Source organism: Sorghum bicolor, chromosome 8 (genome assembly GCF_000003195.3).
Source record: "Sorghum bicolor cultivar BTx623 chromosome 8, Sorghum_bicolor_NCBIv3, whole genome shotgun sequence".
NCBI lineage: Eukaryota > Viridiplantae > Streptophyta > Magnoliopsida > Poales > Poaceae > Sorghum > Sorghum bicolor.
This window is the reverse complement of record NC_012877.2, coordinates 17,587,167-17,659,255: the sequence shown is the minus strand read 5'-3', so window position 1 is coordinate 17,659,255 and position 72,089 is coordinate 17,587,167. Positions and strand designations below refer to the sequence as shown.

The 72,089-nt window shown below is 42.0% G+C and overlaps 1 protein-coding gene and 1 long non-coding RNA gene across 3 annotated transcripts; one reads left to right on the top strand and one right to left on the bottom strand.

Annotated features, from left to right (window-relative positions):
• On the top strand, positions 52,128-60,809 carry LOC8086144 (SEC14 cytosolic factor). 2 transcript variants are annotated; one of them, XM_021445984.1, is made up of 6 exons: positions 52,128-52,308; positions 52,409-52,585; positions 53,153-53,254; positions 58,869-59,114; positions 59,624-59,927; positions 60,589-60,809. In XM_021445984.1, exons 1-5 carry the CDS (start codon positions 52,234-52,236, stop codon positions 59,882-59,884), a joined length of 861 nt encoding a protein of 286 aa, XP_021301659.1. In that variant the 5' UTR covers positions 52,128-52,233; the 3' UTR covers positions 59,885-59,927; positions 60,589-60,809. The 2 variants fall into 2 exon arrangements, with proteins under 2 accessions (XP_021301659.1, XP_021301658.1); XM_021445983.1 differs by lacking the exon at positions 60,589-60,809 and having other exon boundaries at positions 52,129-52,308; positions 59,624-60,103.
• Positions 59,420-63,451, bottom strand: LOC110429674. Its single transcript, XR_002446789.1, has 2 exons — positions 61,716-63,451; positions 59,420-59,786 (listed from the first exon to the last, which is right to left on the bottom strand). It is a non-coding gene; the product is annotated as an uncharacterized LOC110429674 (long non-coding RNA).

The following is a 72,089-nucleotide window of genomic DNA, read 5'->3' as shown; positions in this document are numbered from 1 at the left end:
AACATTGCTAAAGTAAATCAGAGCATCGCAAGACTTACTCCGCAATACAAATTCTGCGTGTCCTATCAATGGAGGGTGGACTATATAAGAATCAACGAAGCTATCACTATCGTGAACTACCACACAACCCGGCCAATAGGATACATTTGTAGGTAAATAATATCTAAGCACCACGCCTACATATGATCTACCACTTAACTCCCACGTGTTAAGAGCTAAGCGCTTTGCAAACTTATGCATAAACTCCTTATCAATCTTAACTATATCAAATATAGAACTAGAGCAAACTAAGAGCATAACAAATAGAGACATAATGCAATTAGAACAAAGTAGTAGAGAAAGATATGAAATAATACCAATCTTTATTAACGAAGATTCAAATCCAGAGCGTAGTGCTCTACTTCTCTAATTCCTATCTAATCAATCCTCTAAACTTGAAGGATTAGGGAGTAGCTAATTCTAATTCTCTGTGGGAGAGAAGTTCTAAACCCTAACTTTGATGGCTACCTCTGATAATGATTTCTCCTCCCTCCCCCGGGATGGAGAGGCATTGATTATATAGTCCTTTCAAGTGAATTTGGGCTGTCAGATCAAACCGACATTGATCTCACGGTTTTCCTTGATCCTTTAGGTCGGTGGAGCATAATCTAGGAGATTAATTCTGATTGGCCCCGAGGCCAGGGTGGGCGCCCAAGGGGGGAGGGCGGGCGCCCTACCCCTGGGCCCGTCCGGTCTCCCGTTCGTTCCCGTGGCTTCTGGACTCTTCTAGATTAATGAAAATTGCGCAGCACGTAATTATCTCGTTGTAAACATGACATGTGGGCCTTCTCTCCATATTTTCTGATAAACCCCTACAGAAATAGACAAACACCAAAGCTCGTGGAATTCTGTCAGATAAAACCCTAATTCTAGATGTTTGGTGCATATTGATCCTTTTCCATGTTTAGTTGATGGTTAAATTTAGTACTTAAGGACCGTTAACAGCCATTCCAGTGAATACTTTCGGCAGTGGGAAGAACTCCAACCCCACTTATGAATTTTATAGCCCATCGGCACTAGCTCGTCAACTGGCTTTTGGGCAGCTGCCGATTAGACTTTGTTATGCCGATGCGGTGAAGCCAAGGGAAACTATAACCAGCGGACTCGAATGGATAAGGATAGCCGAGCTTCAACCAAATGCCGATACGTCATATATCGATTTATCGGCTTGGATTCCGGCCCTCTTCATTACCTAGATGTATAAACAGTGGTGGGAAGAATGGAAGGAACACTTGTTCAACAGATCAGCTCTGACATATCGTGGCATGATCGATCCCAACTATAAAGTTCCTGATAACACTGTAAGTCTTCGACCGAAATCTTAGTTCCTTTATCACTTCTGTTCCTATCGGTAACTTACTTGTTTTCATTTTAACAGGTCGACAATCCAGCCCCGACAGTCAGCAGGAGTGGAAGACCGATCGAACTCCTTCCATCAGGTCCAATCTCTTTGATCGGTCATAACGCACCAAGTTTAGCAGCCCTGGCGCATCGGAACGTACGCTTCAAGAAGACGACCACCAAGCAGTCGAAGACCTCTCCATCGGTTGCCCCTGCCACTCTGGCACAGGCTTTCAAGGTAGACTCTTAATTTCTTTTGCTTATACTGATCTTGTCTCGTACTCACACAACCTTTTCAGGGTACATCGACTGCCACGGGAACTTCATCGGTAACTTTTATTTTTCCAATAAAATTTCATCAATACTCTTTCACACTTTTACTCATGAAATCTTGATTGTTGTAACAGCAAACTGGCAAATCGGCAAAGACTAGAAGCGCCCAAACAAGTGCCGATGCCCCCCAGCCTAGCTAGATCAAGAGAAAAGGCCCCAAGAGCACCAAGTCGCAACAAAAGCGCCAGAGGACAGCACCATCTTCTCCTCCTCGTCCAGTGTCACCGATTCATGTGGAATCATCCCCCTCTTCACCAGAAATCCAGACACAGAAAGTACCATACCCTCCTCAACCAGCACCTCAGCCACAAGAAGCACTAGCCGATGTACTTGAGCAAACTGCTGATCCAGCGGTTCTGATTATATCATCGGTTGTTCCTCCAGAACAAACAAGCACTGCACCCCCTCAAGGTAAAGTACTGGCCACAAAATTATCATTGATGGATTTATTTTTACAAATTATAATTAACCTTGTAATTTCTCAGTTGACATTGTTCTATCGGCAACTCCAGCCGATCAACCTATAGTACCGGCCGCATCCACTCGTCAAAGGCGCGAAATCACTCTGAAGCAAGTAAGTTTCTAATCTTCACCCTTTATTATCAACATTCGATTATCAGATAACTTATCTCTATTCCTTTTTTAGGAACAAGACTCTCCAGACAGCTTATTCTCCTTTGCTATCGACATCTCCGATGACGAAGGTGAAGAAGCGAGCTCCTCTCAAGCAATAGGAATCTCATCGACAGAGATTAAAGCTAAGCTAGAAAACCTACTGTCTCTGTTGCATCAAGACACTACCTAGTTAGTAGATGATTCCGATCCAACCAAAGCTTTATTCAAGACTCTTCAAGGCCAGATCCCAGCCCATGCAGAAGAAATTCTATTCCAGGCTGCACACTTAGAGAGCCGCCAGCTCCAATAGCAGAAGGCTACCCAGCGTCTTGCCGATAGAGCCACTTACGCCCAACTCTTAGAGAAAGTAATGCAAGTAAAGCATATTGCCGATGAGAAGCACAAAAGCATCGGTATTCTGCAGTCCTTGGGAGATACACTGAAACAAAAAGATCTCCGACCTATCAGTAAGAGGGGAAGCCCTGCTAGCTGAGCTCAAACAAGTAGAAGAAGCTCTGACCCAAGCTCAGTAAGAAGAAAGCCAGCTGCCTGAGATGCTCAAGACTCTTCAGCAAGAACGAAACACCTGGGCTTGTAAGGCACTGCAGATGAAAAAGAAGCTGAAGCCGGTAGAGGGTTCTGCCGATGAGGATATCCGGGAGATAGAAGAGGCCAACCACATTCGACTACGCGCCATATCAACTATCCAAGGTTTGCTGAACCTATGAGCTTTTCATCGGCAAGCACTGTCCTTAGAAACTTTTATCATTCTGGTCTAGCCGATAGGACTGTTATCGGCACCTTAAAACATCATATATGATCTTAGATACATTTCATCCAGCCGATAGGAGTGTTATCGGCATTTGAACTTTTATGCATCGATCCAGATGCTTGGGTAATACTTCTTTAAATATTTTCCATTTAATGCTTTGGGAAACTCAACTGCTTCGAGAGTTTCTAAAATATAAGCGTTGTCAGGAGCAGACCGGTTTACCCGATAAGGACCTTCCCAATTAGGAGACCATTTTCCAAATTTTGAACTCTTAGTCCCAATCGGTAGAATCAATTTCCATACCGAATCTCCATCGGCAAACTCCTTAACTTTTACCTTTTTGTCATACCATTTAGCAACTCACTTTTTATTTTCTTCTATACTCATCAAAGCTCTCAACCGATGCTCTGCCAAATCATCCAACTCATCTTTCATTAAAATTGCATAATCATCGGCAGTCAATTGATCTTGAAAAGACACTCGTCTAGATCCAGTCCTAATTCCCATGGTAGCACTGCATCGTGTCCATATACCGACTCATAGGGCGAAACTTTGGTCGATCCATGACACGCCATCCGATATGACCACAAAGCTTCATTCAATAATGTGTGCCATCTTCTAGGATTTTCTTCAATCTTTCGCTTGATGAGCTTAATAATCCCTTTATTAGACGCTTCGGCTTGTCCATTGGCTTGAGCATAGTAAGGAGAAGAATTCAATACTTTAATCCCCATACCGATTGCAAATTCATCAAACTCTCCTGATGTGAACATAGTACCCTGATCGGTAGTGATTGTTTGAGGAATACCAAATTGGTAAACAATATGTTCTTTCACGAAATCAATCATGTTAGCCGATGTTACTTTCTTCAAAGGAATAGCTTCAACCCATTTAGTAAAATAGTCAGTGGCAACCAAAATGAACTTGTGCCCCTTGCTTGATGGCGGATAAATCTAGCCGATTAGATCAATAGCCCATCCCCGGAACGGCCAAGGCTTAATAATAGGATTCATGGCCGATGTGGGTGCCCTTTGAATATTGCCAAACTTCTAACATCCTTGACATCCTTTGAAATATTTAAAGCAATCCTCAAGTATAGTCGGCCAATAATATCTGTTTCTCCTAATCATCCACTTCATCTTAAAAACCGACTGATGTGCTCCACACACTCCTTCATGGATCTCACCCATCAAGCTTCTAGCCTCATCATTACTCAAACATTTAAGCCAAACTCCATCTATTGTCCGATAATACAACTCTCCTTCGAGGAGTACATACTTTGTTGCTTGAAACCTAACACGCCTCTCAACCTTCCTGGATGGATCTTTTGAATAATCAACAATCTCCCCTCTCCAATCATCGGCATTGATTGCCGATAATACGCCCAAGATGGGTTGATATCCCGAAGCATGCTGAGCCAATCGGTTAGCTTCCTCATTATGTAACTGAGGAATATGCTCCAACCGGAAATCCTTGAATTCTTTCAACAATTGTATGCACTTCTCATGGTAGGTTATTAAAACCTCACTTCGACATTCATAATTTCCGACTAGTTGATTTATAACAAGCATAGAATCGCCGAAGATTTCAACAGCATCAGCATGAACTTCCTTCAATAATACCAACCCTTTGATCAGAGCTTGGTACTCAGCTTGATTATTTGTTGACGTGGCAACAATCGGCAAAGAAAACTCATACTTCTTTCCTCGAGGAGAAATTAGTACTATACCGATTCCTGCCCCTCAGTCGCATGTCGATCCATCAAAGAAGAGCGTCCAAGGAACAATTTCCAAGGCATTCACCACACCGCAATGCTGAGTCACAAAATCGGCCATAATCTGCCCTTTAACCGCTTTAGCCGATTCATAGCGTAGATCCAATTCCGACAATGCCAAAATCCACTTGCAGATTCTACCACTCATAATCAGCATAGATAACATGTATCGACATCATTTTTGCATATAACACAGCATTCGGCCGACAGCAAATAGTGCCTTAATTTGATACAAGAAAAGTATAAACATAAACACAACTTTTCAATTGCCGAATACCTTGTCTCAGCATCCACCAGTCTTCTACTTAGATAATAAATCACACGCTCCTTCCCTTCAAATTCTTGAATTAGAGCTGAACCAATGACCATCCCATCGGTAGACAAATATAATTTGAAAGGCTTTACTTGCTGAGGTGGAATCAGAACTGGAGGATTTGTTAAATAATTATTGATTTCATCCAACGCTAACTGTTTCTCTTTCCCCCACACGAACTCTTGATCGGCTTTCAACTTAAGCAAAGGACTAAAAGCACAAATCTTACCAGACAAATTAGATATAAATCGTCTGATGAAATTTATCTTGTCGATCAGTGATTGAAGTTCAGTCTTATTGGTGGGAGCAACTATCTTGTTGATGGCATCAATAGATCTCCTACTAATTTCAATCTCTCTCTGATGCACCATGAAACCAAAAAATTGTCCTGCCGACACGCCAAATGCACATTTATTAGGATTCATCTTTAAACCATGCTTCCTTGTGCACTCCAGCACTTCTCGCAGATCAGCAAGATGCTTTGTGAAATATCCACACTTAACCACCACGTCATCGATATAAATTTCAACTATCTTGCCGATGAACTCATGAAAGATAAAATTCAAAGCCCTCTGATAAGTAGCACCAGCATTCTTCAAACCAAAGGTCATGACTATCCATTCAAACAATCCAACATGACCAGGACATCTAAATGCAGTCTTGGGAATATCTTCCTCAGCCACAAATATTTGATTGTATCCTGCATTGCCATCCATAAAGCTAATGATCCGATGTCCAGCTGCAGCGTCAACTAATAAATCGCAACCAGCATTGGGTAACCATCCATCGGCGTAGCCTTATTAAGATTCCTAAAGTCAATGCAGACACAGTTTCCCGTTCTTCTTGTAAACCGGAACAACATTGGAAATCCACTCGGCATAACGACATTGCCGAATAAATTTAGCTTCAATAAGTTTAGTTATTTCAGCCTTAATATCAGGTAGGATATTAGAATTGCATCAGCGTGCTGGCTGCTATGTGGCCGAAACCCAGACTTGTTAGGCAACCGATGTTCAACAATCGATCGGTCTAAACCAGGCATCTCGGTATAATCCCAAGCAAAGCAATATTTATATTCCTTTAACAAATCGGTCAACTGTTGTTTACACTCAAAATCTAAATTAGCACTAATAAAAGTAGGCTTTGGCCTATCACCACTACCTATATCTACTTCTACTAAATCATCGACCGATGTAAACCCTTGGCCTAATTTTCCATCATCGGTGAACCTATCCATTAAAACCCTTCATCAGAACCGACTGCTTGGATCGGTGGAATTTCATAATCAGCAACTTTGAGAAAATCCTTCTCCCAAACTTCTCCTTAAATACACCTGGTCTTTTCATAAGTATCTGCCGATGCAATAACATATGAAGAATCTCTTGGGACGATTTCAATCTTGTCACCTACCCACTGAACCAAGCATTGGTGCATTGTAGATGGAATGCAACAATTGGCATGAATCCAATCTCTCTCCAACAGCAAATTATAAGCACCCTTTCCACTGATGACAAAGAAAGTTGTCGGCAAGGTCTTGCTGCCGATGGTCAACTCAACGCATATGGCTCCCTTGACTGGAGACACATTTCCTTCAAAATCCTTTAACATCATATCGGTCTTGGTTAAATCTTGATCCCCTTTTCCAAGCTTCCGATAGACTGCATATGGCATAATATTGATAGTAGCCCCACCATCAACAAGTATCTTGGTCATCGGCTGCCCATCAACCCTACCTTTGACAAATAGAGCTTTAAGGTGCTGCCTCTCAGCATCAGCAGGGTTTTCAAAAATAGTTGTCATCGGGTCAAGAGCTAACTGAGCTATCTGATCAGGGAAATCTATCTCCTCATCATCACTGAAAGGTGCAAGAAATTCCATTGGCAACATAAACACCATATTAACATCTGTCGATGGGTCTTTTCCCTTAGGATCTGACTGCTGCCGATCTCTAGACTTGGCAGAATTCTCTCCCCTACTCAATTCTTCTTGTCGCTCCCGTTGCAACCTCCTCTTCTGTGTCCTTGTCAACCCTTCTGGACACCATGGTGGAAGTTGTGGTTGCCTTACCGATTGACGACGGTTTTCCCTTGTTTCCACCCGATAAGTATTAGCATCTCTGCAAAATATGAACTCATCGGGAACTCGCGCATCCGCCATCTCCTCAAGCTCCTCTTGGTTTCTTGGAAAATAGCCAACACATTCACCAAGCCTATCATGCACACTGAGCCTGCCCCCAGCCGATCATGAACTGATGTCCTTCCTCTAATCGGCCCATCAAAACACCGATCATTGTTCTGATACTGCCGATTTGGTCTATCATACCAATTATAACCGTTACACTCAGGGCAATCTCTAACAGTTGGTAGCTTGATGTTTTTCTCCCAACAGTGGATGAAGAACGAGCAATTCCAATGATCTTTATGTCGATTCCAGTCTTGTCGGCGTCTTTCTTCTTCTCGGCGACGATCTTCCTCTTAGCAACGATACCGATCTTCACGCTGCTGCCAGGTTTCCCGATGTCTCCTATGGGTGATCACAATGCCAGACCAAGGAGGTCTTCCAGAACTAGTGCCCTCCTGGATTAAACCTTTGCCCTTGGCGTCATCGGCAGTGATCTGATGTTGAGGATCTACCAATGCGCTTCTCTGAGCTTCTTCTAACGTCAAGACTTTGGTCTTTCCCTTAGCATCCAACATATTTGTGGGGAAAGGATGCTGGTCGATTTTCATCGGCTTTTGAGCTTTGGTGCTGTCGAACTTGATCCTCCCAGACTCTATGGCCGATTGCAACTGCTGTCTGAATACTTTGCATTCATTTGTACTATGAGACATTGCATTATGCCACTTGCAATACTTGATCTTCTTTAATTCTTCAGCCGACGGAATTACATAGTTAGGCGACCATTTAATCTACCCTTCCTCAAGCAGAAAGTCAAATATCCTATCAGCTTTGGTGATGTTAAATGCAAACTTTTCTGGCTCCTTATGCCCAAAAGGGCAAGACATCGGCTTCTTATTTTTCTACCCATTCTGCCAAGCTGATGACTGGTTCTTCATAAGAATCTGAGCTTGTTGCCACATCAACAAATGACACCTTTTTATTCCATGCTCTCATAGGTTCAAAAGCTTTGATATCTTGGTCAGAAATCCTCTGCACCAAATGACTTAAACTTTCAAACTCTAGAGATGCATACTTATCTTTGATATGTGGCAATAATTCTTGGAAAGCCAAATCAGCTAGCTGCCGATTATCCAGAACCAGACTATAGCATTTATTCTTAACATCTCCCAACCTTTGCACAAAACTTTCAACCGATTCATCATTGTGCTGCTTTAGCCTGACTAAATCGGTAATCTTCTTCTCATGAACTCCAGAAAAGAAGTATTTATGGAATTGCTTTTCTAGATCGGCCCAGGTAATCACTGAGTTGGGAGGTAATGAAATAAACCAAGTAAAGGCCGATCCAGACAAAGATGATGAGAATAAACGAACCCTTAACTCATCTCTATTAGCAGCCTTCCCACACTGGATGATGAACCTGTTAACATGTCCCATGGTTGACGTGTCATCCTGTCCAGAGAACTTGGTGAAATCCGGCACCTTGTACCGATTTGGAAGTGGAATCAAGTCATATGCAGGAGGATACGGTGTCCGATAAGAATAAGTGTTGACTTTGGGTTTTATCCCAAACTGATCTCTCATCACTTCAGCTATCTTATCAGCCCAATAGGCATTGACATCTTGCTGATGAGCGGGTTGTGGATCTGGGACCTGCTGATAAGCTTCTATGTGTCTCTGTGGTGCACGATCTCCAGAGAACATAGCATTAGCCACCGCCTGTTGGCCACCAGCTTGCTGAGCAAGGTTCATCGGCTGATTGACCAATCCTTGATTCTGAAACCCAAGTTGCATTGGTCCCTGCTGAAATCCCATAGCCTGATGATTCTGCTGAGATATTTATGGAAAGACAAACTGCCCTGTCCATCCATTGTTAACATTCATCGGCGTAGGCCCTGCCGATGGTTGATAATTGGGCATCATCATTGTATTGACATACCCTGGCTGTGTCATAAACCTTTCATACGTCGGCAGTGGATCCGCCGTTGTATTTGGCATCTAGAACGTTGGCATCTGAGAATTCCTAGTAAAAGGCCTTGCAGTGCTAGTTGTAGAATACTGGGGATTCTGAGTCATCGGCGATACTGGGGGTGCCGATGCCATAGGAGCCTTGCCTGTGATGTCAACCACTTGAGATGTCCCAGAACTATTTGCAACAAAGTCCGGGGGCATACCATATCCCCACTAGTTGGGAGTAACTTGGCAATTCTTGAACACAGACCCTGACATTGTCGATGCCAATAGATCTGTGGCAAGTTGAACTTGTCCCTCTGATATTGATGGATTAGTCGTCATCGGTGTAGATTGCCCATTAGTCATCCCTAATGTGCTTGGAGGAGAAGTAACTTCCGTACCCGTAATGGCCTGAGTAGCTGATGGAGCCGTAACCGATGATGATCCTGGCTGATGATAGGCCGGGCCCACATAAGCTAGTGGTACTTGTGCTTCTTTGAAAGTTCTAGCCACAGCATTGAAAACTGTATTGGACAGCACACTGGATTGATTGATTAGAGCACGATTGATAGCATTGTCAACCATCTCTTGTAGTTTACCACGATTAGCTTCAAATGTGATTTGCCAAGGCATCGGCAATGCTTCCTTTTGGATCACCTCGCCGCTCCTGTTGATACTGAAGGATTTCAAGCATAGCTCCTTGTCGTCCTCCATAGCTTTTGCCATAGCTTGCTTTTGTTCATCTCTGAGATTGGCTTCCGTCACGGGGATAACGTTCTCCAAGTCGAAATCAGTGTTTGACATGTTGATCTTGATGATGAATCTGAGTCAGTCTCACTGGGCGTGCCAAAAGATGTGTTGGTGCAAAACTAGATCTGCAAACACAAAGGGCTAATACCCAATTCAACGTTAAGGCATGCCAGCCGATTTGACCTTATAATCGACAAAGATGATAACTCGAATACTTTGGTCCCGATAACAGTGATGCGCCCGGATGTCATGGCCAAGAGGTATTCACGCGGAACTTGAGAACTCACCGAGATTGACTCGATGAATTCCTAAGAACTCATAGGTAAAAAGAAAGTATGCGAGTTGACGAAGTCATCGAAAAAGTAGATGCTAGAATAGATGTAAAAACTTGTGTTTGATTGATTGTGTTGTTCATTACATTGCTACAGGGTCTACATTTATACCCTGCCCAGAAGAATTACAACCAGACACGACTAGGACTCTAATTCCAAATTGAACGGAATCCGCACACAAAACGAACTCTAACAGCTATGGAAAACATTAATCTATCTACCACAAGCAATCGGCACACCGCCACCATCCTGTCAGCAACTCCTGCGCCTCCCCCTATTGTCATTGGCAATCGGCAAACCACCTTCCATCGGCATCGGCAACCACTAGTATCAGTCATCGGCATAGATCAATCACCATCCCTAGTCTTGACCACATTCTGCTTTTTAGCCATCGGCATCAATTCCCATCGGTAACCTCCTTGATAAACAGTCACCACTCTTTCACCTGCCGATCTATATTTTCCTAATTCCCAGATACGCGTCCGAAGATACGTGTCCAAAAATGGTGTCAACAAGAGTGTAAGGGTACTTACCTGGATACACATGGGGCATGCCTCTCCCCCAAGCTAAATGTTGATATAGTCTTTCAATCCACTGGCTGGCATTTTAAGTTTTCTCTCCTCGGTCCTCCAAAATCCCGTGGAACTCGAATAGACAACAAAACTCATGGAGCATGTTAAGAGTTAAGTGTTTATGCATTAGTTGTCTAGAGCCTAGGTTGATTGAGTATTAATGTAAGACTTCAATGAACTCGATGACATCAAATTCCTCTACCGAATTAATTTGTGGCTCAAGATAAATCTTCAAGTGTTGTTCATTTACCTTAAAAGTGTTACCTGCATCGTCTTGAATGGTAATGGCCCCATGGGTTGAAGTATTGATGACCTTATATGGTCCATCGCACTTACTACGTAATTTACCATGTCCAAAGAGCTTAACTCTTGAATTAAATAGTAGAACTTTGTCTCTAGGGTTAAACTCCTTGTGCTTGATTCTCTTATCATGCCATCTTTTCGTTCTCTCTTTGTATATCTTAGAGCTATGATAGGCCTTTTCTCTCCACTCCTCTAACTCAGATAATTGCATCTAACGATTCTTACCAGCTAGGTGGAGATCCATATTCCATTTCTTGATTGCCCGATGAGCTTTGAACTCTACTTCCACACGCAAATGACATGTTTTCCCATATACAAGTTGATAGGGTGACATGCCTATGGGCGTCTTGTAAGCAGTTCGATAAGCCCACAGTGCATCAGAGAGTTTGTCCTTCCATCCCTTCCCTATTCATCCATGGTCTTTTGCAGAATATTCTTGATTTGTTTGTTAGATGTTTCTGCTTGACCGCTGGTCTGTGGATGGTATGCTGTTGCGACGGTATGACGAACTCCATGATCTGCTAGGTACTTCCAGAAGACTTTATCGATGAAGTGGGAACCTCCATCGCTTATGACTATTTGTGGTATACCAAAACAAGGAAATATCACTGTTGACGATCCTTAAGTATCAAATTTAATTATCAAATAAAAAAAGAAAAGGATCCAAATGAAATCAACATCTAGACTTAGGGTTTTATCTGACAGAATTCCACGAGATTTGGTGTTTGTCTATTTTTGCAGGGGGTTATCAGGAAATACGGAAGAAAGGCCCACACGTCGGGATTACATAGAGATATTAACGTGCTGCGCAATTATCTTACATCTAGAAGACTCCAGAAGCCACGAGACCGAAGCGGAGACGAAACGGGGCCAGAGGCAGGGCGCCCGCCCTGTCCCCCTAGGCGCTCGCCCCCTCCCTGAGTCCAATCAGGACTCTGCTTCGTGGGAGATCTCCACCGACCTAAAGGATGAATCTAAACCATAAAATCTATGTCGGTTTGATCCAACGGCCCATATTCACTTGAAGGGACTATAAAACCAGACCCCCTGGCCCCTGGAGGAGAGAGCCTCTCAACCCTAATTCATTATTCTCAAGGGAGAAGAAGCCTCTGATCAAGATTAGAGCCACCACATCAATTAGATATCTAGATTAGCATAGCTACATAGGATTAGAACTAGAAGGAGTCAATCTTCGATTGGTTTCCAGATCTGTCAAGAGGATTCTTGGTAATTCTCTAATTGTGCTTCTAACTGTTCTTCTAATTATCTTTGTTCTTCAATATTATGAATATGACTTTGTTCTACTTCAATATATTGCTTATGACTTTGCTCTACTTTCTTATATTCAAGATTATATTGTTCTTAGTTTATCATAGTTATGTACTTGGCTTAGTTAGATTGGATCTATATACATGCTTAGGATCGTATAGCGTTTATCCATCGGATCCATGGGTAAATGATAGATATTGTGTAGGCGTGGTGCTTATACCGTATTTATCTGCGATTGTACCCAATATGCCAGATCGTGGGGTAGTTCGTGATAGTGACAGCTTCATTGATTCTTATATAGTCCCCCTCTCGTGTATTGGGCTAGCAGAGCAATATTATTACAGGAGAGTGATTACTATGTTTCTCATTTACCTTGCTAATATCACTATGCATGGGCGTAGTCTTGTTTCACAATGATTGCTAAGTATGCTTGCACTAACTATGATAATGCTAGACTATATAGTTGAGAATAACTTAGGAAATATTCTTGTAGTTTGTTCTAATTCCATGCTAATGACTTTCTAGAGTATCTAATTGAGGTGCTTATCATATTTATATGTGGCTGATCAGATTAATTATCTTTGTCACTATTCATTATTTCATATATCCTTTATGTGACACTTATCCCTGTATGAATGAGTTAGATAAATGTTCTCAATTACATATGCAATGATAGATGCTCAATCTCATATTCTATTCTGTAATCAATATTGATGACTGCTAATCCCTTCCCAGTGGTAAAAATATAAATAACGATACCTGGAATACTTCCCGGTTAAAATGCTACATCGGTATTAATATGTGCGCTTGCAGATCCCATTCATTATTTATTTAGAAGAGCAATTGCATATTTCAATACCGCGTCTCTCATATCATGCTGGGGATGACAACTTGGCTTAAGTGGTGTGAGGGATAGGTTTGGCATTTTTGGCACCGTTACCAGATTTAGAGAACTTAGTCTACTTTTGGTAATGATGTTAAGAATACCCAACAAGCATTTTTGGCGCCGTTGCCGGGGAAGGTTGATTACTAATCAGGAATGGAATAAAAAGATTTTGAGTTATCATTCGCATCACTAATTTGATTGAGCTTATCTATTCTCTCATACAGTTTTACCCCGATATTTTTCTATTTTATCTTATGCAGGGGAATGTATGAATAGAAGACATCTTCCAGGAAATTTTGTTGACAATCCCGAAGCATTATTCAAGAAGACAAGAGCCAAGCTCAAGAAGAGATCATCAACACTTCAGCAAGAAGCTTCATCCAATCAAGAAGATCACCGGAACTTGTCTTCAGAGTTCGAAGCCATGGCGAACAAATCGATCCGCGAGTTCTCAGCTCCCACTACGGACAACATCCGCACTGGACCTGCTGCAGAGATCGACGGCAACTTTGAGCTCAAGCCTAGACTTATCAACATGGTGCAATCCAACCAGTTCTGTGGGAAGGCACACGAAGATGCTAGTGCTCATCTACAACACTTCCTGGAGATATGCAACACATTCACCATATCAGGAGTTTCCAAAGATGCTATACAACTTCACCACTTCCCATTCTCACTGTTAGGAAGAGCGAAGCAGTGGTTTTACGCTACAAAGGAGAAGAATACTATGTGGGCACTCTGCTCAACAAACTTCCTGGCTAAGTTCTTTCCCATGGGCAAGACCAATGCTCTCCGTGGGAAGATTACAAGTTTTCAGCAACAAAATGATGAATCTGTTCCAAAAGCATGGGAGCGCTTTCAAGACTACATCCTAGAATGTCCCCATCATGGAATGGAGAGTTGGCTATTGATGCAGACGTTTTATCATGGGCTCGGCAACAGTGCCCGAGAAACCATGGATGCTGCAGCTGGAGGAGCATTCTTATCACTTACTATACCACAAGCCACAGCTCTAGTGGAGAAGATGGCGTCCAACCAAAGCTGCAATGAAGAGAGGACCCAGACATGCAAGAGAAGTGGAGGTATGCATCAGCTCAAGGAGGTAGACATGCTGTCTGCAAAGCTAGACCTGCTCATGAAGAAGCTCGATGATAGAGCTGGAGATAAGAAGGAGGTTATGCACATCTACGATTCTCACATGACTTGTGAGGAGTGTGGAGACACTGGACACTCAGGCAACCACTGCCCTGAGATACTTGAGGATGTGAACTACATCAACAACAACAACTACTACTACAACTGTCCTCAACAAAATCAAGGTTGGAATCAACAGAGGCCTAACTACTCAGGTAATTATCAAGGTAACAATTCTTACAACAATAATAATAATTTTCCACCTTTGAGAGAGTTAGTGTCTAATCAAGTAAAGCTAATGGATAACCTATCTAAGAAATTGGCATCTAATGATAAAATGCTAGAAAATATAAATAATAGAATGGATAATTTTTCTACTGCCATCAAGAATCAAATTAGATTTAATAAAATGATTGAATCTCAGTTAAATCAAATAGCTGCTCCTGTTCCTACTACTAACCCCGGTATACCATCACAACCGGAAGGATTAGAATATGCAAATCTTGTAGACATGTTTGATGCAGGTAATAATTGGAGTAACCCCGTCACTGAATTCACTACTGACCTTCTGCCGGTCAGGAGAGGTGATCCAGGATGCCCCGTCATCCCGATCTCCATCGGCATGGTGGATGTCCCAGAAGCATTCTGTGACTTTGGCTCTAGCGTCAACATTATACCCAGGGTACTCTATGAAAAATTCTTTACATATCCTTTATTAGAGACAACCATGTGTTTGCAGTTTGCAGATCAGACGATAAGTTTTCCAAAAGGAATATTGAAGAACCTCTGTGTCCGAGTTGGTACCTTATATGCCCCAGCAGACTTCGTAGTGGTAGAGACCGGAAATGATGAGAGGGCACCTATCATCTTTGGGAGGCCATTCTTGAACACCATGGGAGCTATCATCTACGCCAGTGCTGCCAAGATCAGTTTCTACATCAAAGGGAGGAAGGAGACATTTTTCTTCAAGAACAAGACTACACAAATTCCAGATCAACCCAGACGTGAATCAAGAAAGAGGACCAACAGGAGGAACAGGAACAAGCAAGTGTGGACCGAGTCAGCTAAGATGGTCACTGCAGTTCATGGAGGCCAAGATCATCAACTTAAGTCACCGTTTTTGACCAAGAAGGACGACCCAGGAATGCCAAGCATCTATTGCTCCATAAATGGATACAGCTTCTACAAGACGTTTTGCGACACCGGATCGGGCGTCAACATAATGGCCACAGTCACCTATCGGCTCTTGTTCGGAACCATGCCCTTAACACCAACATACATTCAGCTCCAGATGGCAGATCAGACGTTTCGAGAAGTTAAAGGAACAGTAACTGATGTCCCAGTCAAAATAGACGATCATTTTGTCTACACAGACTTTCAAGTTATTGACAAGGGAGAAGATGAATACGATCCACCCATCATCCTTGGAAGACCGTTCCTCAGCACCGTTAAAGCAATCATCTACATTGGAACTGGAGAAGTCCATATGCACTTCCCCTCAGAGAAGGTACGCCGCTATTTTACTAACCCTAACTATATCGTTGAAAAATCTAAGCAGGTAAGACAACGACGCAACCGCAACCAGAGGAGGCAAATCATCAAGGACGGATGGGCAGACTATGAAGGAGAAGTTGTAAGTTCAGAAGACGTAGAGTTTAAACAGAATTATCCAGAGGAGACCGTAGCACCGAGTTAGGTATGGAAAGAGAAGATTACTATACATGAAGAGGAGGCGCTGCCGGAAGTACTGACTCCGCCACCCAACGAATCCCAGGACAATTGAAGAAAACGGAGAGTCCCGTTCGGAGGACTTAAAAGCACCGAACGCCTTGCCAAGAGGTAAACTTGGTAGTTATCCTTTTCCTTTCAATTATTTAAAATAGTTTGCTTAGTTAATCATGTTCATTCTATCTTAAAAAGAAAATAAAAATGTGAAAAACAGTAAAGCCCCATGTGAGTATACGAGTGGCATAAAACCCATAAGTACATTCACTGTGGTGGCATAAAAATAAAATAAATATTTCTTTTCTGCTTTATAAAATGAAAATATAAAAACAGGGAGTAATAATTATTGAGGAGTCTCAACATGATAAAGGCTAGATATTTATGCTAACACTTAATCAGTTCCACAAGCTTTGTTGTCTATTTGAGCTCCACAGAATTTAAGAATCAAGAAGACTAGCAGACGGAGGACATTCTAATCGCTGTCAGAATGCTGCTGACTTTCAAATACACCTCTGCCACCTGCTAGCTACATCAAGAGAAATTACGTCAAAATTCAGCTTGGGGGAGAGCACCCCCATTTATCCCGATAAGTGTTTCTATCTATCTATCTTTATACTTGTACTATATTAAAATATAACTATGGAAAACCAAATAAAGATTTTATGCTTATATATATATATATCTTTTGCTTAGTGTGTTTAATAAATAAATAAAGTGGCTATGCTAATCTGTATCTAAATAAAACTCAAGCATGGATATGATGAATTGTTGCTCTGCCAAATTTTAAAATTTGAAGTTCTCTCTCAAGTTTAGATATAACTGTTGTTGATGCAAAACTGGTCTGCAAACACAAAGGGCTAATACCCGATTCAAATGTTAAGGCGTGCCAGCCGATTTGACCTTGCTATCGGCAAAGGTGATAACTCGAATACTTTAGTCCTGACAACAGTGATGCGCCCGGATGTCACGGCTAAGAGGTACTCACGCGGAACTTGAGAACACGCCGAGCTTAAGTCGACGAATTCCTAAGAACTCGTAACAAAAAGAAAAAGTATGACGAAGTCGTCGAAAAGTAAATGCTGGAATATGAGTAAAAACGTGTGTTTGATTCATTGATTGATTTTTTATTACAAGGCCCTAGGGTCTATATTTATACCCTGCTCAAAGAGCTACAACCAGACACGATTAGAATTCGAATTCCAAATTACACGGAATCCGTATACAAAACGATGCAAATAATTAAGGAAATAACAAAACTATCCCTCGTGACATACCGAAACTCCTCCACATAACGACCGGCAGCTTCCGGACTCCCTCTTTGCATCATCGGCTGACCCTTTGCCATAGTCATCGGCAGACTTTCTTATCTAGCCATCGGCACCATATTACTGCCTGTGGACTTAGTCACGTTCAACTTCTCCCTCATCGGCAACCATCCTCATCGGCAACCCACTTTGTAAACATCGTACTGCCACCTTATCCTGTCATCCTAGACACGTGCCCAAAAACGGTGTCAACACATGCCCCCCAGTTTCGGAGTATAAAACTATTAATGCTCCGAAATTCTCTGCAGTAATGATGCCTTTTCCAGCAATTAATGCTCCTAATCTGGTAACCGACAACCTCAATCTGAACAACTCTGATCCTATTCCTCCGCAGATTTCTCGAAATCCCCAACTTCCTAAACGGGCATTTTTCTCAGTCGTACATCGGCAACAATACCGTTACAAAGATCTGCCGATGTTCTGACTAGGATATTCGCACAAACGGTTACTTCCCCTCTATCCGCCCATCGGCAATATGACCGTTATAGAATATTGCCGATGGACCGACCAGGAGATCTCGCACAGTAAAATATCTTCAGATAATGACCGCTTCCCGTCAAATCACCTGCACAATCCCTGGATTACCGTGCGAACAGTTACCATATCCACCTGAGTACCCTCGGATTTCTCGGATGCGGCAAAGAGATAAGTCGGATTTGCCCTTGCCCTTTTTGTCCTATAAATAGTTCCTTCTTGGGTACTCCTTCCCCATCACACCATTCTACTACCCAACTTTACTTTTCCAGCGGCGGCGCCACCAAAAACTCCTAAGGTCTCCGACAAGTACCCCTCTTCACCAACTCCGGCGCCTTCACACGCTTCCTTCGCAGCAAGATGGCCGTCGGGTTCGTCGTCCCTGAGGTCAAATCTCCACCCCGTCTTCTGTATTTTTCTTCATATCCCTGTTCACTCGCAATTCATTTTACTGAACATCTTCCTTTTCTTTCCTCTTTGTATTTCTTTTTACGCCCAAAATCACTAGGAATTGTCCAACAAAATTGTCATCCCCACCGATCAACCACACCTTCAATGCCTCGGCCCTCTAGGGGACCCAGATCCAACTGACCTTATCAACGCAGAAACCAACAGGGTCCCCTTCAGAGCCGAAAATTTTTCCTTAGATCTGTGGAAGGACACCTTCCGCTCTTGGCCCAGCCCAACTGTAGGGTGGAAAGACTGGTTCTTGAGGGTCAGCAACTCTAATGAAGTTCAGTGGGGCGAAAGGAATCTAGCCCAATGCATTAGATTGTCCATTGCCGATATGCATAGGAACGAGTCACTGCTGATAGCTGCATCCTACTTTGGGTCAGACACCCTCAATGCTTTTGCCTTTGGCCACGGCCCTGCTTCTCCTACTCTTGCCGATGTAGCCATGCTTACTGGTCTAGATATATCTTCTGCCGATAGCACCCACTTTTTTGATACTGCCCCTAGTGCCAAAGTGGAGACTCGCGCTATCGGCGGTTGGTCGGGGTACATTCAGAAGTACCGTGGGAAAGGATCTGTCACCATAAAGGAACAAACCACCTTTCTGAACATGTGGCTGGACAAGTTTGTATTCTGTGGTCGATCGGCAGGACCGACTTCTGTCTACCTATCGACAGCAGAAAGACTGGCTAACGGTGGCCGATTCCCTCTCGGCCGATACTTGCTTGGCGCTGCTTACCACCTTCTCCATCAAGTAGCCCAGAAACTTCTGCTCGGCCAATCCACTGGCAACTTGGGAGGCCCCTGGTGGTTTGTCAACATGTGGCTCAATCTGCATCTGCACAAGCGTCTCAACTTCAACCTGTTCACACAGCGTTTCCCAAGAGATATAGCTGAAAACCATGTATTGGGTGAAGAGGAATCGGCAACACGCGCCCCCTTGAACTTTGGCGAAGCTGTCATAGTTCTGCCTGGTTCAGGGGGTAATCCAGATCAGATCGGCCAATTCTTCCAGACTCTGTATGAGGGTTTGACCAGAGACGAACGACCATGGTTGGCTTATGATGACCCAGATAGCATGCTCCCTCTGACCTTCAATCCATTTGATGAAGCTCTCGACAGGGACAATGAGGTGATGATGGCAATTGTGACTCCCAGAATCATTCCAGTGAATTTCTTTGGTAGCACAAAAACCTCCCCTCAAACTTACGAATTTTACAATCCATCGGCATTAGCTCGCCAGTTAGCTTTCGGCCAGTTGCCGATTGCACTTCCTTATGCCGATGTGATAAAACCCAGAGAAACTATCAACAACCTTCTTGAGTGGACTCGAGCAGCCCAACTACCACCAAACGCCGATATAGATGTAGATCTGTCAGAATGGGTTCCGGCTGCTTTTATCACTCAGGCATACAAGTTATGGTGGGCAGAATGGAAAGAGCATCTATTCTGCAGATCGGCACTTTCATACCGCGGCATGATTGACTCCGAATACGAAGTTCCCGATGACACTGTAAGTAACTCAAACCAACGTTTCATTTTCTCAATATTACCTCCATCGGCAGCTTACCCTTGTATTCCTTTTGCAGGTTGACAATATTCCTCCATTGGTTAGCAGGAGTGGCAGGCCGATCGACTTGTTTCCATCAGGCCCGATTTCCTCAATCGGCCACAATGCTCCCACTCTAGCTTCCATCGTGCATCGGGGTGTACGCCTCAGGAAAGTCACCACCAGAAGAACCCAGACATCACCAACGGTTGCTGCTCCCACTCTTGCGCGGGCTTTCAAGGCAATTTGTCAAATCTTTTCCTTTATGCTGACTATCTTTATATCGGCTATATTTATGCTTATAAACTCTTGTTCATTATTGCAGCAAACCGCGCATCGGCGAAAGCCAGGTGTGAGAGTACCGATGCCCCCCAGTCTAGCCAACCCAAGAGAAAGGGCACCACGGGTGCTAAGACTGGAACAAAGCGCCAGAAGGTAGCAACTCCCCCTCCTCCTCCGGTATCTCCAATTCCGGTGGAGTATTCTCCTTCTTCTCCAGAAGCCCAGCCACAGCAAGCACCATCCCCCCCACCTATGCAGGAAGCACCACAGATAGAAGAACCCCAACAGGAAGGATCTCAAACAGAAGATACATCAGCTGACATGGGTGAACAAACAACTGGCCCAGTGGGTCCAGTTATACCATCGGCAGTTCTCCCAATTCAGACAACCGTTGTCCCTCCTCCAGGTAACATACTTTAACAATATCGCTACCGATGAACTTATTCTTATTTAGTCTCATAACTCCTTTTGTCTTCTTTCAGTTGATATCGTTCCATCGGCAATCTCAGCCGATCAACCTGTAGCTCCATCGGCATCTTTGGCCGATCAGCCTGCAGCTCCGTCAGCACTTCTCAGTCAAAGACAAGAGATCGCCTTGAAGCAAGTAAGTCACCGTTTACCGTTAGCACTATTTGCCGATTCTCTGAGTATGAGCTAATTTTGCTTTCCCTCCTAGGAACAAGATTCTCCCGATAGCCTGTTCTCCTGCGCCATCGATCTCTCTAAAGAAGAAGGTGAAGAAGCAAGCTCTTCTCAGACGGTCGGCATCACATCGGCAGAGATCAGGGTCAGGCTGGAAGAATTGTCAGCTCTCCTTCACCAGGACACAGCGCAATTGGTTGATGATTCCGACCCTACCAAGACCCTGTTCAGAACTCTCAGAGGCCAAATCCCAGCCGATGTTGAAGAAATCCTGTTCCAAGCGGCTCATCTGGAGAGTCGCCAGCTGCAGTACCAAAGAGCTTCTCGGCGGCTTGCCGATAGAGCCGCTCAGACTCAACTCTCCGATGAAATGAGGAAAGAGAAGCTTTTGACCGATGAGAAACACAAGAACATCGGTATCCTGAGATCTTCTGGAGACGCGCTGAAGCAGAAGATATCCGATCTATCGGCAAGAAAAGAATCCCTGTTGGCGGAGCTCAAGGAAGTAGAGAACGCTCTGTCCCAAGCCCAACAGGAAGAGAGCCAATTGCCAGAGACCATGAGGCTTCTTGAGCACGAGCGAAATGCTCATGGTCGCAAGGCACTTCAACTGAAGAAGAAGCTGAAGCCGATAGAAGGTTCTGCCGATGATGACATCAAGGAGATAGAAGCAGCCAACCAAATTCGGCTACGCGCTATATCGGAAATCCAGACGCTGCTTAACACATAGAGTTTCCATCGGCATTGTATCTGCGCTTTCCTGCTTCCTCAGCTTTTAGTCTAGCCGATAGGACTGTTATCGGCACCTAAACTTTTGAAACACCAAGTCTTGTCCCCAAGCATATTTGGATCCAGCCGATAGGAGTGTTATCGGTACCTAAACTTCTATGCATCGACCCATATACTGGGGTAGTACTTCTTTAAATATTTGCCGTTTAATGCTCTGGGAAATTCAATTCCTTCGAGGGTTTCTAGAATGTAGGCATTACCAGGAGCCGATCGACTTATCCGATAAGGACCCTCCCAATTAGGAGACCACTTTCCAAACTTCGAACTTTTGGTCCCAATTGGTAAAATTAATTTCCATACCAAATCCCCATCGGCAAACTCTTTAGCCTTCACTTTCTTATCATACCATCTAGCAACTCTCTTCTTATTTTCTTCTATACTCATTAAAGCTTTTAACCGATGCCCTGCTAGATCGTCCAATTCATCGGTCATCAAAGTGGCATAACCATCGGAAGTTAATTGATCTTGAAAAGATAATCGCCTAGATCCAGCCTTAATTTCCCAAGGCAACACTGCATCATGTCCATACACCAATTGATAGGGTGATACTTTGGTCGATCCATGACAAGCCATCCGATAAGACCACAATGCTTCATTTAATAATGTATGCCACCGCTTAGGATTTTCTTCAATCTTTCGTTTAATAAGCTTGATAATTCCTTTGTTAGACGCTTCGGCCTGCCCATTGGCTTGAGCATAATAAGGAGAAGAATTCAACACTTTAATTCCCATACCGATTGCGAATTCATCGAACTCCCCCGATGTGAACATGGTGCCCTGATCGGTAGTAATCGTTTGGGGAATCCCAAATCGGTAAATAATATGCTCCTTCACAAAATCAATCATATTGGCCGATGTGACTTTCTTCAAAGGAATAGCTTCAACCCACTTAGTGAAATAGTCAGTGGCAACTAGAATGAACTTATGCCCTTTGCTAGATGGTGGATAAATCTGGCCGATCAGATCGATGGCCCATCCCCGGAATGGCCAAGGCTTTATTATAGGATTCATAGCCGATGCGGGTGCTCTCTGGATATTACCAAACTTTTGACAACCTTGACATCCCTTGAAATATTTAAAACAATCTTCAAGTATGGTTGGCCAAAAATATCCATTCCTTCGAATCATCCACTTCATCTTAAAAGCTGACTGATGCGCTCCACACACTCCTTCATGGATTTCCCCCATCAAACTTCTAGCTTCATCATCACCCAAGCATCGGAGAAGAATTCCGTCGATAGTTCGATAATACAATTCATTTTCAAGGAGCACATACTTGGTTGCTTGAAATCGAACCCGTCTTTCAACTTTTTTGGATGGATCTTTTAGATAATCAATAATTTCTTTCCTCCAATCACCGGCACCGACTGCCGATGTCGCATTAATCATTGGCTGATATCCCGAGGCATGCTGAGCTAACCGATTAGCGTCTTCATTATGCAATCGGGGAACATGCTCCAATCGGAAATCCTTGAATTCCTTTAACAGTTGCATACTTCTCTCGAAATAAGTTATGAGAACTTCACTTCGGCATTCATAGCTTCCGGCCAATTGATTTATAACCAACATAGAATCCCCGAATATTTCAACAGCATCAGCACGAACTTCTCTTAACAACTCCAATCCCTTGATCAGAGCCTGATACTCAGCCTGATTATTTGTTGATGTGGCAACAATCGGCAAGGAAAACTCATACTTCCTCCCCTTAGGGGAAACTAATACAATGTCGATTCCTGCCCCCCGGTCACAGGTAGATCCATCAAAGAAGAGCGTCCAGGGTACAATTTCCAAGGTTTCCACTAGACCGCAATGCTGACTCACAAAATCGGCCATAATCTGCCCTTTGACTGCCTTAGCCGATTCGTAACGCAAATCGAACTCCGACAGCGCTAAAATCCATTTACCGATCCTACCACTCATAATCGGCATAGATAGCATGTATCGGACCACGTCATCTTTGCAAACAACAGTGCATTCGGCCGATAACAGGTAATGTCTCAGCTTGATACATGAAAAATATAGGCATAAGCATAGTTTCTCAATGGCCGAATACCTGGTTTCAGCATCAATCAACCTCCTACTCAAATAATAAATTACCCTTTCTTTCCCTTCAAATTCTTGAACTAAAGCTGAACCGATAACCGATCCATCGGTAGATAAATACAATCTGAAGGGCTTCCCTTGTTGAGGTGGAACTAGAACTGGAGGATTTACTAGATACTTCTTGATTTCATCCAGAGCCAACTGCTGTTCTTCTCCCCAAATAAACTCTTGATCGGCTTTCAATTTAAGAAGAGGACTGAAAGCACGAATCCTACCAGACAAATTTGATATAAATCTCCTGATAAAATTTACCTTGCCGATCAAGGATTGAAGCTCGGTTTTGTTGGTAGGGGCCACTATTTTATTGATGGCATCAATAGATCTTCGACTAATTTCAATACCCCTCTGATGTACCATGAAACCAAGAAACTGCCCTGCCGATACACCAAATGCACACTTGTTGGGATTCATCTTCAATCCATGCTTCCTTGTGCACTCTAACACTTTTTGTAAATCGGCAAGATGCTTTGAGAAATCTCCAGACTTAACCACCACATCATCAATATAAATCTCCACGAGCTTGCCGATGAACTCATGAAATATAAAATTCATAGCCCTTTGATAAGTAGCACCAGCATTCTTCAACCCAAAAGTCATGACTATCCATTCCAATAGCCCAACATGACCAGGACACCTGAATGCGGTTTTCGGAATATCCTCCTCCGCCATGAATATTTGATTGTAACCTGCATTACCATCCATGAAGCTGATGACCTGATGACCAGCCGCAGCATCAACCAGTAGATCGGCGACAGGCATTGGGTATCCATCCATCGGCGTAGCTTTATTGAGATTCCTGAAATCAATGCACACCCGAAGCTTCCCGTTCTTCTTGTAAACCGGAACAACATTGGAAATCCACTCGGCATACCGACACTGCCGAATAAACTTAGCTTCAATAAGTTTGGTGATTTCGGCCTTAATATCAGGTAGAATGTTAGGATTACATCGGCGGGCTGGTTGCTGATGTGGCCGAAATCCAGACTTGATGGGTAACCGATGTTCAACAATTGATCGGTCTAAACCAGGCATCTCGGTATAATCCCAAGCAAAGCAATCTTTATATTCCTTTAACAAACTAGTCAATTGTTGCTTACTCTCAGGATCTAATTTAGCACTAATAAAAGTAGGCCTAGGCTTATCACCACTACCTATATCTACTTCTACCAAATCATCGGCCGATGTGAATCCCTGGCCTAATTTTCCATCATCGGCGAATCTATCCATTAAAAACCGTCATCAGAACCGACTGCTTGGATCGGTGGAATCTCATAATCGACAACTTTGAGAAAATCTTTCTCCCAAACTTCTCCTGAAATGCACCTGGTCCTTTCGTAAGTATCCGCTTCTGCCGATGCGATAACATAAGAAGAATCTCCTGGGACAATCTCAATCTTGTCACCTACCCACTGAACCAAGCATTGATGCATTGTAGATGGGATACAACAATTGGCATGAATCCAATCTCTTCCCAATAATAAGTTGTAAGCACCTTTTTCGCTGATCACGAAAAAAGTTGTCGGCAAGGTTTTGCTGCCGATGGTCAACTCTGCACATATCGCCCCCTTGACTGGAGACACGTTTCCTTCAAAGTCTTTGAGCATCATATCGGTCTTGGTCAAATCTTGATCCCCTTTCCCAAGCTTCCGATATACTGCATATGGCATAATATTAATAGCAGCTCCACCATCAACTAGGATCTTGGTCATTGGCTGCCCATCAACCCTTCCTTTGAGGAACAGAGCTTTAAGATGCTGCCTCTCGTCATCGGTAGGTTTCTCAAAGATAGCCATCATCGGATCCAGAGCCAACTGAGCTATCTGATCAGAAAATTCCAACTCATCATCACTGGCTGGTGCAAGAAACTCCATCGGCAACATGAAGACCATGTTGACGCCTGCCGATGGACCTTCCCTCTTAGTGTCTGACGGCTGCCGACTTCCAGAGTTCTCTCCCTTGTTTAGCTCTTCTTGCCTTTCACGTTGCAATCTCCTTTTCTGTGTCTTGGTTAATCCTCCAGGGCACCATGGAGGAAGTGGCCTTTGCCTTGCCGTCGGGCGTCGGTTCTCCCTTGACTCCATACGATGTGTGTTAGCATCCCTGCAAAATATGAATTCATCAGGAACCCGCGCATCAGCCATTTCCTCGAGCTCTTCTTGGTTCCTGGGAAAATACTGGACACGGTCACTAAGTCTGTCGTGCCCACTAAATCTGCCCCCCAGCCGGTCATGAACTGACACCCTTCCTCTGATCGGCCCATTAAATCGCCGTTCATCATCATGATAATGCCGATCGATCCCATCGTACCGATCATAACCGTTGCACTCAGGGCAGTCTCTGACAGTAGGAAGCTTGATATTTTCCTCCCAACAATGGATGAAGAATGGACAATTCCAATGATCCCTGTGCCGATTCCACTCCTGTCGGCGTCTTTCTTCTTCCCGTCGATAATCTTCCTGCTGGCGCCGATACCGATCTTCCCGTTGTTGCCAATTTTCTCGAGGCCTTCTATGAGTTATGACGATACCAGACCGAGGAGGCCTTCCTGAGCTAGTTCCTTCCTGGACCAAGCCCTTACTTCTTGCATCGGCAGTAGTAACTTGATGCTGAGGATCTACCGATGCACTCTTCTCAGCTGTCTCCGATGTTAAGACCTTAGCCTTCCCCTTAGCATCCAACATGTTTGTCGGGAAAGGATGTTGGTCTATCTTCATCGGCTTCTGGGCTTTGGAACTGTCAAACTTGATTCTCCCTGACTCTATAGCCGATTGCAGCTGCTGTCTGAATACTTTGCACTCGTTGGTGTCATGGGAAGTTGCATTATGCCACTTGCAATATCTCATCCTCTTCAACTCTTCTGCCGATGGGATCACATGGTTAGGTGACAGTTTGATCTGACCTTCCTGAAGTAGAAAGTCAAATATCCTATCAGCCTTAGCGGTGTCAAAAGAAAACTTCTCTGGTTCCTTCTGCCCAAAAGGACAAGACATCGGCTTCTTGTTTTTTACCCACTCTGCCAAGCCGATTACTGGTTCTTCATCAGAATCTGAGCTTGTTGCTTCATCGACAAATGACACTTTCCTATTCCATGCTCTTTTAGGCTCGAAAGGCTTGATGTCTTGATCAGAAATCCTCTGCACCAAATGACTTAAACTTTCGAACTCCTGAGAGGCATACTTATCCCTGATATGTGGCAACAAACCCTGGAAAGCCAAATCGGCTAGCTGCCGATCATCCAGAACCAAGCTATAGCATTTATTCTTGACCTCTCGTATCCTCTGCACAAAACCCTCAACCGACTCATCATTACGTTGCCTCAACTTGACCAAGTCGGTGATCTTCTTCTCATGAACCCCCGAGAAGAAGTATTTGTGGAATTGCTTCTCTAGATAGGCCCAAGTAATTACTGAGTTGGGAGGTAATGATATGAACCAAGTAAAGGCCGATCCAGACAATGATGATGAAAATAGACGAACCCTCAATTCGTCCCTGTTACCAGCCTCTCCACATTGAATGATGAACCTGTTGACATGCTCCATGGTTGACGTGTCGTCCTGCCCGGAAAACTTTGTAAAATCCGGTACCTTGTACCGATGTGGAAGCGGGATCAAATCATACGCGGGAGGATACGGTGTCCGATAAGAATAAGTGTTGACTTTGGGTTTTATCCCAAATTGTTCCCTCATTACTTCAGCAATCTTATCGGCCCAATATGCATCGGCATCTTGCCGATGAGGCGGCTGCGGATCTGGCACTTGGTGGCGAACCTCCACGTGTCTGTTCGGGACGTGATCTGCACGGAACATTGTATTGATCACCTGTCCTCCAATCTGCGGACCACCAAACTGCTGTCCACCGATTGGCTGTCCCCCGAGTTGCTGTCCAAAATTCATTGGCTGGTTGGGAATCCCCTGACCTTGGAACCCGGGATAGACCTGCCCTTGCTGGAACCCTGTAGTCTGGTAACTCTGCTGGGGCGATTGTGGAAAGGCTTGCTGTCCAAGCCATCCATTATTAGCGTTCATCGGCATAGGTGCTGCCGATGATTGGTAATTGGGTACTGTCGTTGAATTGACATACCCCGACTGGGCCATAGACCTCTGTTGCATCAGCATTGACTCTGCCGATGCGTTGGGCATCTGGAACATTGAATCTTGAGGATTTCCAGTGTGAGGCCTTGCAGTAGTAGTTGTGGTATACCGAGGACTCTGGTTCACCGGCGCATTGGGAGGTGCCGATGTCATAGGAGTTTTGCCCCTCATGTCAGTTATTTGTGATGTTCCCGGTGTCAACTCTGGAGGCATACCGTAACCCCACCAGTTGGGAGGAAGAGTCAACCCTGACATTGCCGATGCCAACATATCTGTTGTCAGTTTATGCTGCCCAACTGAAATTTGTGGGTTGGTTGTCATCGGCATAGATAGTGCGCCAGTAGTCCCTGATGTACTTGGAGGGACGGCAGATTGTGCACTTGCAGTCGTCAAGGCAGCCGATGGAGCCGTGACCTCTGGTGCCGTTGGCTGATGATGGGAGGGGCCCACATAATCTGGTGGGATTTGTCCTTCCTTGAAAGTTCTTGCCACGGCATTGAAAACCGTATTAGACAGTACACCAGCTTGGTTAATCAACGCTCGATTGATGGCATTGTCAACCATATCTTGAAGCTTGCCAGGATTGGCGTCAAAGGTAACCTGCCGTGGTGCCGGCAGTGCATCTTTCTGGACCACTTCGCCGCTCCTGTTTATGCTGAAAGACCTCAGGCATTGCTGCTTGAACTCTTCCATGGCTTGGGCAAAAGCTTGCTTCTGCTCATCCTTGAGGTTGGCCTCCGTCACGGGGATGACGTTCTCTTGATCGAGGTCAGAGATCGACATGTTGATCTTGATCTTGAATCCTGTCCCACTGGGCGTGCCAAAAGATGTGTTGATGCAAAACTGGTCTGCAAACACAAAGGGCTAATACCCGATTCAAATGTTAAGGCGTGCCAGCCGATTTGACCTTGCTATCGGCAAAGGTGATAACTCGAATACTTTAGTCCTGACAACAGCGATGCGCCCGGATGTCACGGCTAAGAGGTACTCACACGGAACTTGAGAACACGCCGAGCTTAAGTCGACGAATTCCTAAGAACTCGTAACAAAAAGAAAAAGTATGACGAAGTCGTCGAAAAGTAAATGCTGGAATATGAGTAAAAACGTGTGTTTGATTCATTGATTGATTTTTTATTACAAGGCCCTAGGGTCTATATTTATACCCTGCTCAAAGAGCTACGACCAGACACGATTAGAATTCGAATTCCAAATTACACGGAATCCGTATACAAAACGATGCAAATAATTAAGGAAATAACAAAACTATCCCTCGTGACAAACCGAAACTCCTCCACATAACGACCGGCAGCTTCCGGACTCCCTCTTTGCATCATCGGCAGACCCTTTGCCATAGTCATCGGCAGACTTTCTTATCTAGCCATCGGCACCATATTACTGCCTGTGGACTTAGTCACGTTCAACTTCTCCCTCATCAGCAACCATCCTCATCGGCAACCCACTTTGTAAACATCGTACTGCCACCTTATCCTGCCATCCTAGACACGTGCCCAAAAACGGTGTCAACAACTGTTATAATTTAAAGCTTGCTCTAGACCTAAACTTGTGGGATGAAAACTTGATTTGAAGTCTAAGTTGTTAACGGATACGATATGGGAAGGTTGGGCTGCTGTTTATCTATTCCTAGAGATGCTAGAATTATGGAGAATTTTATCTTTGAAAATCTTTAAAATGTTGCATGATGAGTTCCTATATGATGAGAGTTTAAATTCCTACCACAGCCATATATACATGCTTGCTAGACTTTGAGCCACACATTTACTATTTACTGCTTATGAGCATTGAGTGTGGTCAAGCTGTGTAGACCCCTAGGAGCTTGTCATCTGGTTAAATCAAGATTTCACTTGCACGTTCACTCATACATGCTACTTCTACTCCGGAAGTACCATCCACATATATCCATCCATTTCCATCTCCAGAACCACCAAAAAAATATTCTACTCCTAATCCGGGAGGGAATAACCAAAAATATTTCTGTTTTTCCCTTGTGAAATAAATGCTCAAGTTATCTTGTTACTACCACTTGCTATATTATCTCAAGAGATGAGTGCTCTAAAAAAAGAGAGAGATACGAGGAAATAAAAAGGAGCAAGTGCTCGGAACCTCGAAAGAAAAGAAAAAGTGAGACGAGAGGTAAAAATGGACAAGTGTCCGACAGTAGAATTAGGGGTACAAGATACCCACCTGAGAGAAAAGAAAAATATAGAGCATCTCATTCTCCTTTCATAAAGTTTCAAAAAGCAAGGAAGGTATGTATCCCCTCAAAGAGCAAAGTAGAATTATACTTCCACCATTGTTACCACCATCATCACCATACACCATTCATTCGCCACACATGCACATCTTGATTAAACTTATTGACTTGTTTCTTTGGATCCATGGTTTGACTATGCAATACTTGTCTTGTAAGTATGTATACTATATCTCCCACCTATGAGCTCCAGATATTAAAGCCTTATTAGAGCAGGGTGAGGAAGAAGGCAATGTCACTATGCCTTATACCACAAATACCACATACTTATTGAGAGAAGGCATATACCATCACTACCTTGGTAAGGATCCAGAAATACCACAAAAGAGAGATCTGAGAGAGTCATACAAGGAATCTCTGAGTTTTATTTGAAAATCTACAAAAACTTCAGAGCTATAGCTGATCAAGAATAAGAGACATGGCACTTGACTAGACTGTTCTATCTTTTAACTACTCAAGACAGAAGTGACGGTTACAAGTTCCATGGTGAAAGGTAAAGTAAGTAAGTTTTAAGTCTTGACAGTTTACTCTAACTCAGAGATGAGATCTTATTTAAAAGCATGTGTACCATCAATTTTTAAAAGATATTGCAACAACTTCTGATCCATTACTGAGTCTATCCTTGCTCAGGGACGAGCAAGAGGTAAGCTTGGGGGAGTTTGTTGACGATCCTTAAGTATCAAATTTAATTATCAAATAAACAAAGAAAAGGATCCAAATGAAATCAACATCTAGACTTAGGGTTTTATCTGACAGAATTCCACGAGTTTTGGTGTTTGTCTATTTATGCAGGGGGTTATCAGGAAATACGGAAGAAAGGCCCACACGTCGGGATTACATAGAGATATTAATGTGCTGCGCAATTATCTTACATCTAGAAGACTCCAGAAGCCACGAGACCGAAGCGGAGACGAAACGGGGCCAGAGGCAGGGCGCCCGCCCTGTCCCTCTGGGCGCCCGCCCCCTCCCTAAGTCCAATCAGGACTCTGCTTCGTGGGAGATCTCCACCGACCTAAAGGATGAATCTAAACCATACTATCTATGTCGGTTTGATCCAACGGCCCATATTCACTTGAAGGGACTATAAAACCAGACCCCCTGGCCCCTGGAGGAGAGAGCCTCTCAACCCTAATTCATTATTCTCAAGGGAGAAGAAGCCTCTGATCAAGATTAGAGCCACCACATCAATTAGATATCTATATTAGCATAGCTACATAGGATTAGAACTAGAAGGAGTCAATCTTCGATTGGTTTCCGGATCTGTCAAGAGGATTCTTGGTAATTCTCTAATTGTGCTTCTAACTGTTCTTCTAATTATCTTTGTTCTTCAATATTATGAATATGACTTTGTTCTACTTCAATATATTGCTTATGACTTTGCTCTACTTGCTTATATTCAAGATTATATTGTTCTTAGTTTATCATAGTTATGTACTTGGCTTAGTTAGATTGGATCTATATACATGCTTAGGATCGTATAGCGTTTATCCATCGGATCCATGGGTAAATGATAGATATTGTGTAGGCGTGGTGCTTATACCGTATTTATCTGCGATTGTACCCAATATGCCAGATCGTGGGGTAGTTCGTGATAGTGACAGCTTCATTGATTCTTATATAGTCCCCCTCTCGTGTATTGGGCTGGCAGAGCAATATTATTACAGGGGAGTGATTGCTATGTTTCTCATTTACCTTGCTAATATCACTATGCATGGGCGTAGTCTTGTCTCACAATGATTGCTAAGTGTGCTTGCACTAACTATGATAATGCTAGACTATATAGTTGTTGATGCAAAACTGATCTGCAAACACAAAGGGCTAATACCCGATTCAAACGTTAAGGCGTGCCAGCCGATTTGACCTTACCATCGGCAAAGGTGATAACTCGAATACTTTAGTCCTGACAACAGCGATGCGCCCGGATGTCACGGCTAAGAGGTACTCACGCGGAACTTGAGAACACGCCGAGCTTAAGTCGACGAATTCCTAAGAACTCGTAATAAAAGGGAAAAAGTATGACGAAGTCGTCGAAAAGTAGATGCTGGAATATGAGTAAAAACGTGTGTTTGATTGATTGATAGATGTCTCATTACAAGGCCCTAGGGTCTATATTTATACCCTGCTCAAAGAGCTACAACCAGAAACGATTAGAATTCGAATTCCAAACTATACGGAATCCGTATACAAAACGATGTAAATAATTAAGGAAATAACAAAACTATCCCCCGTGACAAACTGAAACTCCCTCACATAACGACCGGCAGCTCCCGGACTCCCTCTTTGCATCATCGGCAGACCCTTTGCCATAGTCATCGGCAGACTTTCTTATCCAGCCATCGGCACAGTCATATCACTGCCTGTAGACTTAGTCACGTTCAACTTCTCCTTCATCGGCAACCATCCTTATCGGCAACTCACCTCGTAAACATCGTACTGCCACCTCATCCTGCCATCCTAGACACGTGCCCAAAAACGGTGTCAACACATGCCCCCCAGTTTCGGAGTATAAAACTACTAATGCTCCGAAATTCTCTGCAGTAATGATGCCTTCTCCCGCAATTAATGCTCCTAATCGGTAACCGACAACCTCAATCTGAACAACTCTGATCCTATTCCTCCGCAGATTCCTCGAAATCCCCAACTTCCTAAACGGGCATTTCTTCTCAACCGTACATTGGCAATAATACCGTTACAAAGATCTGCCGATGTTCTGACCAGGATATTCGCACAAACGGTCACTTCCCCTCTATCCGCCCATCGGCAATATGACCGTTATAGAACGTTGCCGATGGACCGACCAGGAGATCTTGCATAGTAAAATATCTTCAGATAATGATCGCTTCCCATCAAATCACCTACACAATCCCTAGATTATCGTGCGAACAGTTACCATATCCACCTGAGTACCCTCGGATTTCTCGGATGCGGCAAAGAGATAAGTCAGATTTGCCCTTGCCCATTTTGTCCTATAAATAGTCCCTTCTCGGGTACTCCTTCCCCATCACACCATTCTACTACCCAACTTTACTTTTCCAGCGGCGGCGCCATCCAAAACTCCCAAGATCTTCGACAAGTACTCCTCTTCATCAACTCCGGCGCCCCCAAACGCTCTCTTCGCAGCAAGATGGCCGTCGGCTTCGTCGTCCCTGAGGTCAAATCTCCACCCCGTCTCCTGTATTTTTCCTTCATATCCCTGTTCATTCGCAATTCATTTTACTGAATATCTCCCTTTTCTTTCCTCTTTGTATTTATTTTTATTCCCAAAAATCACTAGGAATTGTCCAATAAAATTGTCATCCCCACTGATCAACCACACCTCTAATGTCTCGGTCCTCTACGAGATCCAGATCCAACCGAACTCATTAACGCAGAAACCAACAGGATCCCCTTCAGAACTGAAAATTTTTCGTTAGATTTGTGGAAAGATTCCTTCCGCTCTTGGCCTAGCCCTACCGTAGGGTGGAAAGACTGGTTCTTGAGAGTCAGCAATTCTTATGAAGTTCAGTGGGGCGAATGGAAACTAGCCCAATGCATTAGGTTGTCTATCGCCGATATGCATAGGAATGAGTCACTGCTGATAGCTGCATCCTACTTTTGGTCACACACCCTTAATGCTTTTGCCTTTGGCCACGGCCCTGCTTCTCCTACCCTTGCCGATGTAGCCATGCTTACTAGTCTAGACATATCTTCTGCCGATAGCACCCATTTTTTTGATACTGCCCCTAGTGCCAAGGTGGAGACTCGCGCTATCGGCGGTTGGTCAGGGTACATCCAGAAGTACCGTGGGAAAGGATCTGTTACCATAAAGGAACAAACCACCTTTCTGAACATGTGGCTGGACAAGTTTGTATTCTGTGGTCGATCGGCAGGGCCGACTTCCGTCTATCTATCGGCAGCAGAAAGACTGGCTAACGGTGGCCAATTTCCTCTCGGCCAATACTTGCTTGGCGCTGTTTACCATCTTCTTCATCAGGTAGCCCAGAAACTTCTGCTTGGCCAGTCCATCAGCAACTTGGGAGGCCCCTGGTGGTTTATTAATATGTGGCTCAATCTGCACCTACATAAGCGCCTTGATTTCAACTTGTTCACACAGCACTTCCCAAGAGATATAGCCGAAAACCATGTGTTGGGTGAAGAGGAATCGGCAACGCGTGCCCCCTTGAACTTTGGCGAAGCTGTCATCGTTCTACCTGGTTCAGGGAGTAATCCGGATCAAATCGGCCGATTCTTCCAGACTCTGTATGAGGGTTTGGCCAGAGACGAACGACCATGGTTGGCTTATGATGACCTAGATAGCATGCTCCCTCAGACCTTCAATCCATTTGATGAAGCTCTCGACAGGGATAATGAAGCGAAGATGGCAATTGTAACTCCCAGAATCATTCCAGTGAATTTCTTTGGTAGCACAAAAACCTCACCTCAGACTTATGAATTTTACAATCCATCGGCATTAGCTCGCCAGTTAGCTTTCGGCCAGTTGCCGATTGCACTTCCTTATGCCGATGTGATAAAACCCAGAGAAACCATCAACAACCTCCTTGAGTGGATTCGAGTAGCCCAACTACCACCAAACGCCGATACAGATGTAGATCTGTCAGAATGGGTTCCGGCTGCTTTTATCACTCAGGCATACAAGTTATGGTGGGCAGAATGGAAAGAGCATCTATTTTGCAGATCGGCACTTTCATACCGCGGCATGATTGACTCCGAATACGAAGTTCCCGATGACACTGTAAGTAACTCAAACCAATGTTTCATTTTCTCAATACTATTTCCATCGGTAGCTTACCCTTGTATTCTTTTTGCAGGTTGACAACATCCCCCCATCGGTTAGCAGGAGCGGCAAGCCGATCGACTTGTTTCCATCAGGCCTGATTTCTTCCATCGGCCACAATGCTCCCACCCTGGCTTCCATTGTGCATCGGGGTGTGCGTCTCAGGAAAGTCACCACCAGGAGAACCCAGACATCACCAACGGTAGCTACCCTCACTCTGGCGCGGGCTTTCAAGGCAATCTGTCAAATCTTTTCCTTTATGCTGACTATCTTTATATCGGCCATATTTACGCTTATAAACTCTTGTTCGTTATTGCAGCAAACCGGCGTATCGGCAAAAGCCAGGCGTGAAAGTGCCGATGCCCCCCAGTCTAGCCAACCAAAGAGAAAGGGCACCACAGGTGCTAAGACTGGAACAAAGCGCCAGAAGGTAGCAACTCCCCCTCCTCCTCCGGTGTCTCCAATTCCGGTGGAGTCTTCTCCTTCTTCTCCAGAAGCCCAGCCACAGCAAGCACCATCTCCCCCACCTATGCAGGAAGCACCACTGATAGAAGAACCCCAGCAGGAAGGATCTCAAACAGAAGATACATCAGCTGACATGGGTGAACAAACAACTGGCCCGGTGGGTCCAGTTATACCATCGGCAGTTCTCCCGATTCAGACAACCGTTGTTCCTCCTCCAGGTAACATACTTTAACAATATCGCTACCGATGAACTTATTCTCATTTAGTCTCATAACTCCTCTTGTCTTCTTTCAGTTGATATCGTTCCATCGGCAATCTCAGCCGATCAACCTTTAGTTCCATCGGCATCTTTGGCCGATCAGCCTGCAGCTCCGTCAGCACTTCTCAGTCAAAGACAAGAGATCGCCTTGAAGCAAGTAAGTCACCGTTTACCGTTAGCATTATTTGCCGATTCTCTGAATATGAGCTAATTTTACTTTCCCTCCCAGGAACAAGATTCTCCCGATAGCCTGTTCTCCTTCGCCATCGATCTCTCTGAAGAAGAAGGTGAAGAAGCAAGCTCTTCTCAGACAGTCGGCATCACATCGGCAGAGATCAGGGTCAGGCTGGAAGAATTGTCAGCTCTCCTTCACCAGGACACAGCGCAATTGGTTGATGATTCCGACCCTACCAAGACCCTGTTCAGAACTCTCAGAGGCCAAATCCCAGCCGACGTTGAAGAAATCCTGTTCCAAGCCGCTCATCTAGAGAGTCGCTAGCTGCAGTACCAGAGAGCTTCTCGGCGTCTTGCCGATAGAGCCGCTCAGACTCAACTCTCCGATGAAATGAGGAAAGAGAAGCTTTTGACCGATGAGAAGCACAAGAACATCGGTATCCTGAGATCTTCTGGAGACACACTGAAGCAGAAGATATCCGATCTATCGGTAAGAAAAGAATCTCTGTTGGCGGAGCTCAAGGAAGTGGAGAACGCTCTGTCCCAAGCCCAACAGGAAGAGAGCCAATTGCCAGAGACCATCAGGCTTCTTGAGCACGAGCGAAATGCTCATGGTCGCAAGGCACTTCAACTGAAGAAGAAGCTGAAGCCGATAGAAGGTTCTGCCGATGATGACATCAAGGAGATAGAAGCAGCCAACCAAATTCGGCTACGCGCTATATCGGCAATCCAGACGCTGCTTAACACATAGAGTTTCCATCGGCATTCTATCTGCGCTTTCCTGCTTCCTCAGCTTTTAGTCTAGCCGATAGGACTGTTATCGGCACCTAAACTTTTGAAACACCAAGTCTTGTCCCTAAACATTTGGATCCAGCCGATAGGAGTGTTATCGGCACCTAAACTTCTATGCATCGACCCATATACTGGGGTAGTACTTCTTTAAATATTTGCCGTTTAATGCTCTGGGAAATTCAATTCCTTCGAGGGTTTCTAGAATGTAGGCATTACCAGGAGCCGATCGACTTATCCGATAAGGACCCTCCCAATTAGGAGACCACTTTCCAAACTTCGAACTTTTGGTCCCAATTGGTAAAATTAATTTCCATACGAAATCCCCATCGGCAAACTCTTTAGCCTTCACTTTCTTATCATACCATCTAGCAACTCTCTTCTTATTTTCTTCTATACTCATTAAAGCTTTTAACCGATGCCCTGCTAGATCATCCAATTCATCGGTCATCAAAGTGGCATAATCGTCGGCAGTTAATCGATCTTGAAAAGATAATCGCCTAGATCCAGCCTTAATTTCCCAAGGCAACACCGCATCATGTCCATACACCAATTGATAGGGTGAAACCTTAGTTGATCCATGACAAGCCATCCGATAAGACCACAATGCTTCATTTAATAATGTATGCCACCGCTTAGGATTTTCTTCGATCTTTCGTTTAATAAGCTTGATAATTCCTTTGTTAGATGCTTCGGCCTGCACATTGGCTTGAGCATAATAAGGAGAAGAATTCAACACTTTGATCCCCATACCGATTGCGAATTCATCGAACTCCCCCAATGTGAACATAGTGCCCTGATCGGTAGTAATTGTTTGAGGGATCCCAAATCGGTAAATAATATGTTCCTTCACAAAATCAATCATATTGGCCGATGTGACTTTCTTCAAAGGAATAGCTTCAACCCACTTGGTGAAATAATCAGTGGCAACTAGAATGAACTTATGCCCTTTGCTAGATGGTGGATAAATCTGGCCGATTAGATCGATAGCCCATCCCCGGAACGGCCAAGGCTTTATTATAGCATTCATAGCCGATGCGGGTGCTCTCTGAATATTACCAAACTTTTGACAACCTTGACATCCCTTGAAATATTTAAAACAATCCTCAAGTATGGTTGGCCAAAAATATCCATTCCTTCGAATCATCCATTTCATCTTAAAAGCCGACTGATGCGCTCCACACACTCCTTCATGGATTTCCCCCATCAAACTTCTAGCTTCATCATCACCCAAGCATCGGAGAAGAATTCCGTCGATAGTTCGATAATACAATTCATTTTCAAGGAGCACATACTTGGTTGCTTGAAATCGAACCCGTCTTTCAACTTTTTTCGATGGATCTTTTAGATAATCAATAATTTCTTTCCTCCAATCACCGGCACCGACTGCCGATATTGCATTAATCATTGGCTGATATCCCGAGGCATGCTGAGCTAACCGATTGGCGTCTTCATTATGCAATCGGGGAACATGCTCTAATCGGAAATCCTTGAATTCCTTTAACAGTTGCATACTTCTCTCGAAATAAGTTATGAGAACTTCACTTCGGCATTCATAGCTTCCGGCCAATGGATTTATAACCAACATAGAATCCCCAAATATTTCAACAGCATCAGCACGAACTTCTCTTAATAACTCCAATCCCTTGATCAGAGCCTGATACTCAGCCTGATTATTTGTTGATGTGGCAACAATCGGCAAGGAAAACTCATACTTCCTCCCCTTAGGGGAAACTAATACAATGCCGATTCCTGCCCCCCGGTCACAGGTAGATCCATCAAAGAAGAGCGTCCAGGGTACAATTTCCAAGGTTTCCACTATACCGCAATGCTGAGTCACAAAATCGGTCATAATCTGCCCTTTGACTGCCTTAGCCGATTCGTAACGCAAATCGAACTCCGACAGCGCTAAAATCCATTTACCGATCCTACCACTCATAATCGGCATAGATAGCATGTATCGGACCACGTCATCTTTGCGAACAACAGTGCATTCGGCCGATAACAGGTAATGTCTCAGCTTGATACATGAAAAATATAAGCATAAGCATAGTTTCTCAATGGCCGAATACCTGGTTTCAGCATCAATCAACCTCCTACTCAAATAATAAATTACCCTTTCTTTCCCTTCAAATTCTTGAACTAAAGCTGAACCGATAACCGATCCATCGGTAGATAAATACAATCTGAAGGGCTTCCCTTGTTGAGGTGGAACTAGAACTGGAGGATTTACTAGATACTTCTTGATTTCATCCAGAGCCAACTGCTGTTCTTCTCCCCAAATAAACTCTTGATCGGTTTTCAATTTAAGAAGAGGACTGAAAGCACGAATCTTACCAGACAGATTAGATATAAATCTCCTGATAAAATTTACCTTGCCGATCAAGGATTGGAGCTCGGTTTTGTTGGTAGGGGCCACTATTTTATTGATGGCATCAATGGTCTTCGACTAATTTCAATACCCCTTTGATGTACCATGAAACCAAGAAACTGCCCTGCCGATACACCAAATGCACACTTGTTGGGATTCATCTTTAATCCATGCTTCCTTGTGCACTCTAACACTTTTTGTAAATCGGCAAGATGCTTTGAGAAATCTCCAGACTTAACCACCACATCATCAATATAAATCTCCACGAGTTTGCCGATGAACTCATGAAATATAAAATTCATAGCCCTTTGATAAGTAGCACCAGCATTCTTCAACCCAAAAGTCATGACTATCCATTCAAATAGCCCAACATGACCAGGACACCTGAATGCGGTTTTTGGAATATCCTCCTCCGCCATGAATATTTGATTGTAACCTGCATTACCATCCATGAAGCTGATGACCCGATGACCAGCCGCAGCATCAACCAGTAGATCGGCGACAGGCATTGGGTATCCATCCATCGGCGTAGCTTTATTGAGATTCCTGAAATCAATGCACACCCAAAGCTTCCCGTTCTTCTTGTAAACCGGAACAACATTAGAAATCCACTCGGCATACCGACACTGCCGAATAAACTTAGCTTCAATAAGTTTGGTGATTTCGGCCTTAATATCAGGTAGAATGTTAGGATTACATCGGTGAGCTGGTTGCTGATGTGGCCGAAATCCAAACTTGATGGGTAACCGATGTTCAACAATTGATCGGTCTAAACCAGGCATCTCGGTATAATCCCAAGCAAAGCAATCTTTATATTCCTTTAACAAACTAGTCAATTGTTGCTTACACTCAGGATCTAATTTAGCACTAATAAAAGTAGGCCTAGGCTTATCACCACTACCTATATCTACTTCTACCAAATCATCGGCCGATGTGAATCCCTGGCCTAATTTTCCATCATCGGCGAATCTATCCATTAAAAACCGTCGTCAGAACCGACTGCTTGGATCGGTGGAATCTCGTAATCGGCAACCTTGAGAAAATCTTTCTCCCAAACTTCCCCTGAAATGCACCTGGTCCTTTCATAGGTGTCCGCCTCTGCCGATGCGATAACATAAGAAGAATCTCCTGGGACAATCTCAATTTTGTCACCTACCCACTGAACCAAGCATTGGTGCATTGTAGATGGGATGCAACAATTGGCATGAATCCAATCTCTTCCCTACAATAAGTTGTAAGCACCCTTTCCACCGATGACGAAGAAAGTTGTCGGCAAGGTTTTGCTGCCGATGGTCAACTCCACACATATTGCCCCCTTAACCGCAGACATGTTTCCTTCAAAGTCTTTGAGCATCATATCGGTCTTGGTCAAATCCTGATCCCCTTTCCCAAGCTTCCGATATACTGCATACGGCATGATATTAATAGCAGCTCCTCCATCAACTAGGATCTTGGTCATTAGCTGCCCATCAACCCTCCCTTTGACAAACAGAGCTTTGAGATGTTGTCTCTCGTCATCGGCAGGTTTCTCAAAGATAGCCGTCATCGGATCCAGAGCCAGCTGAGCTATCTGATCAGAAAATTCCAACTCATCATCACTGGATGGTGCAAGAAACTCCATCGGCAACATAAAGACCATGTTGACCCCTGCCGATGGACCTTCCCTCTTAGCGTCTGATGGCTGCTGACTTCCAGAGTTCTCGCCCTTGCTTAGCTCCTCTTGCCTTTCACACTGCAATCTCCTTTTCTGTGTCTTGGTTAATCCTTCAGGACACCATGGAGGAAGTGGTTTCTGCCTTGCTGCCGGGCGTCGGTTCTCCCTTGACTCCATACGATGTGTGTTAGCATCTCTGCAAAATATGAACTCATCGGGAACCCACATTAGCCATCTCCTCGAGCTCTTCCTGGTTCCTGGGAAAATACTGGACATGGTCACCGAGCCGATCGTGAACGCTAAGCCTGCCCCCCAGCCGATCATGAACTGACGCCCTTCCTCTGATTGGCCCATTAAATCGCCGTTCATCATCATGATAACGCCGATCGGTTCTATCATACCGATCATAACCGTTGCACTCAGGGCAGTCTCTGACAGTAGGAAGCTTGATATTTTCCTCCCAACAATGGATGAAGAATGGACAATTCCAATGATCCCTGTGCCGATTCCACTCCTGTCGGCGTCTTTCTTCTTCCCGTCGATAATCTTCCTGCTGGCGCCGATACCGATCTTCCCGTTGTTGCCAATTTTCTCGAGGCCTTCTATGAGTTATGACGATACCAGACCGAGGAGGCCTTCCTGAGCTAGTTCCTTCCTGGACCAAGCCCTTACTTCTTGCATCGGCAGTAGTAACTTGATGCTGAGGATCTACCGATGCACTCTTCTCAGCTGTCTCCGATGTTAAGACCTTAGCCTTCCCCTTAGCATCCAACATGTTTGTCGGGAAAGGATGTTGGTCTATCTTCATCGGCTTCTGGGCTTTGGAACTGTCAAACTTGATTCTCCCAGACTCTATAGCCGATTGCAGCTGCTATCTGAATACTTTGCACTCGTTGGTGTCATGGGAAGTTGCATTATGCCACTTGCAATATCTCATCCTCTTCAACTCTTCTGCCGATGGGATCACATGATTAGGTGACAGTTTGATCTGACCTTCCTGAAGTAGAAAGTCAAATATCCTATCAGCCTTAGCGGTGTCAAAAGCAAACTTCTCTGGTTCCTTCTGCCCAAAAGGACAAAACATCGGCTTCTTGTTTTTTACCCACTCTGCCAAGCCGATTACTGGTTCTTCATCAGAATCTGAGCTTGTTGCTTCATCGACAAATGACACTTTCTTATTCCATGCTCTTTTAGGCTCGAAAGGCTTGATGTCTTGATCAGAAATCCTCTGCACCAAATGACTTAAACTTTCGAACTCCTGAGAGGCATACTTATCCCTGATATGTGGCAACAAACCCTGGAAAGCCAAATCGGCTAGCTGTCGATCATCTAGAACCAAGCTATAGCATTTATTCTTGACCTCTCGTATCCTCTGCACAAAACCCTCAACCGACTCTTCATTACGTTGTCTCAACTTGACCAAGTCGGCGATCTTCTTCTCGTGAACCCCCGAAAAGAAGTATTTGTGGAATTGTTTCTCCAGATTGGCCCAAGTAATTACTGAGTTGGGAGGTAATGATATGAACCAAGTAAAGGCCGATCCAGACAATGATGATGAAAATAGACGAACCCTCAATTCGTCCCTATTACCGGCTTCTCCGCATTGAATGATGAACCTGTTGACATGCTCCATGGTTGACGTGTCGTCCTGCCCGGAAAACTTTGTAAAATCTGGTACCTTGTACCGATGTGGAAGCGGGATCAAATCATACGCGGGAGGATACGGTGTCCGATAAGAGTAAGTGTTGACTTTGGGTTTTATCCCAAATTGTTCCCTCATTACTTCAGCAATCTTATCGGCCCAATATGCATCGGGATCTTGCCGATGAGGCGGCTGCGGATCTGGCACTTGGTGGCGAACCTCCACGTGTCTGTTCGGGACGTGATCTGCACGGAACATTGGATTGATCACCTGTCCTCCAATCTGCGGACCACCAAACTGCTGTCCACCGATTTGCTGTCCCCCGAGTTGCTGTACGAAATTCATTGGCTGGTTGGGAATCCCCTGACCTTGGAACCCGGGATAGACCTGTCCTTGCTGGAACCCTGTAGTCTGATAACTCTGCTAGGGCGATTGTGGAAAGACTTGCTGCCCAAGCCATCCATTATTAGCGTTCATCGGCATAGGTGCTGCCGATGATTGGTAATTGGGTATCATCATCGAATTGACATACCCTGACTGTGCCATAGACCTCTGTTGCATCAGCATTGAATCTGCCGATGCATTAGGTATTTGGAGCATTGAATCTTGAGGATTTCCAGTGTGAGGCCTTGCGGTGGTAGTTGTGGTATACCGAGGACTCTGGTTTACCGGCGCATTGGGAGGCGCCGATGTCATAGGAGTCTTGCCCCTCATGTCAGTTATTTGTGATGTTCCTGGTGTCAACTCTGGAGGCATACCGTAACCCCACCAGTTGGGAGGAAGAGTCAACCCTGGCATTGCCGATGCCAACATATCTGTCGTCAGTTTATGCTGCCCAATTGAAGTCTGTGGGTTGGTTGTCATCAGCATAGATAGTGCACCAGTAGCTCCCGATGTATTTGGAGGGACGGCAGATTGTGCACTTGCAGCCGTCAAAGCATCCGATGGAGCCGTGACCTCTGGTGCCGTTGGCTGATGGTGAGAGGGGCCCACATAATTTGGTGGGATTTGTCCTTCCTTGAAAGTTCTTGCCACGGCATTGAAAACCGTATTAGACAGTACACCAGCTTGGTTGATCAATGCTCGATTGATGGCATTGTCAACCATGTCTTGAAGCTTGCCAGGATTGGCGTCAAAGGTAACCTGCCGTGGTGCCGGTAGTGCATCTTTCTGGACCACTTCGCCGCTCCTATTTATGCTGAAAGATCTCAGGCATTGCTGCTTGAACTCTTCCATGACTTGGGCAATAGCTTGCTTCTGCTCATCCTTGAGATTGGCCTCCGTCACGGGGATGACGTTCTCTTGATCGAGGTCAGAGATCGACATGTTGATCTTGATCTTGAATCTGGTCCCACCGAGCGTGCCAAAAGATGTGTTGATGCAAAACTGATCTGCAAACACAAAGGGCTAATACCCGATTCAAACGTTAAGGCGTGCCAGCCGATTTGACCTTACTATCGGCAAAGGTGATAACTCGAATACTTTAGTCCTGACAACAGCGATGCGCCCGGATGTCACGGCTAAGAGGTACTCACGCGGAACTTGAGAACACGCCGAGCTTAAGTCGACGAATTCCTAAGAACTCGTAATAAAAGGGAAAAAGTATGACGAAGTCGTCGAAAAGTAGATGCTGGAATATGAGTAAAAACGTGTGTTTGATTGATTGATAGATGTCTCATTACAAGGCCCTAGGGTCTATATTTATACCCTGCTCAAAGAGCTACAACGAGAAACGATTAGAATTCGAATTCCAAACTATACGGAATCCGTATACAAAATGATGTAAATAATTAAGGAAATAACAAAACTATCCCCCGTGACAAACTGAAACTCCCTCACATAACGACCGGCAGCTCCCGGACTCCCTCTTTGCATCATCGGCAGACCCTTTGCCATAGTCATCGGCAGACTTTCTTATCCAGCCATCGGCACAGTCATATCACTGCCTGTAGACTTAGTCACGTTCAACTTCTCCTTCATCGGCAACCATTCTTATCGGCAACTCACCTCGTAAACATCGTACTGCCACCTCATCCTGCCATCCTAGACACGTGCCCAAAAACGGTGTCAACAATAGTTGAGAATAACCTAGGAAATATTCTTGTAGTTCGTTCTAATTCCATGCTAATGACTTTCTAGAGTATCTAATTGAGGTGCTTATCATATTTATATGTGGCTGATCAGATTAATTATCTTTGTCACTATTCATTATTTCATATATCCTTTATGTGACACTTATCCCTGTATGAATGAGTTAGATAAATGTTCTCAATTACATATGCAATGATAGATGCTCAATCTCATATTCTATTCTGTAATCAATATTGATGATTGCTAATCCCTTCCCAGTGGTAAAAATATAAATAACGATACCTGGAATACTTCCCGGTTAAAATGCTACATCGGTATTAATCTGTGCGCTTGCAGATCCCATTCATTATTTATTTAGAAGAGCAATTGCATATTTCAATACCGCGTCTCTCATATCATGCTGGGGATGACAACTTGGCTTAAGTGGTGTGAGGGATAGGTTTGGCATTTTTGGCACCGTTACTAGATTTAGAGAACTTAGTCTACTTTTGGTAATGATGTTAAGAATACCCAACAATCACTTCATGGAACATTCTCTTGGCATGTTTAGAATCTATTGTTCGACATGGTAGTGCTTCTACCCATTTGGACACATAGTCCACAGCTACCAAGATATACTCACAATTCCCAGACACGAGGAATGGCCCATGAAATCAATGCCCCAAACATCAAAAAGTTCAACTTGGAGATTGTTTGTGAGAGGCATTGCATTTCATGAGTTGATATTCCTATGCTTCTAACATCGGTGGCATCTTCTAACAAACTCCTTTGTATCTTCATACATCGTTGGATAGAAGAAACCACTTTGCCAAAACTTGGCATGTGTTCGGAATGCTCCATAACGTACTCCATAGGAGAGGCATGGCATCTTTCCATTATTTGAATAGCCTCAGCCATAGGGACACATCTTCTCAATAATCCATCGGAGTAGATTCAAAAAAGATAGGGCTCATCCCATAGGTGAAGACGGCTATCATGTACTAATTTTCTTTTATTTACACCAGGTGGGACATAGCCTTTACTATAAAGTTCACAATGTCTGCATACCAAGGATTGGAGTCTCATATCTTGAACAAGGTATCATCTCTTAGGTAGTCATTGATGGGAAGCTCATGTGTGTCCTTGAAATGAAGCCTAGACAAGTGGTCGGCTACTGAATTCTCTACTCCTTTTTTGATCTTCTATTTCTATATCAAACTCTTGGAGTAGAAGAATCTAGCGGATCAACCGAGGTTTAGCATCTTTCTTAGTGAGTAGGTATTTAAGAGCAGCATGGTCTGAATAAATGATTACCTTTGCTCCAACTAAGTAAGATCTAAACTTGTCTACTGCAAAGACAACTGCCAACAACTCTTTCTTAGTGGTAGCATAATTGAGCTATGGTCTAGTCAAGGTTTTGCTAGCGTAGGATATAGCATAATGCTTTTTATCCTTTGTTTGGCTGAGAACGGCACCAACAGCAAAATCGCTAGCATCACACATGATCTCAAAAGGCAGCGTCCAATCAGGTGGTTGGATGATTGGAGCTAAAATGAGTGCTTGTTTGAGGGTTTTAAAAGATTCATAGCACTCATTATCAAAGATGAAAGGTGCACCCTTAGCCAATAGTCTAGTGAGGGGTCTAGTGATTTGAGAAAAGTTTTTGATAAAATGCCTATAGAACCCCGCATGGCCTAGAAAGCTTCGGATTCCTTTCACATTTGTGGGAAAGTGGAAGTTGTTCAATAACTTCTATCTTTGCTCTATCCATTTCTATCCCATGTTCGGACACCTTGTGTCCTAGCACTATTCCTTCCCGAACCATAAAATGGCATTTTCCCACTTTAGGACTAAGTAATTTTCTTCGCATCTTTGTAAGACTTTGTCTAGATTCTCCAGACAATCATTAAAGGTTGTGCCATAGACAGTAAAGTCATCCATGATTTTCTCGATCATGTAAGAGAAAATAGACATCATGCACCATTGAAAAGAAGCTACAACATTACATAATCCGAACGGCATTCATCGGTATGCGTAAGTTCCATACGGGCATGTGAAAGTAGTCTTACTTTGGTCATCAGGGTGGATCAGAATTTGATGATAACCAGAATACCCATCAAGGAAACAAAAGAAAGAGTGCTTTTCAAGCCGTTCCAACATCTCATCGATGAAGGGTAACGGGAAGTGATCTTTCTTTGTAGCCTTATTAAGTGTTCGATAATCTATGCACATCCTCCACCCAGTGATGATGCGTTGAGGAATGAGTTCATTCCTCTCATTCTCAACAACAGTCATTCCTCCATTCTTCGGCACAACTTGGACAGGGCTAACCCGCTCACTATGTGGAACAGGATAAATAATCCCAGCGTGTAAAAGCTTAAGGACCTCTTTCTTAACAACTTCCCACATATCATTGTTAAGCCTACATTGATGTTCTCTTGATGGAGAGATATCGAGATCCGTAGGAATACGATGTGTGAAGAGAGCGACACTAATCCCCTTGAGATCATGGAGTGAGTAGACTATGGCTAATCTATGTCTTTCTAGAACAATCATAAGGTGTTGTGTTTCATATTCAGAAAGCTTGTCACTAATGATGACAGAAGTGTTACGGTTGTTGTGAAGAAAGACATATCTAAGTCCAGGTGGAAGAGGTTTCAACTCTATTGAAGGAGGTGGAGGTTGTTCATTTATGTCTAGCTCAATGGGCTCGGCCAACTCTTCCTCTTCGTGAATGAAGTGTTTTTCATCAAAGAATGGTTGGACCATTTCTTCTTGAGACACCATTAAGACCTCCTCAATAGGGTCTGGTTCAAGTTCCACTATTGTGTTAATAGATCGGGCAAGAGGGACAATAATAGTGGAATTCCCAACCTTGAAATCTAGTTGACCTCGTTGTGTTTGTTCTTGTCAAAGTCTCATGATTGGTCTACCAATCAAGAGAGGAATCTCTGGGATCTCAAAAAATATGAAAATCTAGGCATATCCCAAAGTTCTTTATTCTAACAGGAATAGTCCTTAATACCCCATGGCTTTCAAGAATAAATCCTGATGGTCCTTGCCAAAGCTTTTGAGATGGAGTTAAGGACATGCCGGGATAAAGAGTTGTAACTAACTCTTTTGAAATAATATTTATCCCGACAGAAAGATTATAGTGGACTCTTCTAGCAGACCCTCTAACTTGGCATAGAAGAATGGTGGATGGAAAGGTGATCCGAGCTACCTCAGGAGATAACTCTGCTTCTCTTAGCCATCATGACTGCCAAAAGGCTTTGAATGTGTTCTATAGCCATTAATTCTTAATGTAGTTCAATAGGAGTGGTCTTTTCTTGAGGTCTCACTTGGACAAGACAATTCAATGAAATTCCATAGTCTTCAAAAATATCTTCCTTGAATTCAAAGGGAAACTCTAAAGGGGATCTTTCATCATCCTCTAGTTGAGTTTGCATTCCCTCAATGGGAGGTTTTTCAACAACCAAATTATTAGAAGAGTCTATTGAAATATCTAATTCGGTTGTGTGTTCCTCATCTTGTGGTTTAGGGCTGGGCTCGACTACTTTTTCTTCTTTGGGAAACTCATCAAAAATGCTAGTGTAAGGGGTGTTTTCAAGGGTTTTCTCAAGAATGGCTTGCCCCTCATTTATGGTTTTATGCAAGAATGAACCTCTTGAAGCGGAGTCGAGATGTAGAGCAGCTTCCTTGTTAAGTCCTAGATAAAAGTGTTTTGAAAGGATGTTTTCCGGCAAGGAATGGGTTGGACCAGAATTAGTAAGGCTTATGAATCTAGCCCAAGCAGCTCCTAGTGTTTCCTTCTCTTTTTGTTCAAAGTTAAGAATTTCTCTATGAAGGGCTGCTATTTTAGAAAGAGGGAAGAAAGTATGACAAAACTTATCTCGAAGTTCATCCCAATTTCCATTGACGCCTCTTACGGAATGAGCATACCATTGTTTTGCTCTACCTAAAAGGGAGAATGGAAACAACTTCCATTTGAGGGTCTCTTGTGTCATGCCATCAATAGTTAGGCAAGAACACAATTGCTCAAATTTCGTAAGATGGTTATGAGGATCTTCATTTTCTAGCCCAGAGAAGGATTGGTCCTGAACCATGACTATAAAGCCAGGATGAAGTTCATAGCTAGAAGCTGTGTTGGCTTCGACGATTGTGGTGGCTTTAAGAACTCGCGCTTTGGTGTGGATAATTTATAGATTGGAGTGGAATCCATGTGGTATGATTGTGGTGATTAAAAAGGTGGTAAAAAAGAAAAAGGATAAATGGACGAACTTGGCTCGGAACTAACACAGCTACCGTTCCCTAGAAACGGCGCTAGAAAGCTTGTTGGATATTTTAAACACACAGAAAAATCCGTAAGCGCACTGATACCGATGTAGCTTTCAACCGAGAGTATTCCAAAGTATCAATTTTCCACGGGGAACGTGAAGTGTACTAGTTGAGTTTTAGAATGCCCAAGGATAACTATATATAATATTGTAGGGAAGAGAGGAATTTTCCTGAGAGTTCTATAGGTTGATCTAGGAACCAGAATTTACTCTAAGGTTATGTATTTTGGGACATCACAACACTAACCATGGAAAGAGATGAGATAGGGGCTAGGAAGCTCTGTCTACGGCCCTACAACACTACTCTGAACATGGTGGAATACGTCGGCCGTCAGGACTGTCACGATCCTGGGGCTACCACAACAATACGCTGGATTGGGTGCACTTCTAGGTAATTGCAAGACTAAGCACCACGCTTAACCTATTAATTACTACTGTAGCGTATCAAAGAACTAGAGCACTTGATGCAAGCAATAATCCAATAAATAACTTAAAAGTAAATATGAAAGTTAAATAAAAACTTAGGAACTATAGAATTGAAGCACATGGAGATTAACCAAAGACGAACTGGTTGCTGCAAAATACAATGTTGAGGAAGATCCGACATATCTGGCTCCTCCTTGGCTCTCTCCTCTTCTCTCTCCCTCTAATCTAGATACAACTAAATAACTAGAACTAGAACTAGAACTAGATGAACTAGAGGGACCTCTACTTCTCTACTTGATGAAACCTTAGTTTTTGCTATGCAGATAGCTAATGAAGAAGATGAAGGAGATGCCTCTGTGGGGGTCATGGTCTTTATTTATAGCCCCTTAGGAAGCACCGCAGCCCTTGGATCAAACAGACTTAAACTGTGCTTAAGATTAATCCACAAAGTCGGTGGAGGCAGAATCCGCGAGGTTGGGTGTTATTGGCCACCATAGTGGGGCGGGCGCCTATGGGGTCTCCGTGCGGCCGCCCGGCACCCGTGCCCGTTTCGCCTCTCGTTCGGTCTGGAGCCTCCTCGAACCTTCTAGATCATAGAAAAGTTGACGCTTGCGGTGTTCTCTCTATGTAAACGTGATATGTGGACCATCTTTGGTTGTTTTCAGTTGACACCCTGCAGAAACAGATATTCACCAAAACTCGTGGAATTCTGTTAGTGATAACCCTATATCTACTAGGTGTTTGCATATAGGTCCAATTTCATGTTTAGTTGACGATTAAATTTAGGAGTTATCTACCATCAACAGTAGCTCCCCGAGGCTTGGTCCATTTACTACGGGTTAGGGTCTATCCTCAGACAATCGAGGTTCATGACTACGGTTTGTTATCCTTAGATGGGTGTCCATAATATTTATCCCTAACATTAATAGATTTAGTTTCCACACTAAGTACCCTTCTCCTAGTGTGATCATGAGCTCTACTATAGTTGCTTATCTCATGGGTTTGTATCAACTGTTGTGCAAATTTCCTGATAGATTCACTTGGCATGTTTAGTGTCTACCTTTCTAACGACAACATTAGTGTAATTATTTTAGTTGTAGGTACTACCTTGCAAGTAGCTAAAATTGAATTTGCATATCCTAAGGTTGTTGTTATTCAAATTTCTTGAGCTAAATTCATCTCACTCTTGGACTATTTGGTCCTTTCAACAGCTAGGAAGAGATGCACATACATAACTGTTGACTACTCCCTCCATTACAAATTATAAGACGCTTTGATTTTTTTTTGAAGTTTTTGTAAGGATTTTTTTAAAGAAAATTTCATTACGCATTTAGATATACATAATTTCTAGATACATAATAAAAATAATATATTTACAAGAGTTAAAACGCCTTATAATTTGGAAATGATGGAGTATTTACTTTATCACCGGCAACCCTATTATTGTTTTGTTTATTTTTTTAGAATTACACAGTACTCCCTCCGTACCTGAATTACCTGACGTTTAGAACATGATTGCGGTAACCAAGGAGTAATTAATTAAGGATTAGTTTTCGTGCTTTGCCCCTATTAAATAGTACTGCGAGTGTTTCCTCTACAACAACTTGGTGTAGCTCGATTGGTGAGACCTCTGAGCGCGAGTCTTTGAAAAAACGGCAAGGTTGCCCAAAACCTTAGCTAATTGAGGTACAAAGAGAGTACAACGCAGTCACTTATAGCCCTATCCTTATGATGAGCACCTATGAAGGATTGATGCAGTAAATCTAGAGATTCACGAAGTTATCACAAGTGTCTTGCTGTCGACGGAGACGTCACCTACTACTTAAACATAGCACCGTAAACTCTTAGAATAAATCCAGCAAAATGCCAGCACCAGTGCCAAATCGAGAACTTGAACCTAGGTATACAGGTTCTACCATAAGAAAGCTAACCATCTGACCTATAATCAGTTCGCTATTATTCCATTTAATTTGGATTTGTGGGGTCACGGTTGATGTCCTGTTGCCAACAGCGCCCTATATTATTTGTCGGCAGAGTCCCTTTCCTCAACAAAGCATCTATCCCACATAGATAGATCCAGTAATTAATTATTTTGATGACTGTCCACCATAAAAATTTTGTCGGCGTTAAATTGGTGTATCTCCCATATCTTCACTGGTTCTAAGGCCTTGTTTAGTTCACCCAAAAGCAAAAAGTTTTCAAGATTCTCCGTCACATCGAATCTTGCGGCACATGCATGAAACATTAAATATACACGAAAGCAAAAACTAATTATACAGTTTAGCTGGAAATCACGAGACGAATCTTTTGATCCTAGTTAGTCTATAATTAGATAATATTTGTCATAAACAAACGAAAGTGCTACAGTACGAAATCCGAAATCTTTTCGGAACTAAACAAAGCCTAAGTTTCTGGCTGCTATAACTTCAACGTACATGAACATCTCTTGTCAAAAAAAACGTACATGAACACCGGCTGATCGAATTCTCTTGCCATCTTTGATCTACTCTGGCCTTGTTTAGATTCAAAAAAATTTTGGATTTTGACACTGTAGCACTTTCATTTTTATTTGACAAAACATTATCCAATCATGGAGCAACTAGGTTTAAAAAATTCGTCTCGTAATTTACAAGTAAATTGTGCAATTAGTTATTTTTTTTATCTACATTTAATGTTTTATGCATGTGCCGTAAGATTCGATGTGATAGAGAATCTTGTAAAATTTTGAATTTTTAGGTGATAGCCTTTGACTAGCTTATGTATTCTATTTATGGGTATGGTCAGCGATGCTGACCACATTCAGTGTTCGCGTCCAGTCTGGGTCCAACCATTATGGCGGCAGCAGCTGCTAGCTACCCAGCCACCCAGGTTTGTGTATTGCTATTCCCTTTCGATCACGTCGTCCACTCGTCTGCTTCTACCGATACGATGCTTCCAGACCTCAAAAAATAATACGACCACGACGCGTTAGAAACTCAATAAATCCGCGGGAAGTTACAATCCAGGTTTCGCTGCATCTTGCGCTCTGTAGCTAGCCAGCCCCGGCCACATATCCATCGCAGAGCCATGAGTTCTCTGTTGAAGACCAGGAATGAAGGGAAGCAACAAAAACAGGCGTCTCCTCAGGAACAACAGCGAAAGGTAACCAGTCAGAAACTACTGTATTAATTAATGTCGTTTCCTCTATTTTGTACTGTCGATACATGAAGTGACATGAATCTCTGGAGTCCTGGACATGAAGATAGACGAGGTCCGTGAGCTGCTGGGCGACCTGCCGACGGAGATGCCGAGCTTCTTATCGGACGGCACCATCCGCAGGTTTCTCCGAGCAAAGAACTGGAGCATGGAACAAGCGACCAAGGCTCTCAAGGAAGCTGTCAAGTGGAGGCGTCAGTACAAGCCAGACAAGATTTGCTGGGTATTCGAATCTTTGCTATACTTCGAATCTTAATACTCTAGAGGTTCTTCTGAAATAATTAGAAAAATACTCCTCCTTCTCAGTTTAACTTTTTGTGATAGCCCGGTCCTTTGTTAACAAGGCACACACACTACTCTGCTCTCGGAGATCAACACATAGGGGGTAGCTGTGTTTATGGTTTGAAGAATTAGGTGCCATCGTCAACTCATTTCTCACTTTTTCTTATTTGGTTTGTGGAACATAATGAGCTGATCCATCACAAGTTCATTTCACACGAGCTAGTAATTAGTATATGTATGAGAAATTGATTGATCATTATATTAAAGGAATGAAATATTGATATACCTACTCACGAACACGAGGTGATTTCACAAACCAAACACTAAAACACATTACATAGACACCAGCCCTTTTACCAATAAACTTACTCACATGTGCATGTAGCTAGTCTACATATGTATCTCAGTGGGAACGTAACTTCTCAAAATGATCGCTTGATATTACGCGTAGTATTTGTTATATACTGGTAATAACAAAGTTTATATTTCTTCTTGGAAATCATGTTAGGAAGACCTCGCTAGCATGGAGAATGAGGTTCGAAGAGCGTATATACCAGACTATCTTGACAACAATGGGAGAACTGTCTTCGCAATAATGACGTCAAAAAAGGTCAGTTTCAGTACCCGGTGGGTTGTAATGGGTACATATATTAGGTGCTACTCTATTTTAAATTATAAGGTGTTTTTTCTTTTCTATATGTTATTTGTATTATGTATCTTAACATAATGCATACGTAAGTGTGCACTAAAAGTTGTGTATCTACAAATTTGCCCAAACAATGCTATTGAATTGTCAATCATCACTAAGACATTAGACGATTGAGCGTTTAGCATACTCCCTACATCCAAAAAGACTGATGTTTTTTACTTTTAAATATTTGTTTGACCATATGTCTTATTCAATTTTTTTGTCTAAATATTATTTTTTTTGTTATGACTTATTTTATCATTAAATATATTTTAATATATATTTATTTATTTTCTAATTTATAAAAACTTTTTAAATAAAATGAACGGTCAAACACAATGTCTAAAATCAAAAGCGTCACTCTTTTTGAGACCGATGAATAGACAAATATAGAGAATGATCAAACAATATAAGGCCTTGTTTAGTTCAACCAAAACCAAAAACTTTTTAAGATTTCTCGTTATATCGAATCTTACGGCACACGTATGAAATAATGAGCATAGCCGAAAATAAAAACTAATTGCACAATTTGTTTATAAATTACGAGATGAATTTTTTAAATCTAGTTAGTCTATGATTGAATAATAATTATTAAATAAAAATAAAAATACCACATTATCCAAAAACAAACGAAAATTTCGGTAGGCCTGGAGAGCAACGTATGAGCCACCGTGTCAGGCCTCTGGCCGCACGAGAGCATGACAGCCCGTGGGACGATGCCACCTGCCAGACGCTGAGCTGCTGCCCGCACGCCTGGCGGTGTTGTCGCCCGCAAGATGACCGTAGCAGCCGCGAGCACCTTCTGCTGTGTCCAGCGGGCATTGTACCAGCCGTGGCCGTGGGCGCTGACCTGAACTAGCACTGTGCCTCATGCCTATGGATGAAAATGGTCTGATAAAAATCCTACGGTCCGAAGGTCATGAAAACTGAAACGGACATCTATATCGGATATCGGGACCATCTATCGGATATCGGATATAAAGCCTTGTTTAGTTCGCAAAATTTTTCAAGATTCCCCGTCACATCGAATCTTGCGGCACATGCATGGAGCATTAAATATACATGAAAACAAAAACTATTTGCACAGTTCATCTGTAAACCGCGAGATGAATCTTTTGAGCTTAGTTACTCTATAATTGGACAATGTTTGTCAAATAAAAACGAAAGTGCTGCAGTGCCGTTTTTCACAAGTTTTTGCGAACTGAACAAGGCCTAAAATGATAAAAATCCTACGGTCCGAATGTCATGAAAACTGAAACGGACATCTATATCGGATATCCGGACCATCTATCGGATATCGGATATAAATTCGAATACTTGACGGATAGCGGATACAAATATAATCTCATTAATATCCACCGGATATCAGATATCCAATATTTTTTTAGATTATCTGGAAATATATCCGAATATATATTTAAATTTAACATATAAATTTATATTGAGTTGGAGTTAATTACGTCACCGTAACCTAGCAATTTTGCTAAGCCTTGCAAACTGTTGTGCTCATAGTCTTATATAGGAAGCCTGCTCCTGTGTTCCTGGCTGGGCATCGAGGTGGAACTAAACTAGCATACTCGATGCTGCTTTGTCTTATGTTTTCATTGCTCGCATTCGCACAGGCCCAACACAAGTAGCAGGATGTGTTGGCCCAAAGCCGAAGCCCATGAAGTATACAACAGCCGAGCCACGTCGTTCCTAATTCGTGAGTGGGCCTGCCTGACCTCTACACGTACTCCCTCCGTATAGGTTTTAGAAGTCATTTTAGATAAGATTTAAGTTCAATATTACAAATATAAATCATCAATAATTTTTAAATTATTGAGTTTGTAAATGTCAAAAATATATAAATAGATTTTTCTTGAAAAAATACTTTTATAAATATATATTTATACATTTTTTCTAAATATTTTTCATAAAAATAAGAGGTTAAAGTTGTGTTTTGAAGACCATGTCGATGTTTTAAACGACTTCTAAATCCTATACGGAGATAGTACAATCTAGATGTAATTAGGACTCACGGAGTGGTCAAATGACTACAACACATGTTTATAGATAGATGTTGCTTTTACTTAATATCCGGAGCAATATTTGTAATCAACACTATCCGCATCCGACTGAACCTGTATTCGATATATATTTATCCGTATTCACATCCAAGACATCTGTATCCGTAGTTGTATCCGATATCTATCCGTATCCGAATCCAAATATCATAAAAAAATAAAAACAAATATAATATCAACAGTACTCGTTCGTATCCAATCCGTTTTCATCACTACTCATGCCACAGCCACCATCCTATGACTGGTACCGGGCCGCGGGCCACTGCTCAGGTAAGGCCAAACTGCCGCGCCATGGATCGTGTCATCGGCCCACGGGCTACATAGCCATGTAAGGATGAAAACGGTCGAAAAACTCCTAAATTGTTTTCTACTTTTATATTTAAAATACGAAAATGAAAACGAAAATGGTAAAGTCGGACACGAAAACGAACACAAACTTACGAAATATCGAGAATTTTGAAAACGAACCAATTCGATCGGATTTATGTCGAACACGGTCGATATACGAAAACTTAATACGAAATACCAATATGTAGTACCAAGTACATGACTAAGTATATACACGATCAAATTCAAGTCCATATAATAATTAAAAAGTGCATGATCCTTGGTCTTAGGTATTTAATACAATAGCCCACACATAAATACAAGTCTAGAATAAGCAATAATAGCTAGGGAACGCAACTAGCCACTAGTAGAAAGAACGTAGATGCATGATTAGTAGTTTGTAATTGGGCTGTGTGACCCTACAGTTAACTAAATTCGGTTTAAACGAAATTTTGAATTCGAAATATTTCAAATTAAAAGTAGAAAAGCAGAAAACGGTCGAAAAATATCAAAACCATTTTCTACTTTTACATTTAAAATATAAAACATCTAAAATACGAAAACGAAAACGATAAAGTCGGACAAGAAAATACGAATTCGATCGGATCAAATATAGAAAGCGGTTCAGTTCGGTTCGAGATATTTCCGTTCCGTTTTCATCCTTATAGCCATGTATACTTGCACCTAAGGCGTTCATCCAAAAACTAAAAAATTTTGCGGCACATGCATGAAGCATTAAATATAAATGAAAACAAAAACTAATTATACATTTTGTCTGTAAATTACGAGACGAATCTTTTATATCTAATTATTTCATAATTAAACAATGTTTATCAAATAAAAATAAAAATGCTACAGTGTTAAAATAAAAAAAAATCGAATCAAAACAAGGCCTAAACAAGCCTGCCGCTGACCACTGCTGCTAGTAATGATGAGAACAATACAAGCCTGAGGTGGTCTTGGCTTCAAACGATGGGATGATGGGGTCAGAATAGAGGGCAGTTCCATCTTATTCACTTGAGCTTATCTGTTAAATCTATCAATCATTTAATAATATTTTTCTCTTATAATAAATTAACGAATAGTATTTTTAGCCATAACTTTTCAGCTAAACGAATAGTCCGGACAAGTGGCTCATTTATAATTTCTAAACATGGGGATAGAATTCTAAATTTCAAAAGGTAAAAGTAAAATTACCGATAGTTTCTACAGCACGGGTAAGAACAGCAATATCCATTTTTCAAAATGAACCAAATGCACCTGGCAATGTTTTCCGACCAAAGCTCGCCAATCCCCACCATGGTAGTTGAAGTTCCAAATATATATTTATCTGGTTTTATTCTTATGTGTTCCTAAAGAAATAATAGTGAGGAAATTTTGACACTAATAAAAATCATACTCTAGTTAGAGAGTAATATTTAGTCAAAATAACCTAGTAAATATTGATAATACAATATTTGCCACAAATTATTTATTATGTGTGACACGTGCTTTTGTCACTGATTAATGTTGTAACAGTAAGAAAAATTATTTGGTCACAATTAACCTTGTAAACAGTGAATAAAAATATTTTTCCACAACATTTAGTCACAATTAATCTATTTATTAGTGATAAATTAATGTTTCTTCACTAACTTCACCACTGAAGGTGCATCCTATGGAGATATTGTTGTTTGCCACTAATAATTGATGCAATAGTTATGAAAATTAGTTTAGTCACTAATAACATGTGGATCAGTGACAAATCAAAATTTCACCACCACATTTTATCACTGGTGCTTGGGTCTCCCTGGAGTGTCCTTTGTGTATGTCTTTAGATTTAGAGTATAGATGGCCCGACAAAGAATAAGTGGACAAAGTATATAACCATACTAGACCATCAAGGACAGTATGTATGTCAAGTATGTAAGTATGTGTAGAGTATATAGTTATACTTATTTTATATACTACTACCATAGTATTATACTAATATATTAAAAAATATGGGGTCTCTTGAATTTTTTTCACATAGTAAGATTTGGAGTATCTTAAAATGACTATATAAACATACTCCAAATGATAAATAAGTATGGCCACATTCGCAATATGGTTTATAGAAGATGGGAGTAACTTCTCCTGGAGTAGGAACAACATATATAACTTTTGCTTATGTGGCAAAAAAATAATTGATATATAGAGAATGGAGTTGTAACACCATGGTGTAACAACTTTGGCACCAAATCCAACAAGTTCAACATTAACTTTAACAGTTTGGATCCACCTTCATGGACAAAAAAATATGAAATAATTATTTAATATCATTACAGTGGATATAGTGACATAACATCATGCATTGTATTGGTTGTTTCCTAAAAAAATTGACACTACTCTTTTTGTGATGTGGATTCGATACTGGAGTTTGAAAATATAGATTGACATTAGCCTACTGTTGATCTCAAAAAAATGTGTAAAACTCATTGTTATATGTTATAAATTTGCCTATGTGTTCTCAAGATATATTATAAAACCAAAAATGGTGGATGATATTGTAGACCATGTCTCTCAACCGTGAATCAAATAGTTTTAAATAGTGACTAGAAATATATATGTTAGCTATATGTTAGCCAAGAGCTTAACATCTGATTTTGTAAGATATAATAGATCCATACAAGAATGCATGATTCTATGAATGACACATAGATCTTGTAGAAGTATTTACTATGTGTGATTTGGAGTAGACAACATGAATCCATTGCAAAACTATAATAGCTCGATAACATGAGATTTTTAGCATGCGTCCTTGAGATTCCTGGTACCCTTAAGTCTTATCCCTATACAAGAATAAAAAATTATGTTTTAGTAGCCTCAAATTCTCTCAAGTTGTCTAATTTTGCTTCTACCTCATTGTGGTATTGTGTTTTCTCTTGGTGACAAGGTTTGTAGTCACTATTCACCTAGATATTTATACATATATAGGCCACAAGATCTGATGCAAGTAGGAGTCCACATATGTTTCCATTCTCAAGTATAGGAATCTTAAATTCAGAATCACAATAGCTTATCTTGTTCCTGAACAGGATATGAATCAACTTCAACTTTATTGTATGCACGTACCTCATTTTATGCATCGATCACATTTACTGAAATTCTCCCATTTTTTACAGAGCTTAACTTCAACAAAGGAACATATAAAACAACTTGTGTATAACCTTGAGATCTTGGCATTGAGCTCGAAAGACGCACAAGAAAAGAACGTTGTTTGGATTTGTGATTTCCATGGTTGGACACTATCAACTACACCATTGTGGGAAACCCGAGAATCGTTGCACATAATTCAAAACTATTATCCAGGGTTGATTGGAGCAGCAATTCTCTGTAATCCGCCAAAGATATTTGAATCTTTTTGGAAGGTACTCATATATCAACTTATTTGTATACAAAATTATTTGTTCTAAATTATAAGTCTCTTTGACTTTTTCGATACATCCACTTTGCTATATATCTAGATCGACATAAGTTGCATCTACATACAAAGTAAAATGGATGTACCAAAAAAAGTCAAAGTGTCTTATAATTTTGAACGAAGGCAATACTCTTTTTCTAAAAGTTTGTGGTTTTTAAGAATGTAAATTGTTAGCCATCTTTGACTTTTACTAATAATTTATTGTGACTTTTATCTACTAATTTACACTACGTCATTCAAAACATTTCATCATGATAAGAAGCATATTATCAATGTACTACTAAAATCATCATATGGTAGTTGGTATTCCAACTAAACATGATAGCTACCTTTACGCTTTTCTATGACCATGATATGACTTAAGCAAGGCAGTATCAATCCTTTTATGTAAAGATTGATGAGTTTTAGTGAATATATATGTCGGCAAGATGTATGAAATGCTTGCTCTTTCTGCAGATAGTAAAACACTTCATCGAGCCAATGTTGTACGACAAAGTGAAATTTGTTTATAGCAACAACTCAGATAGCCAGAGGATATTGGCTGACATATTTGACCTGGACAAGTTGGAGTTTGCTTTTGGAGGAAGAAACACTGCTAGCCTTGATATTACAAAGTACTCTGAAAGAATGAGAAGACGAGATCAGATAAGGGGTGCTTGCAAGGACGCAAGTGGTACCATCTCACCTTCCGGACAAAGAATACAATCGACTACATGAAGACTAAAACCTTGTATTTACATGAAGCCCTGAGCCACAGAAGGTCAGATTTTCCAATCAAATGCTAGAGTTCAGTAACTATGGGAGCCATGGAGGTTAATAACAATTAAAGATATCTTTTATGTTATTTATGGTTCCCGAACAAGAGAACATGAATCTGTAATACGAGAACATAAGAAACCTAATCTTAATAAAGCGTGCCTTATTGATGAATGTCAACATGATAATCTTAATATTACTTATGAACCAAAGGCGCTATTTTATCTTTTGTTTGTCAATGGACGCACTACAGTTTTTCCAAACTACTGTTAGCTTCACATAAAACCATGTCCAATGAAAATATTATATCTCCCATCCATGTATTTGCATGCACTGTTTATGACTGTGGTGATTCTAGTAGGTAACGGAAAGTTGTATGTGCGGACAAAAGGGAGAGTGAACAAACTTTTTTGGTAACTAGGTAAATGCCTGTGCGTTGCAACGGAAACACATAATACCACGATAACAAATATGTATAAGCGTGTGCTATACTCCTTTTTTAAAGGCAATACATATTGCAATCATGGTGTTCCAATCAATATTACATAAGCATTGAATATAACATATATGAACAGTGAATTGACATACCATTGATTAAACAGATTAGAGTAAGTTTTGTATGTGCAATGCCCTCACTATATATCATTTTCCCTATTTTGCTGCAGGCTACCCTCTTGCTAGGGAATATAATTATCTGATATGTGTGTGTGTGTGTGTGTCCTAACATATGATTGCCATCAAGCATGAGCATGAGCCATGACCATGGGGTTTTGTGGCAGTCGTTATGTTCAGTTGTTAACTGAATTTGAACTGAACTCATCCTATGTAAGGCACATGAAAGGATGAGGTCATAGCATGTTTGGGGTCATAAAAGATGTTGATTTAATTCCACAGGTGTCATTCCGTCTCACTACAGTATTTATAACTGATCCATAAGTCACCATACATATTTAGTTGAACTCTAAATTTTGGACCACTCTGAATTTGCAAAGTAGATCGAAGCTCTGAATTGTTAGCATGAGATTTCTGAGATATTTCATTATGATGAAAAGTTTACTTTGATAAACATTGTGTTTATTAATAAAAAGTTCCAGCTATAGCTTGGTTCACAAAGATCTAAATTTTCACTATCCCACATCTTCACAGTCCCATCATGAGAGCATCCGTACAGAATTAACCTTCTTTTTGTGCGTAGGGACAGATCTAACCTATATTGATATTGAACGGAACATGTTTCTTAGTTACTAATGAGAGGCAATGAAGACATTAAAATAAATCTACAGCAAAATGTAAGAACCTTAACAGTGCTTCGTGACCCTTTATTTATTCCAAAAGGTTGAAAATCTGCTTATCCTAGACTATGATAGAGTGCTGATCATCACCTCTAGAAACTATTTTGCCATGTTCTAAACTGGTAGATTGAATTCCCTACAAAATTCAATAAATTGAAACAAACAAAAATCGGGTTCTGAACTGGTAGTCAAAGACTAAAACTATTTTGCCACATTCTGAACTGGTAGTCAAAGATCGAATATTGTCGAGTTTTGATAGGCTGAATGCTTTGGTGTTTGTCCATAGTGAAAGACGCAAGCTAGGTCAAGTTTTCATCTTTGTTAATGAAACAGCACAGGGAGATTCATTAGAGATGACACTAACTTGGCAACTTGCACGAACTCTGAACTCTAAATGGTTGCTATGCCTATGCATCACATCATCACGTGCGAAGGAGGAGAATTGCAATCTGAATTGATAGAATAGAATGATAATATAATAAATTAATTTGATCCTATACCTTGCTGGTCTGATGTCTGATCCCTTTCCCATTCCTGTTCCAATAACCAAACAATCAAAGGCATGCAATTGCCTAGGACTGTTGGATCATCCAACGACAAAGTACAGCCCCTCGTAGCAGTGGATGTTGCTGTGAGGAAGATAGACATACCGCCCTAGCTTGCGCTGGCTGCCTGCGCCTATGCTCCTGATGTTTACCTTTGCCTAAAACACAAGCACAAGACACATTGGTATATTGTTAAATAGGAGGTGAGCAAGCAAGTTACCTAAACAGGTGATAGATCACGATTGATACTACAAGGAAGATGGTGGTGCTGTTCGCAGGGATTCAAGCTGCTCAGAACAGTGCAATAGCAAAGGCTGTGGAAGCTTAAACTTGGTTATCCATTATATACCAACATGGATATAAAATAGACTGAATAAGGACCTGAATAAGTTGAAGAGATAAAAATAAATGAAAGGAATATTTCAAGGCATCAATTATCTCATATCTTCCAAATGTTAATATATGCCAAGCTACTCAAGAAGAAGAATAACTCTGTTGAAAGTGAGATGCCGTACACTAAACAATATTAGTACATCACTTTAGTCGAATTGGCTGCTCTACTACACTAATCACCAAGCTACTGATGTGATTAGCTTGGACAAATTCTGAAACCTCATTCCGTTCCCAAATTTAGAGCAAATCAAAACCTTTTTTCATATTTAGGTCCAATAAACTCATTCTTGTAACATTTGGTTTTGTATTATAGATTATAAATGCTTTCTTACTGATTCATTCACAGGATAGCATTGAATATATAAAGCTATCATGTTTTCATATCCTCATTTATTACAAAAGAGTAGCCTTCATAGATTTATATTTCCTGAAGAATAGGAAAATCAATTTAGCATGATAATGAAAACAAAACGAATCAGTACAATAGAAACATACCATTGAAGCTAGCTAATGCTTCGATCTTTTTTGAATACTTAAAAATCTTAGCTTTTGAAATGACGAAAATATAACAAACTTTTCCTAAACATGCTCTCGTCAATCAAAAAATAAAATAAGCAACATGTGGTGAGTTCAGCAAGAATTTTTCTGGAAGTAGGTTAATTTAGTACTTTTGAGTCAAGAAAAGGTTATGTTCTTAATGATAATAAGTCCATCAATCGAAGTCTTATTTTTTTGAGGTTATGACAGGCAGCAAATCTCATCTTGCATTTGCATAAAGGATATGAAACATGCACTTTGCAGCTTCTAAGAATCACATGCAGTCCCTAAATCGACCATATGAAAAAAAACCAAATAAATCTTTCATGCAAACTGTTTGACACGTACCAAAAATAAAAACTTATTTTGAAATGGTATATAACAAAACAGTAGCAATTCAATGTTTTTTCTATAGATAAATCTGATTTCAAGTACACAAGCAGTTTCTGAGCACCTTAACCTCATCAAACTTATCTGCTACTGCATAGTGGCTTCAGAAACAGTTAAGCACACGTTGGTGCTTCAGAAAATAAAGTCCTTAGCAGGGTTTAAAGTTGATTGCCAATGCAATATGAAACTCAAAACCATTGAGTATTCTAAACAGCACCAAAGCATCTTGAGTTCTCAGTTTCAGGTTGATAAAATCTTGAAACTAAATTTGAGAAAAAAAGAATTTTGCAGATAACAGAACTTTGCCTTGCTTGTGGTTTCTAGCGGTGTGGATCACTTTCTGGATGTGGGCAGTAACAAACTGGTTACTAGATCTGCAGGTAAAGAAAGCAAATTTGAAACCTCCAATCTGAAGGCAATGGATTTGTAGGTACAGAAAGCAAATTCTATAATTGTTTGCCCCAGTCAAGCATTAGTAGAGCAGGTGGTCCTAAATTTATACTGTTAATAAAGCAAGAACTGAAGCTACTGAATTTAAAATAACCTACCTGCACATACTCTCCCTTATGGAAAAAAAATAAAACAACAACAATATAAGTAGGCAATTTGGCTGAGGAGGACGGACTAAAGGAGTATGGAGGAGAAAGATGACTAAGAGAAAAGGAGAGAGGAGCATTGGAGAGCGTTGGGGAGGGGGGAGAACAGGGGATCTTGCCTTGGGGCTTCGGGTCATGACGAGGAGGTCTGGCTTTGGGTTACGGATCACCTCAGCAGGCAGCGGCAGCGCCTTCGATCAAGCGGAGAAGAAGGCAGGGCGGTCGCGCGTGCTCTCCCCCAACGAACAGATCGATGAACAGATCAGGAGAAGAAGGGGAGGCCGCTGGCCCGTGGACCCTCGCAGCTGGCTCAAGATAGGGCAGCGAGGAAAAACCAGATCCTCCGTCGAGGTGAATCCCACGGCACTCCGTCGGGGTGCTGTGTGCAGCAGGGAGTGAGGAGGCGGTGGCGTGGCGCCTGTGCGACGAGCGGACGGGAGGAAGAGGACCGGACGGGAAAGGGAGGAGGGAGCATTGGTCCACACACGAGGGAACATGCCAGCATGCGCCTGGGGAAGCAAGCTGTCGGGATAGTGGACAATGCGTGCGGGCGTCTGGGTCCACCACGCGGGGATCGTACACACAGGGAGCGAGCGAGCCCCATCGCACGGGCTGTGGACAATAGGAGTCCAAACATTTTAGTTGTAGAGATGTAGAGATGTGGCTCTAGCAATCCAAATCTCACGTACAACTAATAGCAGCAATGGATCCATTCTATTACTACACACTAGTAGCAAATGCGCGCCCCTGCGTGCTAGTGATAATAGATCTGGAATACATGATAGTTATGAATGCAGGAAACATGATTTTTTAATAGGCTTAAGTACAATGCAGCAAGTATAGTATATATTCAAAATATTACATATGATCTGGAGTTTTGATGGTTACCAGGCTTCGTAGATGGTAAGGTTCAATGTTAACATAAAAGTGACACAGAGCGTTGGGTAGTAACATTATACAAGATTAGTAGGGAGCGGACTGTGGCCTCTCTCAGACCAACTATACAAAAGCATCACCGAGTGTTTGCTACAAATATTTTACAAGGTCAGTAGCAACTAGCAAGTGAGCTGCAGATTATATATGTCAAAGGAAAAGGAAAAGAAACATAGAGGCTCCATTAAAGTCATCAACAACCTAAAAATGTAATATGACAAAGAAAAAGGAAAATGCAAATCAGGTTTGAATTAAATTTTCAGATAGTGCAGCCTGGATTCTATATATTGGGCTAGTATTATACATTTTGGAGTATACTCAATGCGTTACTGCTACCACTACAAATATAACCTTGCTCATTCAAGTAAGGTAGATGTCAACTATTGGTATGGGCCTATAGGGTTCCTCACGGGAGGATACTGCAAAGTGGGCCTCGACCTGGCCCATGACTCCACAAAGGAACATGACGAGGCACAACTCCGACTCCGAGTAGAATAGGCTGGATTAGCCAATTTTTTATAGAAAGTACCTTCTATATTAAACTTAGAACAATATCTTTGAATCCAACTAGTCTGCTGATATAAAGAGAGGCTAAGGGCACCCCTTGTAACAACAAGCAACTTCATATAATAAATCCAATAGAAAAGCTAACGCGGAACTGGATGTAAAGGCTATTACTCGAATTCGATCTCATGGACCCAAACTAGTATAAAATCAATTGTATCTTGCGTTAACTAGTGAGTTTTAGCATATGAAAAAGCTCGAACAACTGTCTAGGGTACCCTCGTGGTAGGCTATTGGTGGTAAAACATCGACAACTAGGGTCCCAGGTATGGGCTTTCAACATATTTGCATTCGAGAACTCGATGGATGGATCTTGACAACATGATCTTCCTAGTGGAATCAGTCTTAATTTTTAGATCCTAGATCTGCGAGGCGGATGGTGATGGCAAGCTCCAAAGCTATCTCATCAAAGTTTCAGAGGCCTTAGAAGCAACTCACCATTCTAGGTTCTTCTCGACTAGGACTCCAGAAAATAGCTCAACACACAATCTTTTGAAGATTCATCGAGAAGCAAGATCCTAGGGCTCTCCAATGCGGCTACCTCTTATCAAGCACTACTTCAAGATTCAACCAGTCCAATGTGAAGGGTACTGTTGACAGGAGCTCAAGAAAGACTCGTGTAGATAGTGACATCACAGGATTCCATCATCCACTGGTCTGGTTCTATTACTGAAGATGGCAGCACCCAGCTAGTTGACACAGCAATGGTCCTACCATACCAAGAAGGAGATTCACTTTATGACTCCCTAGGTGCCACTGAAGTTCTCAAAAACTCTAGAGGGAGTAATGCTTTTCGTAGCTGAGATGTACTCAAGATTTGCCATCCCTAATCACCATTGCCTTTCTAGAAGTACCTAAGATCATGTCATCAGATGAATCAGAGTCCAATATATCACCACAAATTCAAGGGAATGAGAGCGAAGCTGAAGACCAAAGGTGAATGAGAGAGAGAAAGAAAAAGTTAAAACAAGGACGCCAGCACCAAGCAAGGCAATGCAAGAAGCATGGGCTAAGTTTGAGTCTACACAAGTGTTGGGTATTTTAAACGCAAACAGAAAAATCCGCAAGCGCACGGATACTGATGTAGCTTTCACCCAGGAGTATTGCAGAGTATCGATTTTCCACAGGAAACGTGAGTGTACTAATTAAGATTCAAGATTGCCCAAGAATAACTATATAATTATTTTTGGTGGGAAGAGAGGAAGTTTTCTGAGAGTTCTCTAGTTGATCTAAGAATCAAGAATTACTTCAAAGATTATTTATTTCGGGACATTAGAACACTAACCACAGAAAGAGATGAGAAGGGGGCTAGGAAGCTCTGACTACGGTCCTACAAACACTGCGTCGACCGTTAGGGCTGTCACTACCCTAGGGTTACCACAACAATCCACAGGATTGGGTGCAATTCCAGGTAATTGCAAGACTAAACACCACGTCTAATGTATTAATTACTACTCTAGCGTTGCAAAGACTAGAGCACTTGATGCAAGCGGGAATCCAATAAATAACTTGAATGTAAATAAAAGTAATTAAAGAACTCAGAAATTATGAATTGAAGAACTTGGAGAACGATGAAGAACGAACCGGTTGCTGCAAAAGTACAATGTTGAGGAAGATCCGACAGATCCGACTCCTCCTCCGCTCTCCTCTTCTCTCTCCCTATTTTCTAGATTACAACTAGAACTAACTAGAACTAGAACTAGATGAACTAGAACTAGAACTAGATGAACTAGAGGGATCCTCTCTACTTGGATGAATAATTGAAACCCTAGCTTTGATTCTGTAGAAGAGATATCCCTCCAGGGGCTGGTGGGCTCGCCTTATATAGCCTAGGAAGAGTAGCCCCCAAGAAATCTAGGAAGAGTAGCCCCCAAGGAATTTCCACGTCATCGATCCGCGTCACGTTATTCTCCACCATCCGATCAAACCAACCTTAATCGCGTGATTTTCCTCGATCCTTAGAGTCGGTGGGGCATAATCCCTGAAGTGGACCCTGATTGGGCACCACAGGAGGGCGGGCGCCGTGGTCCCTAGGGCGGGCACCCTGGGCCAGGCCCCGTTCTGCCTCTGCTTCGGTCCAATCGCTTCTTAGGTCCATCTCATTACAGAAAATTGTAGCAGGCCTTAATATCTCTATGTAAACGTGACGTGTGGGCCTTTCCTCCATATTTCCTGATAACCCCCTGTAGAAATAGACAAACACCAAAACTCGTGGAATTCTGTGAGATGGAACCCTAATTTTGAATGTTGGTTGCATATAGGTCCTTTTCCATGATTAGTTGACGGTTAAATGTGAGCATTAAGGACTGTCAACAAGTTCCCCCAAGCTTAACCTTTGCTCGTCCCTGAGCAAAGCTAAAATCAACAAGAAAACAGGGGTTACTTTTATGCCTCTTACTACAGGGTTTTTAAGTTATCACTAAGGTCTTAAGTGATTGAAAAACAGAACGATCAAGTCAAGCACTATGTCTCAAGTTCTTATGTCTTACCTTTGTTCTGGAGTTTTTTGTAAGTTTCCAAAATAAAACTGAGGCATTTGCCTTCTTCTCGAAAGATATATAAGTAGAGCTTTAAAAGTTTTAGCATGCTTACTTTGCATTTTGCTATGTCAATGCTCGGAGCAAGAGAGAGGAATGTCATACTCCTAGATCAAGACCTTTGACCTTTTTGAAAAGTTTGTCATCTCTTACTGGCATATTGCTTATGAGAGGGACCATGGGCTATCATTTTTTTCTTTCTTTTTTTTCAGTCTCTCTCTCTCTTTTTTCTTCTCTTTTTTTCAAGTGGGCACCAAGTACCCCTAATTCTACTATCGGACATGTGTCCATTTTTTTCCACTCAGGTGGGTATCTTTGTACCCCTAATTCTACTTCGGACACTTGTCCATTTTTACCTCTCGTCTCACTCTTTTTTTTCGAATCAAATTTTTGCATAGTCTCATGCCTCTAACGCAATAATACTTTGGAAGAGTGAATCTTTTATATTTTTAAAACAAAAAGATCTTGATCTTTGGAGCATGATAATTCTCTCAACCAAAACTACAAGAATTAACAATGGCTTGAACAAAGCAAGTGCCCACAGTTTTAATATTTATATCTTATAAGACTCTAGGTATTATGTCAAACAGGATCTCATTTTTTTTGAATTTTTAGATTTTCAAAAGATAAAATCTCCAGAACTCTAGCGAAACTTGGAACAAGTTAAATAGTAGCTCAGACCTTTTCATATCATGTTTGTCAATTACCTAGACTTGGATCAAACTTTCTTTTTATTTTATTTAAAACTTAGGAGTACACAAAACTATTGTATATTACTCAAAAGAAAAACTTTGTTTGGTTTCATGGTTATGCACTTTTTTATTTATTTCCAAATACTAGTAAATAAAACCAAGAAAGAAAAGTAATAATTATCTAGATACACGTGGGGGTGCCTCCCCTAAGCTGGATGTTGACATAGTCGTTCACTCTTGTGGCTTGCATGTTCGGTCTCACTCTTCTTGAGCCTCAAAATCCTGCACAACCCAAATAGACAACAAAACTCGTGGAGCATGTTAAGGGTTAGGTAATTGTCTAGAGCTTATAAAAGCTTAATGTGAGAATTCTATGAACTCAATCACATCAAGTTCCCCTACCAGGTTGTTTTGTGGCTCGAGATAGATTTTCAAGCATTGACCATTTACCTTAAAAGTGTTACCTATGTCGTCTTGGATGGTAATGGCTCCATGAGTTGAAGTGTCAATAACCTTGTATGGTCCATCCCACTTACTTCGTAGCTTACCATACCCAATGAGCTTAACTCTTGAATTGAATAGTAGAACGTTATCTTCGGGCTTAAACTCCTTGTGCTTGATTCTCTTATCATGCCATCGTTTTGTTCTCTCTTTATAGATCCTTGAATTGTGGTAGGCTTTCTCTCTCCATTCTTCTAGCTCAGATAGTTGCATCAGACGATTCTCGCTAGCGAGGTGGAGATCCATGTTCCATTTCTTGAGTGCCCAATGAGCCTTAAACTCTACTTCCACAGGCAAATGACAAGTTTTTCCATATACAAGTTGATAAGGTGACATGCCTATGGGTGTTTTGAATGCAGTTCTATATGCCCAAAGTGCATCAGGAAGTTTGTCCTTCCACCCCTTACCCATCTCATCTACGGTCTTTTGTAAAATATTTTTGATTTGTTTGTTAGATGTTTTGGCTTGACCGCTAGTCTGAGGATGGTATGGTGTTGTAACGTAGTGTCGAACTCCATGATCGGCTAGGTACTTTCGGAAGATTTTGTCGATGAAGTGGGAACCTCCATCGCTTATAACTATCCGGGGTATACCAAAGCGAGGAAAGATTACTTCATGGAACATTCTCTTGGCATGTTTAGAATCAGCTGATCGACAAGGTAGGGCTTCTACCCATTTGGACACGTAGTCCACAGCTACTAAGATATACTCACAATTCCTGGACATAGGAAATGGCCCCATGAAATCAATGCCCCATACATCGAAAAGTTCTACTTGAAGATTATTTGTGAGAGGCATTTCATTTCGTGAGTTGATATTCCCATGTTTTTGACATCGGTGGCATCTCCTGACAAAGTCCTTTGTATCTTCATACATTGGTTGCCAGAAAAGCCACTTTGCAAAATTTTAGCATGTGTCTGGAATGCTCCATAGTGTCCTCCATATGGCGAGGCATGGCATCTTTCCATAATTTGAGTAGCCTCAGCCATAGGAACACACCTTCTCAAGAGTCCATCAGCGCAGACTCAAAAAAGATATGGCTCATCCCAAAGGTGGAAACGACTATCGTGAAGCAACTTCCTTTTGTTTGTACCAGGTGGGACATAGCCTTTTACTATAAAGTTTATGATGTCTGCATACCATGGATCAGCATGTGTTATCTTAAGCAGGGAGTCATCCCTTAGGTAGTCATTTATGGGAAGCTCATCATGTGTTTCCTTATATTGAAGCCTAGATAAGTGGTCGGCTACGGAATTCTCTACTCCCTTCCTATCTTGGCTTTCTATGTCAAAGTCTTAGAGTAGAAGAATCCATCGAATTAGACGAGGCTTAGCATCTTTCTTAGTGAGGAGGTACTTGAGAGCAGCATGGTCTGAATAGATGATTATCTTTGCCTTCACTAAGTAAGATCTAAACTTGTCTATAGCAAAGACAACAGCCAAAAGCACTTCTTCAGTTGTAGTGTAATTGAGCTGTGGTCCAGACATGGTTTTGCTAGCATAGGATATGGCATAATGCTTTTTATCCTTAGTTTGTCCTAAAACGGCACCAACCGCAAAATCGCTAGCATCACACATGATCTCAAAAGGAAGATTCCAATCAGGTGGTTGGATAATCGGGGCTGAGATGAGTGCTTTCTTAAGAGTTTGAAAAGATTCATGACACTCATCACTAAAGATGAAAGGTGCATCCTTAGCTAGGAGACTAGTCAGGGGTCTAGCAATTTGAGAGAAGTTCTTGATAAAGCGTCTATAGAACCCTGCATGTCCCAAAAAGCTACGGATTCCTTTCACATTCGTGGGAGGTGGAAGTTTTTCAATAACTTCAATCTTTGCTTTGTCCACCTCTATACCACGTTCGGACACTTTATGTCCTAGCACTATTCCTTCCTGAACCATAAAATGGCATTTCTCCCAGTTCAGGATGAAGTGCTTTTCTTCACATCGCTGCAAGACTCTATCTAAATTCTCCAAACAATGATCGAAGGTTTTGCCATAGACGGTAAAATCATCCATGAAAACCTCCATGATCTTCTCAATCATGTCTGAGAAAATAGACATCATGCACTGTTGGAAACAAGCTGGAGCATTGCACAATCCGAACGACATTCGTCGGTATGCATAAGTTCCATACGGGCATGTAAAGGTAGTCTTTTCTTGGTCATCTTGGTGGATTGGGATTTGGTGATATCCAGAATAACCATCAAGGAAACAGAAGAAAGAGTGGTTTGCAAGCCGTTCCAACATTTCATCAATGAAGGGTAACAGAAAGTGATCTTTCTTTGTAGCCTTGTTGAGTTTTCGATAGTCAATACACATACGCCACCAAGTGACAATTCGTTGAGGGATGAGTTCATTCTTCTCATTCCTAACGACCGTCATTCCTCCTTTCTTTGGCACTACTTGGACAGGGCTAACCCACTCACTATGTGGCACAGGATAAATAATCCCAGCATGATAGAGTTTGAGGACCTCTTTCTTAACAACCTCTCGCATAGCATTGTTAAGTCTCCATTGTGGTTCCCTTAAAGGTGTAAAATTGGGATCAATAGGGATACGATGAGTGCAGAGAATGGGACTAATGCCCGTGAGATCTTCGAGAGAGTAGCCAAATGCTGATCTATGCCTTTCAAGAACAGTGACAAGTTGTTGTGTTTCATAATCGGAAAGCTTGTCACTGATAATTACTGGAGTTTTTGGGTTGTTGTGCAAAAAGACATATCTAAGGCCAGAAGGAAGAAGTTTTAACTCTATCGAAGGAGGTGAAGGTTGTTCATTTTTGTCTAGCTCAACGGGTTCTACCAACTCTTCTTATTCTTGAACAAAGTGTTCATGATTAAAGAATGGTTGGGCCATCTCCTCTTGAGTTAGCATTAAGATCTCCTCAATAGGATCTGGTTCAAGTTTGGGTTCCACTATCGTGTTAATTGATCTAGCAAGAGGAACAACAATAGTGGAATTCCAAACCTTGAAGTCTAAATGACCTCGTTGTGGTTGTTCTTGTAGAAGTTTCATGATTGGTCTGCCAATCAAGAGAGGAATCTCCGGTATGTGTAACACCCTAAAAACTGTTTCCTTGGAAAATAGAGCTAAAATGATTTATTTATGAATTTTTGTGCTCATGAAACCTAGGAAAAATAATTTTTTTTCATTAAAATAAAATTTATCATAGGACTTACCAACTTGT

What these genes read in the sequence shown, in the direction of transcription:
- LOC8086144 (XM_021445984.1), top strand. Translation starts at nt 52,234, where the DNA reads ATGAGTTCTCTGTTGAAGACCAGGAATGAAGGGAAGCAACAAAAACAG. An exon ending in CAATAATGACGTCAAAAAAG is followed by an intron (nt 53,255 to 58,868) that starts GTCAGTTTCAGT and finishes CATTTTTTACAG; the next exon opens with AGCTTAACTTCAACAAAGGA. An exon ending in TATTTGAATCTTTTTGGAAG is followed by an intron (nt 59,115 to 59,623) that starts GTACTCATATAT and finishes CTCTTTCTGCAG; the next exon opens with ATAGTAAAACACTTCATCGA.